The 70,778-nt window shown below is 36.1% G+C and overlaps 8 protein-coding genes, 1 long non-coding RNA gene and 1 pseudogene across 15 annotated transcripts in view; 6 read left to right on the forward strand and 4 right to left on the reverse strand.

Moving 5' to 3' along the window:
• Positions 1-853, reverse strand: part of LOC125586264 — a 2,056-nt gene extending 1,203 nt beyond the window's left edge. The window contains exon 1 of the mRNA XM_048756180.1: positions 1-853. This exon is cut by the window's left edge and continues 1,203 nt beyond it. Coding sequence (XP_048612137.1) covers positions 1-418 — 418 coding nt within the window. The 5' untranslated portion in view covers positions 419-853.
• A 12,417-nt stretch (positions 854-13,270) lies between these two features.
• Positions 13,271-15,269, reverse strand: BNAC04G32910D. The gene has a single exon (XM_013853129.3). The coding sequence runs from the start codon at positions 14,319-14,321 to the stop codon at positions 13,488-13,490; it is 834 nt and encodes a 277-aa protein (XP_013708583.2). The 5' UTR covers positions 14,322-15,269; the 3' UTR covers positions 13,271-13,487.
• Positions 15,270-26,955: 11,686 nt separating this feature from the next.
• Positions 26,956-28,884, forward strand: LOC106411692. Its single transcript, XR_007322782.1, has 2 exons — positions 26,956-28,074; positions 28,173-28,884. It is a non-coding gene; the product is annotated as an uncharacterized LOC106411692 (long non-coding RNA).
• Positions 28,885-31,054: 2,170 nt separating this feature from the next.
• On the forward strand, positions 31,055-32,700 carry LOC106411691 (annotated as a pseudogene).
• A 996-nt stretch (positions 32,701-33,696) lies between these two features.
• LOC106414720 (LEAF RUST 10 DISEASE-RESISTANCE LOCUS RECEPTOR-LIKE PROTEIN KINASE-like 2.1) lies at positions 33,697-36,960 on the forward strand. The gene is made up of 7 exons (XM_013855324.3): positions 33,697-34,701; positions 34,802-34,825; positions 35,130-35,153; positions 35,303-35,326; positions 35,431-35,568; positions 35,693-35,719; positions 35,794-36,960. The coding sequence occupies exons 1-7, from the start codon at positions 33,936-33,938 to the stop codon at positions 36,834-36,836; spliced, it is 2,046 nt and encodes a 681-aa protein (XP_013710778.1). The 5' UTR covers positions 33,697-33,935; the 3' UTR covers positions 36,837-36,960.
• LOC111213224 (sister chromatid cohesion 1 protein 2) lies at positions 36,539-41,578 on the reverse strand. 6 transcript variants are annotated; one of them, XM_048756181.1, is made up of 14 exons: positions 41,224-41,578; positions 40,448-40,727; positions 40,323-40,363; positions 40,196-40,248; positions 39,993-40,063; positions 39,065-39,909; positions 38,872-38,983; positions 38,651-38,787; positions 38,007-38,569; positions 37,861-37,897; positions 37,546-37,567; positions 37,319-37,451; positions 37,096-37,227; positions 36,539-36,884 (listed from the first exon to the last, which is right to left on the reverse strand). In XM_048756181.1, exons 1-13 carry the CDS (start codon positions 41,348-41,350, stop codon positions 37,120-37,122), a joined length of 2,529 nt encoding a protein of 842 aa, XP_048612138.1. In that variant the 5' UTR covers positions 41,351-41,578; the 3' UTR covers positions 36,539-36,884; positions 37,096-37,119. The 6 variants fall into 6 exon arrangements, with proteins under 6 accessions (XP_048612138.1, XP_048612139.1, XP_022570636.1 ...); XM_048756182.1 differs by having other exon boundaries at positions 36,649-36,884; positions 37,116-37,227; XM_022714915.2 differs by lacking the exon at positions 36,539-36,884 and having other exon boundaries at positions 36,893-37,227; positions 41,224-41,576.
• A 671-nt stretch (positions 41,579-42,249) lies between these two features.
• On the forward strand, positions 42,250-44,616 carry LOC111213173 (S-adenosyl-L-methionine-dependent uroporphyrinogen III methyltransferase, chloroplastic). Of its 2 annotated transcripts, XM_022714850.2 has the most exons (5): positions 42,452-43,310; positions 43,402-43,479; positions 43,571-43,640; positions 43,798-44,075; positions 44,160-44,616. In XM_022714850.2, the coding sequence occupies exons 1-5, from the start codon at positions 42,774-42,776 to the stop codon at positions 44,307-44,309; spliced, it is 1,113 nt and encodes a 370-aa protein (XP_022570571.2). In that variant the 5' UTR covers positions 42,452-42,773; the 3' UTR covers positions 44,310-44,616. The 2 variants fall into 2 exon arrangements, with proteins under 2 accessions (XP_048612140.1, XP_022570571.2); XM_048756183.1 differs by lacking the exons at positions 43,798-44,075; positions 44,160-44,616 and adding an exon at positions 42,250-42,330 and having other exon boundaries at positions 42,427-43,310; positions 43,571-43,791.
• Positions 44,617-44,828: 212 nt separating this feature from the next.
• LOC106370024 lies at positions 44,829-47,623 on the reverse strand. Its single transcript, XM_013810104.2, has one exon. The coding sequence runs from the start codon at positions 46,751-46,753 to the stop codon at positions 45,737-45,739; it is 1,017 nt and encodes a 338-aa protein (XP_013665558.2). The 5' UTR covers positions 46,754-47,623; the 3' UTR covers positions 44,829-45,736.
• Positions 47,624-66,564: 18,941 nt separating this feature from the next.
• On the forward strand, positions 66,565-68,575 carry LOC106407930 (glutathione S-transferase T3-like). Its single transcript, XM_048756185.1, has one exon. The coding sequence runs from the start codon at positions 67,603-67,605 to the stop codon at positions 68,473-68,475; it is 873 nt and encodes a 290-aa protein (XP_048612142.1). The 5' UTR covers positions 66,565-67,602; the 3' UTR covers positions 68,476-68,575.
• A 729-nt stretch (positions 68,576-69,304) lies between these two features.
• LOC125586265 lies at positions 69,305-70,713 on the forward strand. The gene has a single exon (XM_048756184.1). The coding sequence runs from the start codon at positions 69,308-69,310 to the stop codon at positions 70,619-70,621; it is 1,314 nt and encodes a 437-aa protein (XP_048612141.1). The 5' UTR covers positions 69,305-69,307; the 3' UTR covers positions 70,622-70,713.
• Positions 70,714-70,778: the final 65 nt, after the last annotated feature.

Raw genomic sequence — 70,778 nt, forward strand, 5'->3', positions numbered from 1 at the left:
GATCCATAGCACTCGGATCCGTATTATCCTTACCAGCTTGATGATCTTTATCCTTATCCGGAAGCAACTGAAGTGTGACGATATCGCTCTTATCCTCACCGCCTATCTCTTCATCAAGATCCGTCTTTATCTTCTCTCCATCGCCGCAAGCTTTCTTATTACTACATCTCATATCTTTATTATTATTACTGCTACCACTACTAATGTTTTTATTCCGAACCCTAACATACTTTCGTTTAGATCTTCGGTTTCTTCGGAGGAATCTGCAACTCTTTGTGTTGTCAGAAGATTCGCCGACAGGTGGTTTTGGTGCGATTGGACGGAACCGTTGCATTATCCTGCTTACAACGGTCTTGTCTTGATCCGTAACATCATCGCAAGCAGAAGCTTCCCGCTGCTTTCCGTAGTCTGTCTTCATCTCTCTATCTCTCCGGTAGGGTTAGTAGTTTAGCTGTTCATTTATGGTGTTTTGATGTATAAAAGATGGGAAAAAGAGTTATATGCTGAAAGTTTGAAAGTATGAGAGATAGAAGAGGAAAGTCAGGATTTGAACACGTGGCTAGGGCAAGTGTTTAGCGTGTCAGAATAAATTATTTTATGATTGGTTTCGTATGTGTTATGTGTCCCTCATCAACGATGCATTTCAACATATTTATGTTGAAGACTAAACTTCATACACGAATCGTTGGCACAACAACAAAACAAAAAGATGTAATTAAATGAATAGCCAATCAGTCATATATTTATTATATATACGTATTCCAATTAACATAAAATGAAGTATAGATCATCGCACGTATAAATATTCGATATATATGAAGTACTAAGTAATTTACACAATGTAACTGATTAACCGTATGTTTTACATCTTTTTTTGGTCAACCACCTTATGTTTTACTCTCTCCGTTTCATATTAAGTTTCGTTTTAGAGAATTTTTTTCGTTATAAAATAAGTATCGTTTTCGATTTTCAATGCAAAATTTATTAATTTTATGCAAAATTTATTTTTCTATTGGTTGAAATATGGTTAGGTGTATAGGTAATAGTGTTTTCTTATAGGAAATATACAAAATTAATTGTTTTCTTAATCCGTGTGCCGAAACCTAAAACGACACTTATAATGAAACAGAGAAAGTACTAAATACCGAAATATATACGATCAACGGAACAAAATGTCCATATATAGTTATACATATTATCAATATATATACGCTAATTTGTATGAAAATAATTACTCCATAATGTAACTAACCTATTCCTGGAAGTGGTTTATAAAAACGGAAACTAGCTATAACGCATCAATCGTGCTTAATTAGTATAAATTATATTTATATAAAGTCTAAATGATTATATATCTATAAATCTTACATAGTTATGTTATTTTAAATTTAGATAATGCAAAATAAATATGTAAGACAGTTCCAAGAAAACTCATAATACTCACCTTTCTACAATATTAATGGTGCAAGAAAAGTGCTAGATGAATTTCGTAAAATTATCTTAAAAGTTTTCATATATGAAAAAAATTACCATTCCCTCTTTTTAATTACTTTTTTTAGCAACATAAAATTTCACTGAAAGCAGAATTAGATAGTAGTTGTGCTTCTTGCAAGATGGGTTGATAGACATGCGTTAGCAAACCCATCTGCAGGTCCTACAAGAACGAAGAATAAGACCAAACTGACAAACGGTGATCACGAGGACCCTATAGAGTTTCGTCGACCGCTAGCGTGAGTAGATTGCTCTGATGTGAATTCAGATGTGGAGTAGATGAGGGAAGCAGCATGAAGGATCAGTGCTTCTCTCTTTTTAATTACTACTGTATCTCGATCCGCACAACCGTGTTTTTGTTTTCATTTATTTTTATATAAATATTTTGTTATCAATTCTAAATTGGTATGTATTATAATATATATGTGACTATCAATTTTTAAAACATAATAAGTTTACGGTATATATTTTTCATTGAATGGATTGTTTCAAACTTTCACATGTATTTGTATCTTCTTCTATATATATATTTTCGGATTATTATTTCATTGTTAAAATCGTAACTATATATATAAATATTAGTAAAATGTTATTTTATTATCATATTCAAAGATATTGTAACATTTCACAAATTTAGAAAGTTTTTTAAAAATTAAACTTTTCTCTTCATAGATTTATATTATCGAGTAAATAATTAAACATTTAGTTTTTGTTTAATTTTAAATAAACTATATAGTTTAAATTTTGTTTTCATTGGTTTAAGGTAGTAAAAATTAATCATTGTTAGATAATATGATTTTTGTTATTTAAAAAAAAATCTTTATAATTTTAAAAGTTAACATTGCCAAATATTTAACATATGGAGGTATAGTATTACAACATTAAATTATATATATTTAATTTATACTATCTATAAATTCAGTGGATCATCTATTATTTAAATTCAATTATTGATAGCCCAATAAAAAATTTTGGTATGCCCAAAATTTAAATGATAAGATTAGAGATTAAATGTAACATGATTTTCTAGGAATAAGTCCATTAGATCTAATTTTTAAAAAATCACACATGAATCAAGGTTGTGACTTCTGTTTTAATATATAAGATTTTTTTTTATATTTTGAAGTGAAAGACTCATCAATAAATTGTGATTGTGGATGCTCTTTAGACTTCAAAATTTAATTTGAATAAATATGAGAGACTTGTATAGGTACTTTATACTCGTTAAAAATAAATATAGCTAAAATATAAAGTTCAAACAGTCACATTAACATACAATAATTTACGTGTATATATTATGTACATCCAGGGCCGGCTTATTAGGGGGACAAGCGGTGCGTCCCGGGTTCAATCCCGTGTCCTCCCGTATAATACTAATTAAAAGGTCTAATTTTTTTATAAATCTATATTTTATATATAAAAAATTATAAATATAATAAATAAAATTTAAAAGGATCCAAATTATTTGATATGTATATAGTTTTATTTTCATTACAAAATACTACTGATTAAATTTTAAAAACATTTTAAACACTATCTACATATAAATTTTAGATGGTAAAAAAAATATTTTTTGCCTTAGGACCTGGCCCAGTGTACATCATATACAATACATGCATCTGTTCGCTGTGTATATATATGAACTATGTGGCGTACGTATACATAACATACACACACGTGTTCAGGATTATATCGAGCCAGACAAGTACAGATAAATAATAAAGAAAGGGAACCAATAGTAAGAGGACTGTTGAGTTTTGAATTTAAAAAGCACGACAAGATATAGATATAAGCGTATCTATCGTGATATGGGCTTTGAGATTTTGGTCCAAACAGAGCGCTGGACCAATAAGCAGCAACCATCTATTCTACCACTATGGAAAAGCTAAAGTCCACGTGGACTTTCTCCTCACCAATAGCGTCACTCTTCATTTTTCCCCACCACATAATGTCTATATATAAATATAAATTTTAGGACCATTTCTGATAGGTCCATACAGAGAGATATGATTTGGGTTTTATTCTTTGATTCGTATATATTATATAGTTGAAAATTTGCATAACAATGACAAAAGTAGTTAAGCTTAATTCGAGAGGAGACTAATCCGTTGGTTAAGCATTTGAATACCGCGGATTATATTGTGATTCATGTATGTTATAGTTAGACTAAAAGTTATAAGCAAACAAAAGTTACGGTTAGCTTTTTAAAAAAAATTCAAATTATGACATTTGTTCTTTGCTTAACCTTCTACAAACCTAAGCAGTACATTGAATGGACGAGAGCTGAAAATATAAGCATAATTATGCCAATTTTTTGGATGCACAACAACGTCGAAAGGATAGAAGCAAGAGAACTTACATCTTGTACTTGCTTGGATGGCCATATCAAACGCTCTCACAAGTTTTTGGGGCAATGTACTCTCGCTTGGCTGTTGCAGCAAGTCACCAAAGCTTCAGCCAAATATTTTCCTACTAGCTTAACACTGCACTACTTATAAGATTTATCGCTAGGGAAACAACCGGATTCAGATACGCATAAATTGTTGCCTAATCCATCTTTCCATTAGGAACAAAGATTTTCTTATGAGCATAATTACATTAAGTTTGCTTCCACTATATATATTAAAAACCCGGTTCCAAAGTAGTCTCCAAACTAGAATAATCATCTGCAAAGAGCTAAATGATTTTTTTGCAACCACTAGAAAAATATCATGAGTAAAATCTATTTAAATTTTGAATAATATTTGAGACTTCTAATTTTCCCACATTAATTTTTAACATTAAATTTGTTATTACACTCTAAAAAAGATCAAAAACAGTTACAGAGTTCCAGTTTACCAGAATAGTCAGTAGCTCTACGTCACTTGAAATCCGGCGAAGTAAAAAATCGAGAAGAGTAGTCAGAGGAGACAACATGAGAAAGAAGAGAAGGGAAGCTAAGCTACCAACTCCGATAATTATCGACGACCACCAATTAGGTATACATAGCTTCACGGAAACCGGGTGTTCAAAACAGTACGTATTTACGTCAACACTCGGAAAGGAGACTCATCCCGAGGAACCGCCATCCACGAAGATAGAACCGTCGTCGTACCTCACAAAAACCGATACAAACCTTATGTCTCGATGACTAACAAAAAGATTTTGGTTTATTATACATCGTTCTCAGATAGAGCGCTTGAGCCTAAGAATCCGACGAGCCACCAAGACCACTGAGATTTCGTAGAGGCCCCACACCAAAAATTACCTGATTCGCCAAGAGAAGAGAGAGTGCATTTCAGAATGACCGAAACTATTTTGACATTTCAGAATGACCGAAACTATTTTGACATTTCAGAATGACCGAAACTATTTTGACAATGTCAGTTGGAAGCTGAAGGAAAGGGTGGAAAAGCTCGAAACGATATGGCATCATCACTAGAACCAGAAAACATCCACCCAAATAGATTAAGAAACTTTAGGGTTGAGAGAGAAAAATGGATCCGTGAGTCTCACGCCGCTCAAAGACCTTCGGTTTATATATTTAACCTAAACACTTTTATAGTAAAACAAAAGGTTCATGTGGAAATTTAGTTTTCGCTTATTTAACTCTGATTAGAACATAATATTACACTATTACAGTCTCATCACCAAAAATCATACTTAGACCATATTGTTTTTTCGGTTTAATAACTACCTTTTATAGAAGGAAGTATTTTGAAAAACTAAGAGCACCATTAAGTATGGTTGCTTAAGGGGTGCTTAGCATTTTTTTAATTAAAAAAAAAGAAAGAGAAGAAGAAGAAAAAATGCTTAATTAGGCATTACAAGCAACTGTTGTTGTTTGCACTGTTTGCGGGTCCCACAGACATATGGCAGTCCCCGATTGGTAATTCTTTTAATTTTTTATTATTATTTTTTTTTTCAGATAAAATTTTTTTTTTTTTAAGTATCCCCACTTAAACAACTGGTGGGTTAATGGTGCTCTAAATAACCAGAATGAACAATCCAGGATGAATACCCTAGGGAAAAAAACTACAGTGGTACTATTTAGCATTGAATAATATTTGGATATGTACGTAATTCTTTTAGTGGCTAATTTTTTGTTTCCCAGACTTTAGTTGTTTCGAGAAATAAAGACACGTGATAGGCTCCTATTTGTTTTTCTCGTCAACCAAAAATTCTATCACTGTCAATATAAAATCCACCAACAGCGTTACAATAACGTGACATGAACGCACGGCTAGATTTCTCTCTATCTGGCACTTGAACGGTTCAGATTAATAAAGTGGGTCCTAGCAAAAAATTTCTCCCAGGTATGGCATGACGTCAATGGTTTAAAAAAGATAATTAAACAGAAAGGGCCAAAAACAAAAAATGCGTGGAAGCTGATTGGTTGATGTCTTTCTCCTCTTAAGACGCCACGTGTTCTAATCGTTCTCTGTGCGTGTTTGAGTGTTTTAACCACTTTATTTATTCCCTTTCTTCGATAGATCTTTTTGGCTTTTTATATTTTTTATTTTTTGTTATAACTTTTTGCTCAGCCAATGAGAGTTCTCCATATGTAGAGATTCAAAAGCCCACGAAGATTTTCTGATGTGATGCTAATCATCATTATTGGTTACTGCACAATGGGTATATCTAACATGCGCATGTCGACACAGCTATATTCGGTAACATCTATCTCATCCGCAATGAACGGTAGTTAGGTTCACTGTCAAAGGTTAAATTCACCTCACCATTTTTAACCAACCAAAATACCATTTAGTATTAGTAAAAAAGGTAATAAAATTAAAAAATAAATGACTGAGAAAAACAACACCAACGTTAAAGCTGTCTGCAAAATCCGAAACTCTAAAAATCAAAAATCTAAACCCTAAACCTAAAACCTAAACTTTAAACCCGAAATCCTAAACCCTAAACCCTAAACTCTAAATCCTAAACTGTAGACTCAAAATTCTAAACCATAAACCCTAAACTCTAAACCCAAAATCCTAAACCCTAAACCCAAAATTCTAACCCTAAATCCTAAATCCTAAACCCTAAACCCAAAACACAACCCTAAATTAAACCCTAAACGCATTACTTGATCATAGTTCGGGTTTATGGTTTAGAGTTTTGGGTTTAGGGTTTAGAATTTAAGGTTTAGAGTTTAGGGGTTAGAATTGATGGTTTAGGGTTTATTGCTTAGATTTTTGGGTTTAGGGTTTAGGATTTTGGGTTTAGAGTTTAGGATTTAGGGCTTAGTATTTGGGTTTAAAGTTTAGGATTTGAAGTTTAGGGTTTAGATTTTAGATTTCTTAGAATCTCGGGTTTTTTTTAAATGGTATTAAAGTTGGTTTTGTTTTTTTCGGCCTTTTTTTAATAATTTTAATGCATTTTTTAACTAATCCTACATAGCACTTTGGTTGGTTATAAAAAATGAGGTGAATATAACTATTCACCACAGGGGTGAACACAATTATTGTTCATCTACAATCTATATAAAAGTTTAACTATGTAGATAGCAAGATTTAATTATGTGAATGACTGAGATTATCTTCAGGTAAATAGTTTCAAAACTTTTGGTGTGAGTGGCATAATTATGCCCAATAGTTATAATATATGGATTGCATTCAGTTTATGAAAAATACAAGTTACTTAGTTTTGTGGAATGTTGTTGATTTATTATATGTGTAACCTCTCTTCCCTATCTTTTTCTGTCGTTGTAATAACCCTATTGTATGAAGAAAATTATGTCATTTATGTTGGGATTGTTAAAGTTCATATCCAACTCTATATTGTTTGATTAGTACGATATTGTCCATTTTGGGCTTTAGGCGGATTTACTTTTGGGCTTCTTCCCAAAAGGCCTCGTACTATTAGAGTTGGACATCTCTTTATATATTAGACACTTCTTATCTAATTCTCCAATGTGAGACTTAGTTTGTTATCTCACATTCTCCCCCTCAAACTAAGGATCACATTCATCTCGTGTCTCACAACTGACTTCCAGGATCTTTTGACTTGAACTCTGCCCCACACACACCTCTCAATCCTAACTCGATGGCTCTCGTTCCTACTCGAAGGGTATTTTGGTTTTCTTGCAGATTTCTTGTCAACCGCTCTGATACCAATTGTTAGGATTGTTAAAGCTCATGTCCAACTCTATATTGTTTGATTAGTACGATATTGTCCACTTTGGGGCTTAGGCAAATCCGCATGGATTTACTTTTGGGTTCCTTCCCAAAAGGCCTCGTACTTTGATCGAGTTACAACTCCTCTTGTAAACGATCTTCGAAACCTGGAGCTCTGATATCAATTAAAGTTGCACAAACACAAAGATTATAAGAACTTCTCTTCTTATTAGATTTAGAAACTCTCTCAAAACTAAACCTTTCAATGTGTTTCTCTTTATGGAACATCTCTCCATGCGAACTCTTTATATAGAAGAATCTACATCTTTTCCTAAGGGTGAAGCTACATCTTTTCCTAATAATAATATGGAAACATTCCTAAGCTCGATATGTTTTCCTTTTTCCTTAACCCATCAAACTTCACTTTAATGAGTTAACTTGCTCCTCAAGTTAATTGGAATTATCCAACATTCTCCCCCTTAATTCCAACTCGAATCTCGGGTATGTTGATCTTCTGAACTCCGTGAACTTGCGCATTGCTTCGAACTTGATCCTCGCCAATGGCTTAGTGAGTATGTCTGCCTTCTGCTCCACTCCAGGTACACGTTTAACTTCGATCAAGTTGAACTCCACACATTCTCGAATGAAATGGTACTTCAAGAGTATGTGTTTGCTTCTATCGTGAAACATCGGGTTCTTGGTGAGGGCAATTGCTGACTTGTTGTCAATCTTCAACACGACCTTCTTGTCTTCTTTGTTCATGATCTCAGCCATTAACTCCTTCAACCATATTGTTTGTTTTGCAGCTTTTATAGCTGCCAGGAACTCCGCCTCACATGAAGAGAGTGCCACCGTGGATTGCTTGCATGATGTCCATGTGATCGGCGATGTTCCTAGGTAGAACATAAACCATGTAGTGCTTCTTCCATCATCAATGTCTATGTTATGGATGTTGTCACTGTAACCAGTAATCTCCATTGTTCCATCACGTTTTAAAAAGAGACCATACTCTGTAGTGCCCTTTATGTATCGTAGTAGATGCTTCACTACTTCTCCATGACTCTCTCTTGGACTCTGCATATATCTGCTTAATACACCAACCGAAAACGCCAAGTCCGGTCGTTTATGAAGAAGATATCTTAAGCATTCTATGGTTCTTCGATACGATGTTGCATCAATCTCAGGCTCCTCCTCTGCCTTTGATATTTTCAAACTCGTGTGCATCGGAACGTGAGTATAGTTACATGACTCCATCTTCGTCTTGACAAGTATACCTTGCGCGTATCCTCCTTGTTTGATTCGAATGCCATCAACTCCTTGCGTTAATTACTTCTATACCAAGATAATATGTAAGCTTCCTGAGGTCTGACATCTTAAATCTTCATGACATATCATCTTTGAATTGCTTGATAACGTTGAGCGAAGTCCCTGTTACAAACAAGTCATCAACGTATATAGTTATGATCAGAAGCTCCCCCTTGTCTTTCTTTTGATATACCGCAAGTTCCTTGGTGCTCCATCTCCTTGAGAACACGATCGAGTTTGATGTTCCAAGCTCTCGGAGCTTGACGCAAACCGTATAGTGCTTTGCTAAGTTTGTACACAAGATCCTCCTTTCCTTTCTCCACAAAGGCTTCTGGTTGAGTCACGTATACATCCTCATTTAAGTCTCCGTTCAAGAACGCAGTTTTCACATCTAAGTGATGGATCTCCCATCCATTAGTTGCTCCTAACGCCAAAAGTAGTCGTATGGTTTCTATACGAGCAACTGGTGCAAATACTTCGTCGAAGTCTATGCCTTGTTGTTGCACGTAGCCTTTTGCAACTAACCTTGCTTTGTATTTGATCACCGTTCCATCTGCATTCCTTTTGTTCTTATAAATCCACTTCAAACCTATTGGTTTCACACCTGCCGGCTTCTTGACGAGCTTTCAGGTCTTGTTTTAGATTCAATCTCTGCATTCATTGCATCGATCCAAGCTTGTATCACTGCAGCTTCGATGTAACTTTCTGGTTTACCATCGATGGTGAGCAAGAGTCTGCCACCTTCAACTTCAGCGAGTAGGATGTCATCATCGAACCACTTTGGTTTTCTGATGTTACAGCCATATCTTGATATTACATGCTGGTCTTGGTTTGCATCGTTGTTCTCTGCTACTTGCTCTTGTTCACCAACGTCTACAGCTTCTTCTTCTTCATTATTGTTTTGCTCTTCATGGTGTTGGTGATCTTGATGCTCATCACCATCTCCATCTTCTGTAACATCGATATGAGGAAGCTTGAATGATCCTGGTTCTTCGTCCACGTTTGTTGATAGTGTAGACCAATCCCAACTTTTCTTCTCGTCAAAGATTGCATCTCTACTAACAACTATCTTTTTCGCGACCGGGTCATAGAGCCTGTAAGCTTTTGAGCCGGGCTCTGTGCCTAGGTTGATCACCATCCTTGATCGATCATCCAGCTTCTTAAGATGAGGATCGTTGATTTTGCGAAAGCTACACATCCAAAGATCCTTAGATGCTCAATGTTCGGTTTCTTAACATACAAGCCTTCGTATGGAGTCTTATTTTCCAAAGCCTTTGTAGCAATGCGGTTTATGAGATACGTTGAATGACGTACTGCTTCTCCCCATAGCTGATTAGGTATCTTCATAGCTTTCATCAAACTTCTAGTCATCTCTATTAGTGTTCTATTTCGTCTCTCGACCACACCGTTTTGTTGCGGTGTATACGGTGCGGTGAGATGTCTAGTTACACCGTTTTCTTCACAAAAATGAATGAACTCAGAAGATGTGAACTCTCCTCCTCTATCGGTGCAAAAATTCTTGAATTGAAGCTTCGTTTGATTCTCCACGTACTCCTTGAACTCTTTTAACCGATCGAACACTTCACTCTTCTCTCTAAGCAGCATCGTCCACATATATCTTGAGTAATCGTCAATTAAGACAAATACATATCTATTGTTTGCTGGTGTTGATGGTGATATCGGACCGCACAAGTCACCATGTACCAACTCCAATGCGTGTGATGCTCGATACTTTGCTTTAGGCGGGAAAGATTTCCGAGTTTGCTTCCCAACTAAGCAGGCGCCGCACACATCTTTCTTGTGTATCACCTGAGGCATCCCTACTACCATCTCCTTGTCTACCATATTCTTCATGAATCCAAAGTTCACATGTCCTAGCCGCGCATGCCACGTTCATGTAACATCAGTTTCTTGTATTTGAAGACGCTTCGGATGTTCAACCTCCATTGGCGTCTTGTACAATCAGTTTGGTTACCTTGCGACTTGTACTAATAGCCTTCCACGGGGATCTTTCAGCATCAGTAAGTCTTCTTTCATATTAACCTCACAACCCATCTCGGTTGCTTGTCCAAGACTTATGATATTGTGTTTAAGACTTGGGATGTAGTAGATTTCTTTGAGTGCTCTTCTCTCCCCTGTTTTTCCAATGAACGTGATCGAACCTTTCCCAACAATCTCGACGTTTGATCCATCACCGAATTTGACTTTGCCTTTGATGCTCTCCTCTAGGTTTGAGAAGAACTATCTCTTGCCTGTCATATGGTTACTTGCACCATTGTCAAGGTACCATATACTCGTACTTCCATCGCATTCATCAAACCTCTTAGGAAACACTCTCTCTTCGTTGAGAATACTACTTCATGCATATATAATGCATATGCTTCTTGTGTTTCCGTTAGGTTAGCTTCTTCTCTTGGTCGTGTAGAACAATGTGACACGAAGTGCCCCATCTTGTCGCATCTCCAACATCTAACCTTAGAGTAGTCCTTCTTGGTCTTGTTCGAAGCTTCTCCTCCTTTGTTATGACCATCAGAACCATTAGACCTTCCTCGTCCTCTTCCTCTTCCACCATAACCTCTACCTCTACCTCTTCCTCGCGAGTTGTTATGGCTTCCACGACCTTGCGTATCATTCTTCACAAACATTAGCTTCGATTGATCTTCATCTTGGGTTTCTTCTTTTACGCGTTCTTCGAAAGCCTTCAATCTTCCAACAATATCTTCGAACCCCATTGAATTTAGATCCAACACTTGTTCTAATGAAGCTACGATTTGAATGAACTTCGTTCTTGGAAGTCCCTTCAGAAACTTCTTTACCATCTTCGATGCTTCCATTATCTCTCCTAACGCGGTTGTTCTCGATGCTAAGCCTTAAAGTTTTCCTGCGTAGTCATCCACCGTGTTTGTGTCTGCCATCTTCAGTTTGTCGAACTCATACATCAAAGTCTATAACCTCGCTTCTCTCAAGCGACCATCACCTCGGTTACGGGATTTGATAGCTTCCCAAATCTTCTTCGATGTATCATGTTCTCCTATCTGAAGTATTAGCGCTTTCGGGACTGATTGAAAGATTAGAGCAATCGCCATATTGTTCTTCTTTGCATCATCGCTCCCTGGATCAATCGTATCCCAAACATCGTATAAACGAAACATCACTTTCATTCGCATCGACCATACGGTGTACTTGGTCGATGATAGCATCGGACATCGTATGTCCTTCGTCATCTCAAGACCTTTATCACGTCCTTGAGAATTGTTATTGTCTCTCATGTTTTGATCGAGTTACAACTCCTCTTGTAAACGATCTTCGAAACCTGGAGCTCTGATACCAGTTAAAGTTGCACAAATACAAAGATTATAAGAACTTCTCTTCTTATTAGATTTAGAAACTCTCTCAAAACTAAACATTTCAATGTGTTTCTCTTTATGAAACATCTCTCCATGAAAACTCTTTATATAGGACGAAGCTACATCTTTTCCTAAGGGCGAAGCTACATCTTTTCCTAATAATAATATGAAAACATTTCTAAGCTCGATATGTTTTTCTTTTTCCTTAACCCATCAAACTTCACTTTAATTAGTTTTTTCACGTTAATTGGAATTATCCAACGATTTAAATATGCTTGTATGTGTGTATACATTATTATGCAAACACAGAATGCTGTACGACTGGTCACACCATAGTAAAATATACGTGTAAAAAACTTCTTTACTAGTACTATTTTGTCATGGAATCTATTAAATAAATATTGATTTTGAATGCATATACACCTAGCTAGTCAAATACTTATATTTTACGTATATGTGAGCGGCTATACACAATTAGTGTACAACATACCGCGTGTACGTCTACTAAAAGCTTTAATACATGAATGAAACTAGCTAAACGATAAGATAGGATTGTTCAATAATTTAGAGAGACAGAAACACGTGTCAGGACCATGCTATATATCTCGAGAATATTGTGCTTAAAACACACATCGGATTCTTCTCTTTATATGAACTGTCACTTACCCATATTGGTACATACGAATATGTGTAGGCTAGTGCATGAATCCATATATATGTTACTACGTGCGATAAGATGGTGTTCCAATACAGTTCAACCATATGTTACGCATAAATGGATCTCTGTGAGACACTTGATCATAAGTTTAAATGGTCACATCTTAACATCGCTAAGAATTGCTTGTATTGTATTGTTTTGTTAAAAAAGTTCTTAACATCGCTAAAATTACTGGTGATATTTTATGGCATACGAATTTATATCTCTAATACTGCTCCAAATATGATAATTTAACAAGAAGCTGGAAAAATCAATACAAAAGCCAAAGCTAAGCATTGACATCTTTTTTATTGGAAGCTTTGCCAATCAATATGTGACATTATGGCAATTTCCAATCTATATATATAAAAGGTTTTCACACACAAATTTATTCCGAAAGACTTGATTCTCAAGATCTTCCCATACATATAGCATTATATAATTTCGTTTCTCTTTTGTAATTCTTATTATTTCCCAATAAACCAAAGGTTTGAGATTATGACCTTAACCACATCTTGATCTTAATTAGTCTTACCTTCTCGCATCTCTAGCTCACAGCCAAAGAGTTAAAGCTGCAGTGGTGTCTAGCCTCCATGCAAATCCACCAAACTCCATCTTCCACACATCACACGGCACCGTTTTAACATACTTCGTCTCTCGCCACGTGTATTCAAGCCTCACCTTACACGTGAAAGTTCTGTACTCGTAAAACGTGGCCGTTTGGTCAACCACCAACCACACAATAACTTCCGGCAACAACGACGACGGCTCTCCTCCAAACCCACAGTCTCCGGTTACAGTCTTCCGGTAAGATTCGTTCACCATCACCACACGGTTCGAACCGTCCGATATGAAAGCAGGACGCGTGTCTTTATCTATAGCCTCCGCAATCTCCTCGTCCGTACACCCTACCGCATGGGAAGCGGAGCCACCGTTTACGGACTCCACCGTCACCCACGTCTCCACCGGAACCTGATGCACTGCGTCTTCTCCGCCGTTGAACTTTAGCCACGTTCCGGTTCTACAGGTTTCATCTCCGATTATTGTTTTTACCGTTGGATCAAAATTATTAAGATCCAAACTCAACGGTGTAGATCTCTCCGGCATGAGCTGTAGCGTCACGAGATCTTCCCGACCATTCTCTGGATCTGTTGAGCTAGATCTAACGTCGTTCTTTGATCGACACGTGGCTTTATTGTTTTTAGAAACCCTAACGTACTTTCTCTTCGTTCTTGTCGTGCTCGTGCTTCCGACAAATGGTTGACCAGTGGTCGTCGGCTTTGGAGCGATCGGACGGTACTTAAGCATGAGAGTATCAACAGAAGTCTTATCTTGTGCTTTACTGGCGCATCTTAGCGTCCTCCATAACTCGTGATCTTGATCCATCTCTCTTCTCTTTCTCTCTCACCTCCTTAGCTATTCACTACACACACACACTCTCTCTCTCTCTCTCTTTTTCTCTATATTCTTTCTGTGTCTTTCCGGTGGCCGAAGAGATTAACATTCGGGAATAGGAAAAAGCCACGTGTCTAGGGCAAATATAGGAAGACACTTGAATCAGTGGTTGGTTATGTGCATTTACACTATTTTACGTCTTTTTTTATTGAACTTTTATTTTCCGATAGAGGGAAAAATATACTATACAATTTGTCTTCCATTTTGTGTTTTACAATTTATAGGAAAATAGTTCGATTCTAACCAATAACTCGTAACAGGTTCTTTTATACTAGTTATCAGGATATGTTTGTCGGCATTTAACTAGTAAAAAATGTCAATCAGAGTAGGTGTCGATACTGGCTAGATCTAGGGGTCGTTGTAGCTCGTATGATTTATTGGCTGAGATTAAGTTTAAATTTGTTAGTAGAATGTCCTTAATACCAAAAGGGACATTATGCGAAAGGTACACCTAGCTAACAATTACAGGTCATACGCTGCTGGTTCATAAGCTTGACAAATAAAAATATTTTGTGCTATATATGGGCTGGTATGCATATATATATAAATTATATACTTAGTGCCATCGTAAAATCCACTGTCTAATAGTGTTTTGTTTATCTGTATAAAAATATATAACTTCCTATAGATTGACGGGAAACTCATTATAAATATTATACTAAGAGTAAATACATTTGTAAGAAGTACTAACTAGTGTAGGTATAATCCCGCCTAAGCTGCATAATATATTAGACTCGTGGCTAGGGCTTATATTTTGCAAGCTATGAGCTTTGATGAGAACTTTTAACAGTTTGTATTAATTTAATTAGTGAGAACTCATAAGTATATCAGCTCTACATATAAAGGTGTATATCCTGATTAATATATGTTTATCTATGTGCGTTTGCTTGAGTTCATATACGCGTCAATGTGTGAGAGTGGTCAAATACTCAAATCCAAGAAAGAAGCCAGAAAAGCTTGAAACAAGGCTGTCATGTTCCGTATTGAGTTGATGCGTGACTATCTTTAAATCAAAATATAGGGAATGGCTATAGTTATAAAGAAACTTGAAATAACACTTATAACGGATATAATTGTATAAGGATAATTTTAAATTACGACATATGTGTAATATTATGCATTATAATAATTAATTAAAGTATTAAACAATTGGATATATTATTTTTATTAACAGAAATCCCAGAGAAGCTCTGTTGTTAGTTAATACAGTTTCTCATTGTTAACCATATTATAAAAAGTGTAACATTATTTGTTCTCAATATCCATTTGGTATTCGAGAGTTAAATACACACACTTTTATAGTATGAATTTTCTTGACAACATTGTCCAAAATGTTGTTCCTTCCATTTTAATTATCAGTTTGGGTTGGATTCTGGATTATTTTAATTTTCAGTTTTATGTATTTATAGAAACTGTACGGACACCAAATGGTTCGTTTTACATAATATTAATTCTAGCTCTCTAAGTGGTATGGTACTCGGAGAATCTCTAATGGTTGGCTTCATTTTTATCTTCAAAAATTCACTTTCTTCAAAATGAAAAAAAAATGAAGCAACATTCAGTCCAATGGTTTGTTTCATTTCTTTCTTATAAAAGAAATATTCCAAATATATTTCATCTCCACTTTATCATTAATTATTAATATACACCTTATACTTTTTTATATTTACTTATTTTACCTAACTATTTTGTTTTAACAATAACCCAACATAATTATTATTTCATATAAATTTAATATTCTCATACAATGAATTTATTACATAACATGAATAAAAAACACAAAACATCATAATTTGTATAAAAACACCATATATATATTTTTTTCTACAATTAATTGACAAAAGTGTTTAGAATAAAAAATGAGCTTATTTATCTTTGATTTTTTTTAAATGGAGTTAAAAAGTTCTTAAAACTAAATATTCTTAAAAATAAATATTCATATATTTTTTGATATAAACATCTGATTAGATAAAAATAATAGTCAAAATTTTGAAATTAATTGAATTATATTAAAGTATATAGTTTATTTTGGCAAAACATAAGAATAATTAAAAGTTAAAGACCAATTTACAATGAAAAAATTTATCTTCAAAAAAATGAAGATATGTATAGTAGATCTTCAAATTTGAAGCAACACTGTTCATTGCTTCATTTTGAAACAAAAAATGAAGTAGAGTTGAAGCAAAACTTACTTCAAAATTAATAAAAAGTGAAAAATGAAGTGAGGTCGGAGATGTTCTCAGCAATTGTTTATGTAAAATATCTTGGACTCGAATCCAATACAAATGTGTTGAGATTCGAGATACATTAATTAAGCTCTACGTCTTAAGATCATAATACTTTATTGAAAAATATGTATGGTCGAAATCGATTAATATTAAATTGGGAGCAAACACAGAAATATAAATGAGAATATAAGCAATAGGAGTCCGCATAGTATATATCTCTCCACATACAATCATGTACATAGGTTCTTTTGATAGTTTAATTGGATGGTTACCCAAAGTAGCCAATAATTCTGGGAACTGAGATGTGTGATTTGATTGGTTTTATTTCTCTTTATAATTATGAGATTAGTTATATGATAAAATGGTTGTGTGGGTTCCACGATCAGGCTAAAACAGCATCTGTTGTTTTTACCTTATTTCAAGACTCATATGGTCCTTCTCCTCCCAGCCAATCAGAATGCATGAAGTGTCCTCCATTTCAAAGTCGAAAAGCTGTCATGTCAGAGCACATTTGGAAATATATACGTATAACAGCTATCCTTATCTACGTATATCAAATATACATGTGTCCTTTAAATCGAAGTGTAAAGCAATAAGCCAATAAGGCGTGTTTTTATTTTTGTTTCGTGGTTGAACATTTGATATGAATCCAAATCAAGATGACCGTTGTCCATTACAAGTTAATAGTTGGCGTATATATATAAATTACGAGTAGAATATATATAGAAAAAAAAAAAGAGTTTCTATTAAAACGTTTAAGAAACAAAATCAAACGTGTAGTAGGCCAATTGTCAAAATGCTTAAATATTTCTTTTTTTTGTAATAAAATTTGTGAAAAGAATGTCATTAACGTTTTCTTAAGTTACAAGTATATCAAGATGCATGTTTGAGCCACTTCTGTGAGTGCTTGACCGAAGCTATTCTCTTGATGGTCTGGTTAATTCTGGTTGTCAAAAGCGCTTGGCTAGGAGTTTAACCTTGGTGTCTCTTGTCCTATAATGTCTATTGATTTCAAAGTTCACTAGTGTTGACAAACGTTGAGTTAATCTCCTTGTGTCTTTGGAGGTTTTTAAAACTTTTTGCCGCTCTAAAAAATTCAGAATGGTTGTAAAGTAGAATCCGGTTGCGATTCAATTGTAATCAAATCTTCATTTTTATTAATGACATTTACAATTTAGAAAAAAATATATTTAGAAATGTAATGCAACAAGCGAATGTATAAGGTTTTTTTTTTTGTTCCATGGACATATGTATACCCGAATCACCATATCAATAGTTTATTACTAGAGTGATTTGTTTTCTTTTGCAGATTTGATTTGGTTTGGTTCTTCATTAGCTTTATTGTATTTTTTTGCCTGTCATTTTTAGTTTCAACCTAGTTTGAATAGAGTTTAGTTCAGTTTTATTAGAGTTTAGTTTGTTTTGTGTTTAAATACTATTATTAAGAATTAGGGGTGTTCAATCCGGATATCGGTTCAGTTTCGGTTCGGTTTTTTCGGTTTTTCGGTATCTCGGTTAGTAAAATATAACTACCATTCTAAATCCATATTTACTTCGGTTCGGTTCGATTTATATACCACCGGTTTTCGGTTTATTCGGTTTTATACCAAAACATAATTATTTAGTTTGAGATCATATTATATAAATTTTAGAGTCATATTGTCATCACAGTCATTTATTAAAATATATTATATTTTCAAATAAAAGAACAAAAAAATAAAAACGCTTATACCTTCAAATGAAATAATCAAATCTAGAATTAAAATCAAAGCTCGAAATTTTGAAAATAAAAATAAAAAACAAAAGAGAAGAGAAGTATGAAAGAAAATGTTTCCACTATTCCATATTTAGTGTTCATCAAAGTCATGTTTCGTCGAGTGAAACTCTGTTCGTTTATAAATAAGAAAAAAATTGTGAAGAATTTTTTCTAGTTATTATCCATCAAATTTATAACCTTCACTTCAATTTAATCAATGCTAAAAGAAAATAAAATGATTAAAAGAAGAAGACTAAGAAAATAAAAAGCTTCAGTTACGATGAATTGTTATTTAATTATATTTTAAGTGTTTTTCAAATTATGATTCTTTATTACTATAAAAATATGGTAATAATTATTAACAAAAGAATAACTTATATAACAAATATATTTTTCATGTGACGTTATAAAATATGTACATATTTACATGTTTTTACTTTCGATCGGTTTTGTTCGGTTTATTCGGTTTAATCGATTATATACCAAACCATATCCAAATCCTACGGTTTTTATAAAATCATATCCATTCGGTTTATATGGTATATACCAAAACCATACCATATTGTCTATTTCGGTTCGGTTCGGTTTGGTATGGTTCGGTTTTACCATATTGGACAGGCCTATTAAGAATCTATAATTGGACAAGAATTTATTGATTTTAAGAAGTTTTAACACCGAATTTGTTATAGTATAATAGTTGATGTATTATAGTATATATATTTTTTTTGTCTTTGGTTTGTATTGCTTATTCATTTAAATTTATGTTTGTAAAATCATATTTTTATTTAAATGTAAACATGGGTGTTGGGTGTTTTTAATACATATATAATTTGATAGGATTACAGGAGTAAATTTGCATACATGCTATGCTACTTCCGTATGTTTTATAAAATAATCAATATTTTGGAAATTTGAGTTTATGAGTTTAAGTGTATGACATTATTACTAAGAATTTTAATGACTATTCAAGAATAATAATATTTAACTATCCAATTTTTTTTTGTACAACATTATCCAAACTTATATTTATTTCATATCAAGAAAACAAACGAAAATGGTAATATTAAGCAATTTCTCATTTTCTTGTTTACTCTTTGATCGATAAAATATTTCTTCTCCTCTATAAAAAAAAACTCATTTTTTGTTAAATTTATCCAATAAAATAAAAAAACAATAATAAGTTGAAATAAGGAATGATGAACACTACAAGAAAACGTCTCCATAACAACGAAGATTTACGACGAAAATATTTCCTCGTAAATTTATATGGTGTTTACAACGCAGTTACGAGGAGACCAAATTTAATCGTAAACTCCATGTAAATTTACGAGGAAATATTTTCGTCGTAAAATCCATGTAAGTTTACGACGAAAGTACATGGAATGAGAAATACGTCGTAATCGTTACATCGACATTACAACGAAACATGTTACCGTTATATTTAGGTGAAAACGTGTATTCAATGTGCTTTAACTTACCTAATTTCGTCGTAAAGTCATTGTAAATATTATGTTAAAACCATGTAAAATCCATGCAAAACATTCCTTGTAAAATCGTTGTTATATTTCAACTACCCAACTCGAAAATTTCTCTACATATATGTCATTTCCCACAACTCTCTTCCTCACAACATACAAACGGAAAAAAAAATCAGAAAAAAAAATTTCAAAAAAAAATCTAAGAAAAAAATGGCCGGTGGCGGTAGTATTTACGAGTTACGGAGTTGGATGTATTTGCACAAAGATTCCGACGGGAGGGTGATGAACACATTTCTGAACGGGCTAGAGACATTCATGCACCAGGCGGGCTGTACACCGATCACGCAGGAAAGCGGTAAGATGTTCTGCCCCTGTCGGAAATGCAAGAATTCAAAATTTGCACGTAGTGAAACTGTATGGAAGCATTTAGTAAACATAGGATTTATACCATAGTACTACATTTGGTATCAACATGGAGAGTGTTATGGGGGAAATGAAGCTAGTAGTAGTAAAAATAATTTTGAGGATGCTCATCATAGTGAAGAACCGAATCATTTGCATAATGAATATAATTATCATCAAGAGGAGCAGATGGTAGATCATGATAGGGTTCAAAATATGATTAGTGATGCATTTTTAGAAACAGCTACAACAATAGCTGATGGAACTGGAAATGTAGAAGAACCAAATTTGGATGCAAAAAGGTTTTATGAAATGCTAGATGCTGCAAATCAACCAATCTACACTGGTTGTAGAGAAGGTCTCTCTAAATTGTCTCTAGCAGCTAGGATGATGAATATTTAAACGAATCATAATTTACCTGAGAATTGCATGGATGCATGGGCAGAGTTGTTTAAAGAGTATTTGCCAGAAGGCAACGTGTCTGCTGAATCTTATTATGAGATTCAGAAATTGGTTTATAGTTTTGGGTTGCCTTCGGAGATGATTGATGTTTGCATCGACAACTGCATGATCTACTGGAAAGAAGATGATAAGTTAGAAGAGTGTCGATTCTGCAAAAAACCACGATTCAAACCGCAAGGCCGTGGGAGGAATATGGTACCGTACCAAAGAATGTGGTACCTACCAATTACAGACAGATTGAAAAGATTATATCAATCTGAGAGGACTTCTGCGTCGATGAGGTGGCATGCGGAACATGTCCAGAGAGATGGTGAGGTTGCACATCCATCAGACGCAAGAGCGTGGAAACATTTCAACAAGATACACGCAGATTTTGCTACAAACATTCAGAATGTCTATCTTGGGTTATGCACCGATGGATTTAGTCCATTTGGAATGTCTGGTAGACAATATTCTTTGTGGCCAGTCATTCTTACGCCGTACAATTTACCGCCGGATATGTGCATGGAACAAGAATTTCTATTTTTGACCATATTAATCCCTGGGCCGAAGCATCCAAAATGGTTTCTTGATGTTTTTCTTCAACCATTGATAGAAGAGATAAAGCAATTGTGGTCAGAAGGGGTGAGGACGTACGATTGTTCCTTGAAAAACAATTTTGCGATGCGAGCAGTTCTGCTGTGGACGATAAGTGATTTCTCTGCTTATGGGATGTTGTCTGGCTGGACAACACATGAAAGATTATCTTGTCCATATTGTCTTGGATCGACGGATGCTTTTCAACTGAAGAATGGTAGGAAGAGTTGTTGGTTTGATTGTCATCGTCGCTTTCTTCCTCTTCCTCTTGCCCATCCGTACAGAAGAAGTAAGACATTGTTTCGGCACAAAAAAATTGTGAGAGACAGTCCTCCTCCATATCTCACCGGCCAGCAGATCGAAGCAGACATTGATTATTAAGGAGCTCAGGAAACAGTTAAGGTTGGAGGAAATTGGCATGTTCCTGGAAATATGTCTGATGGGTATGGTTTCTCTGACAATTGACATAAGAAGAGTATATTTTGGGAGCTACCCTATTGGAAGGATCTTCTCTTACGCCACAATCTGGATGTCATGCATATTGAGAAGAATTTTTTTGAGAACATCATGAATATATTACTTAACTTCCGTGGGAAGACAAAAGATAACAAAAAGTCAAGGATGGACTTACCTGATATTTGCTCAAGAAGTGAGTTACATATCAAGAGCAATGAAAACGTTTCTGTTCCCATCTTCCGGTTGTCATCAGAAGCCAAAACAACCTTGTTTGACTGAGTTGCATCAGAAGTTAAGTTTCCTGATGGTTATGTTTCAAATCTGTCAATATGTGTTGAACGAGGTCAAAAGTTCTCCGGAATGAAGAGTCATGATTGTCATGTGTTTATGCAACGACTACTTCCATTTGCTTTTGTCGAGCTCCTTCCAGCAAATGTCCATGAAGCACTTGCAGGTAATTATAATTTTATAATATATATACATATGTTATGAAATGTTATTAATTTGATTACTTTTGCAATATACAACCATCAGAGCATTTTTCAGAGATCTTAGCACACGTACGTTCAAGGAAGAAGTCATCGAACAACTTCATCAGAACATTCCGATCATATTGTGCAACCTGGAGAAGATATTTCCTCCTTCATTTTTTCACGTCATGGAGCATCTAGTTGTCCACCTACCATATGAAGCATTGCTTCGTGGACCTGTTCACAACGGATGGATGTATCCGTATGAGCGACAAATGAAACATTTGAAGGGGAAAGCAAGAAATCTTGCAAAGGTGGAAGGTTCAATAGTTGCGGGGAGTTTGACAGCCGAAACATCTAACTTCACATCATACTACTTTGCTCCAACTGTTCGTACGAGAAAAAGAGTTCCTAGAAGATATGATGATGGTGGAGTACCGACATCATATCCAATTGATGGTGTTCCTGACATTTTCTGCGAAATTGCACGGTTTGGTGGTAAAACGAAAGAAGTACGGTGGTCATGTGAAGAGGATAAACATAGTGACCACACTTGTATTCTGCTAAACTGCGAGGATGCAGTGACCCGTTACTTTGAAAGGTAAATATTTTTGTGAATGTTAATTATATGAATTGAAGTTAATTATGTATGACTTGATTATTTGTTTAATTTGCAGCATGTTTGTATCTCAAGTTGAAGAAGCAATACCAGGAATATCTGCAACTGATGTAGACACACGTAAAGATAAACACTTTGTCAAGTTGTTAAAATCATAGGTACGTAATATATCTCATACATTGATTAATTAAGTAAGTGTTTTGATACTTCAATATTAATTAAGAATATCTGATTTTTGCAGGTTGATTATGATGATCCTTATTATCCCGTATGGTTTCACGAATTGGTTCAAGGTCCAGTTGCAAAGGTCACCACATCACCTATGTATTTCACACGAGGATTTACCTTTCACACATACGAGTATGGGAGACATCGGGCAACGAGTAACTACGGAATATGTGTGAAAGGTGAAACAGACTTTTACGGGATCTTGCAGGAGATTATTGAAGTGAAATTTCCGGGGTTATTGAAACTAAAATGCGTCCTCTTCAAATGTGAAGGGTTCGATCCTGTTGTGAACCGAGGGATTCGGTATGACAAATTTGGTGTTGTGGATGTCAATTTTGGGAGAAGATACAACAAATTTGAGCCTTTCATTTTAGTTTCACAAGCCGAGCAAGTTAGCTTCCTTCCTTATCCTCGGCTTCAAACTTCCGGGATAAACTGGTTAGCTGCTATCAAAATTACACCTCGTGGACGCATTGTCGCTGGAGAAGAACCGCCCTTGCAAGAAGAAGACGCTATCAATGAAGTTGAGGTACCAGAGCAACCAACTGATGAAATCCTTTTGATCGACCCGCAAAACTTTCAATATGAAGATATTCCCGAAGATGCGACAGATGAAGCACGTGAAGACGAGTTCGAGAGAAGCGACGATGATGATTGTAATGATAGTGATGTGAACGAAAAACGATTTAGAGTGATGTAATATATGTAACAAATGTTGTATTTCTCTATTGTAACGTATGTTTAAAGAAATATTATTTTTTTACCATCTTAATGTATGTGTAACTAATGTTGTTTTATATAATATGTATTTCTTTAGTTTTTAAAAATTTATTTGGAGTTTTAGGGTTTTAGAGTTTAAGTTGGAGAAAGAGCAAGAAGTAGAAGAGAAGAAGATATGATGTTAGATGATATGTGACTTTGGGGTTTAGGAATTTCATTCTCGGTGTTTAGGGTTAAGCGTTGTAAAATCGTTGTAAAAATAACACGGGCATGGTAACTTCGTCGTAAATGGTTAAATCGATTCCACGTAATTTCGTCGTAAATGAAAAAAGACGGGCCTGGTAACTTCGTCGTAAACGGAAAAGCCTGGTAAATCGATTCGACGTAATTTCGTCGTAAATGGAACAAGACGGGCATGGTAACTTCGTCGTTAACGGAAAAGCCTGGTAAATCGATTCGACGTAATTTCGTCGTAAACAGACGCGGGCCTGATAACTTCGTCGTAAATGGAAAAAAGCGGGCCTGGTAACTTTGTCGTAATATTACGTCGCGTTTACGACGAAACGTTTTCTATATATTGATACGCCGAGAGCAAGGCTGCCTCGTTCATTCCTCCCAAATTCCTTTGCTCTCCCTCTAAGGTAAACTCCCTTTCCTCTTCTATTTTTTTTTATAGTTAGTTTAGGTGATAAATTAGTTAGGTAATTAGTTTAGGTGATTAGTTAGGTGACGGAATACTATAGTTTAGGTGATTAGTTAGGTAACGGAATAATTTTTTAATTATGTAGTAATTGATTAAATTTATTTTAATTATTTTAGATGGCTCCTAGGAGGAAACCAGCGGCACCTACTTATGCCCAGTTGTTTGGCGATGGTTCCAGTACATCTTCTTTCGGTCCATCGTCTTCCGATGCAGTTCCAGACTCTCAGACCTCTCAGAGAGTTTCTTCGAGTCCTCCTCTTCCACCGCAGATGCCTCCACCTCCTCCTCCAGCGGCTGCACCTCAGCTTGTCCTAGAAGGTGCAGTTCATCCGGATTAGCGGGTGCCTTCATATGCTCAATTCGCGAAATATACGGTGGAGGATTTGCTTGCCTAGCCTGGACGGGAGGGTTTGGATGTTCTAGACCCCGATAGACCCCGAAGAACTTATTGGTAAGTTATTAATTTTTATTACATTAAAATTTAAATTATTTTTATTTTCTAACGATTAAATTGTTTTTTTTTCAGGTTTGGGGCTACCAACCGCGTTAGCCGGAGCGTTTCGGCGACGATTAAGGGTTACTACGACGGAGCATATCCGAACTGGAGCAAGACAACAAATCACGTTAAGATCACTTGGTTTAAATGTTTTGCGGTAAGATTTTTAAATTTAATTAAATTTTCACTTTTAAATATATATATATATTTTAATATTTATTATTAATTGTAATTTTTTCAAAAATTTTGTGTTTCAGCAAAAGTGACATTGGTCTTTGGGAATCACCGAGAGGGTGAAGGCGGAATTCGTTGCAAAGGCAAAGATCCGCCTCTGCAACACAGTCTCCGATTGGAAGGACAAGTGGGAGATCTACGGGTATGAGGAAAGCCCACTGAGCTCACGAAGGATGTGTGGGATGGCCTCATCGCCTATTGGGAGCACCCCTCTTCGATCAAAAAGGCCAATTCGTGCTCGGCTTCTCGAAGGACGAAGGATAAAAATGGTCATTTGCCCATGCTTCACAGAACCGGACAAAAACCTCCTGCAGGAGTCCGTCTAGAAGCTGTAAGTTTTTTTTTTAAATATTTATTTTAAAATTTTCAATTAATTTAAATTTTAATATTTAATTTAATTTTTTTTTGTAGTTAGAGAAGACAGGAGTCTTACCATCTCTGTCTGAGCTATTCAAGATGACTCACGCCACATCCGACAGAGTTTTTGTGGATCCTGCATCTGAGAAACTCATCCATGTAGTGGCTACTCGGATTGAAGAACAAGAGACGCAACTAACCCAGCAGTCTCCCGATGGATTACCCGTCACATTGACCACCGAAGAGGCCGACAGAATCTTTGAAGAGGTACAACTTAAAATTTTTGTTTACATTATTTTCAATATTTTAACATAATTAACTATATTAATATATGTTTTAATTTTATAGGTGGCTCCTAAAAAGAAGGGACGGACAGTCGGCATAGGCTCTGTTAACGAAGTTGCAAGGCAACTTCGTCATACACTTCGAGACGGGATGAAGAGACTTCTCAGATGAAAGCTCGAATGGATAGCCAGCATGTTCGTTTAGACTCTCTTGAGGATTTGTTAGACGTGATGGCGGTGGAAAACCCGACTATGCAGAGAATGTTGAGCGAGAGACGAGCCGCTCTTGGGTTACCAGTACGAGATCCCGAAGAGTCTGATCCAAACCGTCAACAGCCGAACAACCCCACCAACTACTTCGAGGATATGTAGTTTTTTTTATATTTTTGTTTTTATTATGAATTTAAATATTATTGTATGACTTTTAAATGCCTTTTTAAAATATGTTTTTCAATTTCATATTTCGTTTTAAAATTTAAAATATTTTAATTTCCGAATATTAAATATAAATCAAAATTTATTATATACTAATTAATAATAATATAATAAGAATCGATGTAAACTCCTCGTAAACATTACATGGAGTTTACATCGAATTTTTGCTAGTGATTAACAGCGAAAGATTTACGAGGGTTTTACATCGAAATGTTTACGAGTGATTTACAACGAAAGTATTTACGTGTGCTTTACATCGAAATTATTACGTGGGCTTTACCATGAAATCTTACGTGTCGTTTACGACGAATTCTTTCCCTGCGCTTTACGAGGAATATATTTTTTCGTAAACGTAACAAGTTGTTTACGACGAAACCTCTGTTACGACGGACGTTTAACAACGAAACGTCTTTCGACGTTAATTCGTCGTAACACCCCGTTTACGATGAATTTACAACGAATACTGCCCTCGTAAAAAATATGTTTTCTTGTAGTGGAAGTTATATATACTTTAAGTTTCATAATGTACCTCAAAAAAATTCTCCAATCAAAAGTCACCATAATTTTCATGAGTGTCCATTGATTAGGGTTGGGTAATATATGTTTAAGTAATATTGGTATTTTAGAGTTTGATTTTTAAATTTTAAATTTTTTTTGGAATTTAAAATTTGACGTATAAAAGTTTAATTTTGTATATATATTATAAGTTGCCGATGATAGAGGAGTATGCCCTTCTCTACAACCTGATATAACATATGTTTAGATGTATCTCAGATACCAACTTGTGAGCTTCTAAATTTGGCTCTTCTACTATATCTATATCTCTATCATAGAGTAGCAAAAGTGATTACATGATCAACTTTAGAATAAAACCCCTAAGTGTTGAAAACCCATTAAGGAGAAGCCCTACCCTTTGCAATCGTAATTAGGAGAAGCCCAAGGTTGAGAACCGAACGGATGAGATCAGGAAACCCTCGTCTTAGACGAGAACCATCGAAAGCTGAACTGAGAAGAGGATCACGGGAAAAAGAGAGAACCAGTACTGCATCAGATCACTGGCAAGGCTGTTGTTATCTATAGCCTCATGGCGGAGATTCTATTTTTAATAATGGTGGAAGTTTTTGCAACAATCTGATCAGGGGAGCGATGGGTACCGCGATGAAGCCTTTCATTCCTCTCCCACCACAGATTGTAGATCACTGCTTGCCAAGTAAGGATGGAGAGGGAGAGCCAGTTTGCGACAAGGAGAGTGTGAGCGATGTCATCCCAGGATGGTGAGGCTCAAGTTAAGGCGAGTCGAGAGGAGAAGTGATACCAGACACGAATAGAGAAGGAGCAGTTGAAGTAGATATGGTCTCTGCTTAGGAGACAAGAAGGATCCGTTTTGAGATTCCAAGCTAGGAGACGGTCTCTCGTTGGGCACCGGTTCAACTGCATCAGCCACGCCTGAGATTTGTGTTTGGGTATGCCTTTCTTAATCCAGATTAGAGGGTACCAGGGGACAGAAGGAAGAGGCTCCAGGAGAGAATGATAAACGAGAGAGCTTGAGAATGTTTGTTGTGGTCTGCCGTTGATCATCCACTGGGGAAAGCTTGGTGAGTCATATAAGAAATGGGGATTCCTGTTTGCCTTGGTCCCAAAGGACCTATGAAGTTGATGAGTTGGCCATACTTCGTCCAAGGATCATACCAGAAGTTAACATCAGCGCCATTTCCTGGATCGATCAAGGTCCATTGGATCGCTATTTGTCTGACAGCAAGGATCTGCCTTGAACAACCAGGTATGAGTTTGTTTCCGTTTCATCTGCCAAATCCTCTCATCTTTTATGACATTTTGATGAATCCAAGCAACCCATACTGACTCAGTTCTAAATAGCAGCAGCCGGAGGAGTTTGATAGTACAAGTTGTGTTCCAGATGAGTGTCCATTGATTAGGGTTTGGTAATATATGTTTAAGTAATATTGGTATTTTAGAGTTAGATTTTTAAATTTTAAATTTTAGAGTTAGGTTGAGAGCCACCGAATGTACAAGTTTGGCAGGTTGAGCGCTTGGAGACAGGCTGTTAGGAAGTCCCATCTTACCGAGTCGAAAACCTTGGCTATATCAATTTTTAAGGTCAGCTTCTTCTGTCCTCTATTATTGTGATACCCTGACACTATCTCTGCCGCAAGTAAGCAGTTTTCCATTAGCAAACGACCTCTGATGAAGGCTGTCTGGTTAAGAAGGATAATAGAAGGGAGCAAGGGCTTTAGGCGGCCTACCAAGAGCTTAGAGATGACCTTGTAGAGGGTAATTCAGCATAAATCAATTACAATACAAATGTTTCCACACACCACTAACATAATATATTCTATGATTACCATGGACAGAGCAAGGACAATACATTTACATGTTTGCAAAGTGTTTTCCTGATTTGAGGCAAGCGCCATGAATTGCTTAAGATTTTCTAAAGACTTTTCGATAACATAATCTGTCCTTGTAAATATGACGATTTTTGTAGAAAAATCGCTGGTTAAGAAATATTTTTATAACAGTTACAATTCTGTCAATAATTATAAAGTTGAAAAAGTAATAAAAATTTCATCCGACATTTCCAAAAAAATAATCCGACAAGATGTTTTGTGATAGAAATTACAACAACATGTGTTCTTAAGAAATTTATCAAAATTTTGGACGAATTTTTTTTTTTTTGAAAATTTTGTCATAATTTGATTTTGTTTTTGTAGTCTTTGATTCAAACCCATACAATAACTTGATTTCATTTCGGGAGAGGTTTGATTTTTTTTTTGTTTTCTGGATTTGATTAGTTTTAGTCCCTGTTCGGGAACGCGCTAGGCGCTAGTCGGACGGTCAGGTTGGGCCTAGCACCTAAAGAGAAAATCGGGGATTAATCGGGGATTAATCGGAAATTATGCGGGCCGGAATTTTTAGACTGTTTACTATGTTATAAACATGTTAATCTTTAATTGTGTATAACGTTAATACATTTTATGTTTAAAATTGTATAAAACACACAAATAGAAGATATAAACTTACTATAGTGTAATTTTCATCAAAATTATGAATATAAATAATATTTATAAAATTTTAGATGAAACAAATAAATAAATAAAAATATTATTAAAAATAAAAAAATGATAAAAAATAGATTAGGCGACCGCCTAGACGGCTAGGCGGTCATTTAGGCGGTCTACGCGGAGAAAATCGGATATTCGACTTTTTAAACCGATTTGACATAAATCGGGGCGGAAGAATAACTAGTTGTTTGTCCGCGGATACAAATAGTTCTAAACTTTTTATATAATATAAAATAGTTTTACTTTAATGACACATTATAATTTTTATTTTAAAAAAAGTAAATGTGAATTCATCTGTTAGATATTTTTAAATAAATAAATTTTAATTTTATATATTATATTTATTTTGTACTTATTATTTTTAAAACTATAAGTAAATATTTTAGTATTTATTATATTTTTATCAACAACCATCGTAAAATAGTTAATATATGCTCTAATTATTTTTTTTAACATTCTGATCAAATTTATATTTTATGTAATGCTAGAAAATTTTGATTTCTAAACATCAATCAATTAATATTACATGACATTCACACATCCTAGTACTATTTGCTAAAAGTAATAGTACACCATTACAAAAATACTATTTTCTAAAAAATGATCCATACTTTTAATATTATTTAAATTAATAAATTGATGACTAATCTAAAAACTAATAAAAACATGATAAATAATAAAAATTAATTAAATACCAGTTAATAATTATTCTGAACATAATGAAAAATATTAAATAATCACTAAAACTGTTTAAAACTAACAATTTAATAGATTATTTATCAAAACTAATGATTGAACCTAAAATCATGAAAAATATGACAAATGAATTTCCAAAAATTAATAAAAAAAAAGATAAATAAACAAAGTAATATGACAAATAAGTAAAATAACCTAAAATCATAGAAAATATGACAAATATAAATATTCACTTCTAAAAAAATAGTATAGATACCACTAAATGAAATGATTAAACTAAAACTTGCGTGTTAGTTTCTTACAAAAATTAACATGTTTTTCTTTTCTTTCAAATGACACTATTTCTTACTTCTTACCATGATCGTGATGGTGACGAGCAGTTTTTGTATATGCTTCTGTTATTCGATTTGATTTTTAGGGACAGGCCTGTAATGGGCTAACATAGATTATAATAGGCCCATTAGTTTTATTGGCCATAAAAGCCAGAAAAGGAGTGTTCGTTCGTCGCATCAATTTTTCTCTGGTCTCAGTTTTACTACATCATCTTCCTTGTTGTTGCTTGCTTCATTCTCCGGTGAGTGAGCTTTCTTTCTTCTTAATCGGTGGATATACGTCTTCTTTCACCTTTTTTTTTGGATATATTCGTCGGATCTGTATGCAGAGTCGAATTTCTAAAGCTTTGGTCTTTATTTCAGGGAGTTGATTGGGTACAACAAAAGGGTTTTTGATTAAATGGTTGGAGGATGAGGATTCCTCCAGCGGCTTCTCATTCCCAATCACTCGTGAGTTTTCTTTTTAACTCTTAGGATGTTTCTCTGCGTAGATGACATTTTGGGATATAAGATTGGTGAAAAGAAATAATTTTTTAGAAGACTTCTGATTCATGGCAATCTTTTGATGTAGTATTTGTTAAGCGGACAACTACTTGTCATGGTGTTACAGGACTTTTGAGTTTCTCTACAGTAGCATCCGCTGATGAAGCCGAACATGGCTTGGAGTGTCCAACCTTCCCTTGGCCTCATGATGGCATTCTCAGCTCCTACGACCATGCTTCGTCAGTTCTCAACCTACACTCTCTCACAGTTTCTTTTCGTTAACCAGCATACTTAAGACTGTAGAGCAAGTATGGGAGAAAAATGACGAAGTTCAAGACTGGCTTATGATACCTTTCGGTGGTTGGTTTTATAATGAGCAGGATCCGTCGCGGTCACCAGGTTTATCAGCAAGTCTGTGCATCTTGCCACTCCATGTCTCTCATCTCATACCGTGATTTGGTGGGTGTTGCCTACACAGAGGAAGAAGCCAAGGCAATGGCTGCTGAGATCGAGGTTGTTGATGGACCAAGTGATGAAGGTGAGATGTTCACCTGATCTAAGTCTTATAACTTAGGTGAATGAGTGCTCTTTCACCTCAATTTGTATGCTAGTAAGAGAAGTCATCTTCTGTGCTCTAAACCACCTTTGCTATTTTATGCAAGGCACGTCACAATGGCCAAAACTAAGTCTTTGCTCTTTTGACTGGTTACCGTGATCCTCCTGCTGGAATTTCGGTAAACTTCTGTCTCCTTTGTTCGCATCAGTCTTCTTATTACAGCTTCAGATTGTTAACTGTTTAAGAAAAAATCCTTTGGCAATGGTGCAGATAAGAGAAGGGTTACACTACAATCCTTATTTTCCTGGTGGAGCAATCGCTATGCCAAAGATGCTCAACGATGAAGCTGTTGAATATGAAGATGGAACTTCTGCAACGGAAGCTCAGGTTGGTTTTCTTCTGCTTATTACAGACCTTAGAGATTTCATAGAGTTAATAGTCTATTAACTTTACTTTTTCTTTTTTGAAATTATTGTGTAGATGGGTAAAGATGTTGTATCATTCTTGTCCTGGGCAGCTGAACCAGAAATGGAAGTGAGGAAGTTGGTAAGTTTCTTTGTTTGATATGGTTCCATTTTCAAGCGGTTGTTTCTATATCTAGAAGATTGAAAGAGGGGTGTCAACAGTTATTAGTATGGAATGTGGTTTGATGCGACTTTATTTTTGGTTTTTGGAGGTAGAAAAAACTGAAAAGGTATTACCAAGGCTGAGTGTCTCTTTTAACGCTGGTTCTATGACTAACGTGTGTGTGTGTGCAGATGGGTTTCAAGTGGATAATCTTACTATCATTGTTTTTGCTTCAAGCTGCATATTACAGGGAGACTGAAATGGTCAGTGGCGGACCCAGGATTAAATTTTACCTGGGTGTCAAGTGTAGGATTCGAAACTGGATTTAGACCTTTAGGAGTGTCGCAAAGGTAATTTTGACCAACAGAGCTAATGGTATTTTAATGTTAATCCATACGAAACATATATTTATCCAAATTTAACGTGTGTCATGTGCAACCCTATCCTCTCAAGTGGGTCCGCCACTGGAAATGGTCAGTTCTCAAGTCTAGGAAGCTGGTTCTTGACGTCGTCAACTAATAAGCCCGTGAAGATTCATCTCTTGCTAATTGTCTTTTGGAGAGAAATTGATTTCGAAAGTCTTTTGTTTATCATTCTTTTGGTCTTGTTTCAACCAGAAAAACAATTTTATTATGTATAATCAAAGTGAATCTGAGTTTTGTACAATAAAATCAAATAAACTGAATTTGATTTAATAAGTAATGTTTCGAATAATTTATTTTATAATGAATGTTAAATGTAAAAAGTTAATAATACAATATAATATCTGATAGATTTATAAAATTTCCCGTTCTTGTTTCTGATTTAATTAATTTCTTGACAAAAGCTTTATACAGTTAAATTTTTGTTACCATTCTAATATACTCCTATTTTTTTTTGACTTCTTTTACACATACAGAACAATACACCTATCCTAGCACGAGCATCAATCTGCCTTCCCTACTCTTAACTCACTCGGGGTATCTTTTTAGATAACATATCAGAGCAACTTACTGAGTTTCTGTTCAATATTTAGTTTGGTTGGATCACTTGAGCACTAATTCCCCTGAGAAAGATGTATTTGACCATGCAGAAGCTGAAGCAAGTTGAGATCAATGCCATGGTGAACAATTTCAAGCGCCTGATTTGTCTACGAAATTCAATAATGTAATCTCTCAAGTCAACAAGATGAATCGGCAATTATACTTTATTGAAGAAAATGTGCAAATGAATACAAATGACATAATGCACAATGATAAATATGTGCTAGGACTACGAAGGAAAATAGATATATTGTTTATGTTTGAAGTTAGGGTTTAAGGTATAAAGTTGTTTGAAGATTTAAAGGTTGTGTTTAAAATGTAAGAGTTAAAAACATGTTTAGGGTGTAAAATTTCAAATAGCCTGAAAAAGTCTGTGATTTTATAAATAGCCACCAATTTTTTCGTGACTAAATTATGGTAAAAAAAACATTTTTGTGGATTAATCACGATTTTAACCACGATTTATTGCAGAAACTATTCTGCCACGAAGTAGTTGTGGTCTAAGAGTCTTGATCAGTCTCCAGCAACTTGGCATAGACGATTTCCATCAAGTCATTTCCAACGTAAATTGGAAGTTCTTATCCAAAAAAGTATGGTGGAGGTCTTCGTTAATTGTCAGAAAAGAGAGTACTGGAAAGGCCAATCAATTAGTCTAACATTTAGCCCCAATTCTACGTTGCCTGACTTTTCCTAGTACCGACACTTACGTTTATGTGGTATTTAAGAAAATCTGATATTTTTAAAATTATTTCGTGCAAATAACAGAAATTTCCGTTAGGGAACAAATTTCCTTTCTTTCGCCCGATTCATACAAAACCCAAAAAAAAAAACATTTACCTCTTCTTCTACTTCTTTTTCTTCAACCTCTTATTCATCTCCAAGAAAAAAACAAAGCAGAGGAGAGTACCATGATAAATCTTTATCAGTCTCTGACAAAATCTTGGTCCTATGCAACCATATGGATGCTCTTTGTGATTCCCTCTTTCGTTTTGTCAGTTGATGAGCATTACAAAAAATGCTTTCCAAGGTTTGGATGCGCCAATCAGAGAGGACTCTCTTATCCCTTTTGGATACCGGGGAGAAAAGAGTGTGGCCACCCGGATTTCAAGGTCAACTGCAGCGGAGATGTCGCAGAGTTTAGTATATCCTCTGTTAAGTTCCAAATCCTTGAGAACAAGGGTTACAGCATAATACTTGCCATAAAGGATTATCAAAGCAATCTTTGTCCCCGACACCCTGAAAATGTAGAAATCAACCAGGATGTTCTTCCATTTTCTCAGGACCCTATGCTGTCAATATTTTATTACAACTGCTCTGCTCCAAGGGTAGATGTTCCTCACGGTTTTCACATTACAAAGCTGGACTGTGGGAATGACAATGGTAGGCGTAGTTACTTTGTCTCGTCCGCTTTACATTCCTGGGATAGAGCTATCTTAGAAAATTCAAGCGCATCGTGTGAAAGAAATGTCAGTATTCCTGTATCTCGATATGCCTTGAGTATTGAAGACGGAAGTCCGACTCTGGAGGCTATAGAGAAGGTTCTTAAGGATGGTTTCGAGGTTATGTTTACCATTGAATGTTGGGAATGCAAACAATCGCAGGGCTCTTGTGGTTATAATTATAGCTCGAGAGCATTCGTTTGCTATTGTGTGGACGGGCCTCACAAGCGTACATGTATAAATCTGCTTTTCTAATCTCTTTCCTCCCTCAGAAGTTTTTTTTTTTTTGTCTTGAGTATAAACTGGCTTTTTTCTCATGGTATTTGTTCATGCAGGTCCCTACAGACCTACAAAATCAGGTAGGTGTCCTATTCTTTTCCTTTCTAGGAATCTAAATTCACTATTTCAGTAAATTTGAATCTTAATTCAGTTTTTCCACACGATCCAGATCTCCTCCCTTCCTTAACCACTGCATATACCCCCACCTACCAATCTTACCTTTTTACATGAACTAGTTTAACCAACATGAATATGATTTATTACACTCCTTTTCTCGTGACCACTTAGAGAAACTCCCTTGAGTTTCAAGCCTCGTTTTAAATATGATTTAAGTTCTGTCTTGAGTGTGAACTAACATATTTCTCATGGTATTTGTTAATGCAGTACTCACTACACAAAATAAACCAGGTAGGTTTCTACTCTTTTATCCTTCTAAATTCACTATATTTCAATAAATTTGAATCTTAGTTTCGTTTTAAGTTTTAAGTTCAAGCCTCGTTTTAAGTTCTGTCTTTGAGTTTGAACTAACACATTTCTCATGGTATTTGTTAATGCAGCACTCACTACACAAAATAAACTAGGTAGGTGCCTATTCTTTTACTTTGGAGGAATCTAATCTCTGTAAAGCATACCTAGGAATCAGCATAACCTAACAAAGCCCTTGTCTTTTTTTGTTCGTCTCTAGGAATCGCTGGTGGGTTCTTGGGTGCCGCTCTTTTAGCAATAGCTGTACTCTGTTTCATCTGGAGAAGAAAAAGATTGGCTGCTCAAAACATAAGCAAAGGCCTTTCAACATCTTCAATTTATCCAACAATGGAAATGGGTAGGGGGTCTATTCTTTTCCTTTCCAATAAACTTAGTATAACCTACCTAACAAAGTTTCAAAAAAAAAAACCCTACGTAACAGCATAATCTAAAAATTTTTTTGTCTTTTTGTTTGTCCCTAGGAACTGGAGTCGCTTGTGGATTCCTGGGTTAGTTTCTAACTAATAGCTTTTCGAACTCAATATATTTTTCTGCTCTCTCATGTTCATGCTATTCTCATTAGGCTTTCGGAAGAGTAAAACTTCACACCATCCGAGGGACCACAAACTAAAGGCGCTGGTACAACTAAAACAATACAGTTATTCAGAAGTAAAGAAAATAACAAAATCATTTTCACATACGATTGGCACCGGAGGGTTTGGAACAGTCTATGGAGGAAACCTCTGCAATGGTCGTAAGGTTGCAGTGAAGGTTTTAAAGAATTTTAAGAGCAGTGGCGAAGACTTCATCAACGAAGTCGCAAGCATGAGCCAAACATCTCATGTTAACATAGTTTCATTGCTTGGTTTCTGCTACGAAGGGTGCAAAAGAGCAATCGTGTATGAGTTTCTAGAGAATGGGTCTCTGGATCAGTTCATCTCAAAGAAGTCGTCGTTGAATCTAGATACGAGTACACTATATGGTATCGCATTAGGTGTAGCTCGGGGACTTGAGTACTTGCACCATGGCTGCAAAACAAGGATTGTGCATTTTGACATTAAGCCTCAAAATATACTATTAGATGACAATCTATGTCCTAAAGTCTCAGACTTTGGCCTTGCTAAGCTATGTGAGAAAAGAGAAAGCATCTTGTCGTTGCTAGACACTAGAGGAACTATAGGATATATTGCTCCAGAGGTGTTCTCAAGAATTTATGGCAGAGCCTCCTACAAATCAGATGTTTATAGCTATGGAATGCTGGTCCTCGAGATGATTGGAGCAAGGAACAAAGAAACAGTAGAAACTGCTGCTTCTGACGCTAGTTCGACTTACTTTCCAGATTGGATATATAAGGATCTTGTAGAGGGAGAGCATACATGGGTAACTGGCGATGCCACTAAAGAGGAAAAGGAGGTTGCAAAGAAGATGATCTTGGTGGGTCTTTGGTGTATTCAGCCATGTCCATCGAACCGTCCACCGATGAATAGAGTTGTTGAGATGATGGAAGGAAGATTGGATGCTATTGAAGTCCCTCCTAAGCACTCTTTACAGTTGTCTGCTGCGCCTCTTGCCGAATCGTCTTGGCTTTCCGAAGAGAATTCAGACTACTCTGAGGTATTGCTATGATCCATAAGCTCAAAACTTTGTATGCTTGGTGTACCCATGTAAAACTCACTGACAAAAAGCATGAAAACCTGATTAAATTTCCATTTGAGCGGGGATAACAGATTTTTAAAGATAGTCTTTTTTTAGCACAACGTTAGCTAGGTGGATTCATGTATTTTTCAGGATTCAGGATCACTCAACAAGTCTACAGATTTTAAAGCAAAAAGGCTAAAATTCCAAAAACCTAACAACTTTGATAAACAGATGCCTCTTAGAAAACCTAAACTGGAGAGAAGAAACCTAGCTATTGCGCTATGCAACAAGCTTCTTGTTGTCTGGTGAACCGACAGAGAAGAATATCACTATATGGATGGTCTTGCTTCACTTCCAAGTAACCTGTCGTCTTCAACACCTGTCATTTGCCCATATAAAAAAACAGTTAGTTTCCAAAACTTGAAAACCCACAAAAGATAAACCGGACCAAGAAACTAGGTGTGACATACCAAAGTCTCGAAAAAGAGTCTTGCGCTTTCCTTCTGAGTTCTTCCTCTGCAAAGCTGTAACAAACTCGCCTTTTCTTCTTCTCCTTTCTCCCTCTGCTCCAGAAACGTCTTTTCCAGGAATTTCGCAACATTTCTGTACAATCCACAGTAAAAAAAAAACTAGATATATTTATCTGAAAATATATGTAAAGTGAAGAAACTGAGATCAAAGGTGTGAGTCAACCAACCTTGTTCTTGCTGACCATGTCTCTGCAAATTAATAACATACATCGTAAGAACAGAGTGCGAAGAAACACATCAACACGCAACAAACAACACAATGATCAGATTTTGATCCCAAAATAAGTTATCTATGTCTTAATGGTTCGAACTTTTCACAAAACGCTACATATATTTTCAAAAAGCACCAATCTAATTCGTCATAGATTTCTGTGAACTAGTCAACCAAAAGCTGGGGGCACTGGCAAGAAATCATTTCTGAATTATCATTTCAAGATATTGGGTGCTTTCCAGACTTAGAATAAGAGCAGAAGGTAGTTTACCTTTTTGAAGATCCTCTGTTTCATGTGCATTCACCTGCTGAAGCAGAAGCATAAATTAATGCTCAGTTTTGTAACTAAATACAGACTAAAACTATTAAAAAGAAAGCTTTCTTTAGCTACTATCAGATGATGCAACGGAGCAGTACCTCCTCGTTCATCAATATTGCATCAAGGTCCCTTCTATCCTCGCAAATTTCTGACCGGCGCTCTTCAAAGGAGGTGAAGGAGTTTGCAGGTCTTGTTTCTTGTTCACACATCTCATGGTTGTTGAAATATCTTTTCGACATTGATTCCCTCACCGGCGTATCAGGAGCAATCTCTACTTGCTCAGAGACTACTGGTGTTTCTGGAGCAATCCCTGTCTGCTCTGATGTCCTTGCTGGGGTTTCTGGAGCAAGCTGTGCTGGCTCCGCAGGCTTCACTGGAGTCTCTGGAGGAACATTCGTTGGATGAGAACTTCCCCCAGCTACGGAGCTAGTTCCCGTCTCTGGAACAGAAATTTTCAGCTCAGTAAGAGCAGCAGCTTGAGGAGTTTCCATAATTTTCCGACCATTCTCAGTCTGCTCAGGGGAAGAAACATCTCCAACTGTTCTAAGAGAAGACCTTTTCATCCGCCCAGCAGTTTTAGCAGCTTTAGGAGTTTCTGTGGTGTTCTGTTCTTTAAGCTTGATAGGTTGACAAAAAAGTGACTGGAGTTCCAAAGAACCATCTGTGATATGATTATAAGAATCAGCAAACACAACAATACAATCTGAAATAAAGGTATAGCAAACTCTGAAGTTTCACTTACATGGAATCAAAGGGTCCCAGGAACTTCTTGAGGGATCGGTAAAACGTTTGATTCTTTTCTCAGGATAGTCAGTATATGGAACTCTTCTCCGTTTTGCAACCAATGAACTTGGGTCTTCTATCATTTTCTTCATAACTCTACAATAAAAGAGAAGAAATATAACACACATGTATGGAACTCTGCAGATGATTATAATCCAAGGTTACAAAAAGATCTCTTACTTGCTCGGAATCATCACTTCATCATCTATCAGACACTTTCTCTTCCGTGAAACCCGAGAAGACTCCTTTCCAGCCGGCGTAGGAATGATCGAAAACTGATGGCTTGTTTCCCCTGTATTTCAGTTTTCAAAGTATATACGATAACACATCAAAACACACAACTAAATAAAATTTATTTCTAAAAAGGCTCCACCTTCAGAGATGTTCAGCCACGTAGCTGGTTTGGGAGTAGCAGCAACTGGCGTATCTTTAGCATTAGATCCTTTACTCCCCTCTTCTGAAAAACTCACGTCCGAGAGAAAACCTTTCTCGGTAACATTGTGTCTAACTTGATTCACTTCAGGAGTCTCATATGGCTCTTTATGAGACCCATGGAACATGTCAGTGTCTGTCATTTCCCCATCACTATGGCCCCGATGTTTCTCTATGCCTTCAGGCAAGTCTGTATTTTTACTCATAGAACCTGGTTCTGGTTCTTCTCGAGTACTCTCTTTCTCCCCATCAATTCTTGAGTCGCCAGAAGGTTGATCCTCACTCCGGTGAATCTCTTCAGGACTTTTGCATTTAGATGGTAGGGACCCGTCATGAGGCGTCTTTTCCACCCATGTTTTCTCTGATTCTGAATTCTCCCTGTGCCCGTCTCTATGTAGATTATCTCCTGGGGATTCATGAGGATCCTCTAGTCTCTGCACAACGGTACATATGGTTTCTTCCGCTTGAGCTCTTCTGATATCTTCAGATGCTTGCAGTTCCCCAAGCATGTCATCTGATTCTGGATCCTCTAGTCTCTGCACAATGGTACATATGGTTTCTCTAGCTGTTGCTTCCTCTTGTGCTCTTATGATACCTTCAGATACTTGCGGTTCCACAAGCATGTCATCTGATTCTGGATCCTCCCCATGCCTAGATGCAGTTTGGTGATCTCTGGATGATTTGTTAGAGTTCAGTGGTTCTGCTTCAGCAACTCTGACTGATGTTTCTCCTCTAGCATACCTGTCATTTTCTACATCTATGTCCATATCATTGGCAGAGCTCTCACTGCAATAACAAATACAACAAAGAAAATTGAGCCTGTGTCTGTTGATTACATGTAAATAGTGCCAAAAAATTATCACACTCACTGTCTAGTATCAGTATGATCGGCAGCAAAAGTTTCATGAAACGTAGACAGCAGGTCCTCCTCCATGTCGAACTGCAATCCACAAAATAGTATCTTCATTACTTATATATATCCACTTGTATACAAGTGATCAAAGAGGAATGGGTTCAAGCAACAATGTCAACATATAATCTACTCAGTAATCTACCAGGGGAGAAGCCATACCCTTTCCATATAATACTGGTCCATGCTCTCTGTATCCCGACCAGCACCTCCATCTGTTTCATCGCAATACAGTGGTTTAATACAAGATTAACTTGAAAACAGTTGTTACTTGTTAGTTGTAATTTACCTTCTTTAAGTGTAATATCTTCCTGAGGCTTAACATTACCCCTGAGAAAAAGAAACAAACAAAGTGAGACTATAAGAATGATCTCTACGAGGTATATTGCTGTACAGGATTAAGAAACACAATACCCGTGAAAATCATCCAAAACCCCAAGATCAAAAGCATCTAGCTCGAAACACTCAGGCAAAGCAATTGACAAAAAGCTCGTAGACGCAGCAGCAGGCAAAGGCACATTAGTGTTGTCTCTGTTCTTCTCCTTAGCCACAAACTCCTTTACGCCGACCAACGCTCTGTTGCAATCATGGAACAGAAAGTCCACCTTCTTGGAATATATTCTAACAACACCCAGAAGAAGATACGCTAACACTCTGTATGTCAAAAGATCCAACTCCTTTTGCAAAATCTGGTCTGTAAGATCCAAAACAACATATAATAAACTGCAGTTAAGTACAAAAAGGAGTGTATGGACTTAAGCTCAGCTGCTGAGTCTATAAGAGAAAAGGAGTGTTTTTTTGAACAGATTCTGTTCTTATCTATCAAATTGCTATAGAAAAATCGAAGCTTGGTCGCTAAATAAAAGCTCAGAGGTGTTCATTCAGGCATTTTATCAAACAGCTAATGAGCAAAAACAACGAACATAGAAAAAAAAATCAACAAAGGACTCGGTATAATCTGCCAACTAATGAGCAAAAGAAGCAAGCTTTCTATATCATCCAAGTCATTTGCTTCTTCTTTTACCCATTTGCCTGTAAACACAAGTGAAAAGGAAACCCTAAGTTTCTATTTCGGGTAAGTTTACACTAAACCCAATCAATCAAGTCTAATAAATCTTTTAAAATCGCCGAACAAAAACTCTACAGAACAAAGAGAGAAGGAAACAATGTGAGGAGTAAGAGAGACAGACCAACGGAGGAAGGAATATGAGTGTCTTTGACTTGGGCTTTCTTCAGCTTCTTGTAGAAATACGCAGCCACCCAAATCGCTCCTAAAGGTCCTTTCCTTGACACGAGGCATTGCTGCGAGTAAAACATTTGACTTTGATCCCTTTTTCTGGGATTTTACCCTTTTTTTTCTTTAAAGAGCAGACGACTTAAAGCTTCGCTGATACTGAAACTAGGGTGAAGCGAGGAGGGAGAGAAAGCAATTGAATTACAAAAATAAATAAAATAGAAGTGGAGAAGAAATGGGTAACGAAACGGTCATGCGGTGTACGAAACAAGCTTCTTGAAAACAGATCAAATCTTCTTTTTAATAAAAAAATTAATTAGATTGTTTTCTCCTTATCTTCTTGTTAAGCCACGCTTAATCTGTTTTTCAATTGGCTATGCATTGCACCTTAAAAGTTAATAAAAAAATTGTATCGACAAAATTATTTTATGAAATACAAAAAATGGTACATTTAATTTTATTTTGAATTAGGTGGTTTTAAAAGCCTCTTAATTAGGTGGTGAGTGAGATAAAGCCAAACCTTCTTAAAACTGCATTTCATATTTGTAGATATATTACCGTGTTTACTTTTTATTGTGCATATTCCCTACTTGTGATTGTGGTAATATTAATGCTAATTTGGTATTTTTTTAATTTACTAAATCTTACAAAAGTAGAAGGTGAATATTTCGGGAAAATAAAAGATAAGAAGTAAATAATTTTGATCAAACTGTGAGTTGGCCCAGCACACTCTTCAGTTCAAATTTCAATGTTCCAAACATAAATAGCGGTGGTAAAAAAAAGGTTTTCTACAGCCTAGGTCATTTTGTAGAGCACGTGTCCAGTTAAGAGTCTACGTGGTGGTACTTAACCGACAGCGACCATTGATCCAACGTGGCCCTGCGTGGACTTCCAAGGTGGGCCGTTATTAAAGGCCCAATAAAAAGGTCAAAAGCTCTCTTGAGCCCAAATCGGTCTCTCCACTTCCGAGATCGTATCAATTCCTCCGTCTCCACCGTGCCGGGGATTTTCCTCCGCCTTGTTGATTTCACGTTATACGGATTCCTCCCACTCGCAGTCGCAGGTATTGTTCTACAAACTCAAAAACCCTTAGTTTAATTCCCCTCCTTTTGGTCTATTGTTGGTTTCTGGTCAGTGAAAATGTTTGATAATTGACTAGTGGAAGGCAAAAGCAAAAGCAAAATCGAAAGCCGGGACGTTTGTCAAAAATAGTACACGGGTGGGGCGACCCAACGAAATGACGAAAGTACCCTCGGCTTGAGCTCCGAGAGAGTAAAGAGAGTCACAGTCCCCTTCAACACATCAAAGGGTTAGTAATCTAGCTGGGGGTGCCCTTTCGTCATCAGAAAAAGTACAAATCGATTAGATTATAAAAATGTCTGCTTTCACGCATATGTGCAAAACAGCCTATCAAGTTGGTGTCAACGACTCTTCCTTCTTACAAAAACATTCCGTCTTGAATCTGTGAATCTTGTTCAGGCAGGCGTGTGTGTTCTTGTTTAGAAAATGGCTCTTGTCCAGCGGATTCCTAATTTCTCATCCAATCTTCGAAACTGGAAGAGCACCAATTCGACAAACCATAAGCCTGTTTCTTCTCTCCATTACAAAACCCAGATCACTGCTTCTTCTTCGCCCTTCACGGAGAAGCACTCTGTCGAGAGATACCAAAGGGATCAATGGCTGTACAAAGCATCCACTCCGTCTCCATCTCCATCGCCACCTTCGAATCAGCAAGATGAAGTCTTTGTTAGAGAAAACGACATCGCGTCGCAGCTGCCTGAGCTTAAGAAGCTCTTGGAGGTTCTGAGAGAGAAGAGAGAGAGTGGGTGCAGAGGCGGTGATTGCGGACCAGGAGATGTGTACCTGGTCGGGACAGGACCAGGAGATCCAGAGCTTCTGACTTTGAAAGCTGTCAGAGTCATTCAAAGCGCTGATCTTCTGCTTTACGACAGGCTTGTCTCTAATGATGTCTTGGAGTTGGTTGCTCCTGATGCTCGGCTTCTCTATGTCGGCAAAACTGCTGGTTATCATAGCAGAACTCAGGTACACCTTTAATATTAGATTAACAACTTATGATTGCTTATGAGTTGAGTCTGAACTGGAGCAATAAGAAGTTCTTTTGATGCTGTTACAGGAGGAGATACATGAACTGCTCCTAAGTTTTGCTGAAGCTGGTGCGACTGTTGTGAGGCTTAAAGGTGGAGATCCTCTGGTAAGCTCTTTTGTTATTCAGCTTCCTCATATACTCCTCCATGTTCCTTTCTTCTTTTGGCCTCCTTTGTAACTTTGATTTGATGATTCAGGTTTTTGGACGAGGTGGGGAAGAGATGGACTTTCTGCAACAGCAAGGGATCCGAGTTCAAGTTATCCCTGGTAAATCTTCTTTCTTATGCTCACTCTATGCTCCAAGCAACTGGTTCTCTGGCACTTGGCTGTTTCTTATCAACGTGGAGTTTGCATTCGTTTGGAACTCGTATGATTGTTGTGACTGAGCTAGCTTATCATACCGGATGTTAATGATTGATTGTAGGGATTACTGCTGCGTCGGGGATAGCAGCAGAGCTTGGGATTCCCTTAACGCATCGAGGTGTTGCAACTAGTGTGAGGTTCCTCACTGGTCATTCCAGGAAAGGAGGGACTGATCCTCTCTTCGTCGCAGAGAATGCAGCTGATCCTGACACGACACTTGTTGTTTATATGGGTTTGGGAACCTTACCTTCTCTTGCGCAGAAGCTTATGGACCACGGTCTGCCTTGTGATACACCAGCTGTTGCGGTTGAACGTGGAACCACTCCTCTACAGCGTAATGTAAGCAATCAACCAATATACTCTCTTTTCTTCTGTGGATTTTACTTTCAAAGTCTTTAAAAGGTTTAATTTGGAATGATGCAGGTTTTTGCTGAGCTTAAAGACTTTGCGACTGAGATTCAGGCAGCTGGATTGGTGTCACCAACGCTCATCATCATAGGGAAAGTCGTCGAGCTATCTCCTTTATGGCCTCATTGCACGAAGGAATCCTCCTGCCTTGTAGAGTCCCGTTAGATTATTCGCTTCTTTATGTTACTGGTACACCGACATTATGGTGAACTTTTAGGAGTGAAGCTTGAAGAAGGTTGAGAGATGTAATTAGCCAAAGAAAGGCTGATATACTTTTTCTTCTGTCCACGTGAAATGTGAAGTGGTAGTTTTATTGTTTTTGGACAAATGCCAGCGCCAATGTTTGATGTAATAAACTAGCTTCAAACGGAGCCAAGTTTAACTTCATATTCGTTGCTGTTTATTGGTCTTTTAGAGATTTTTATATATTAGCACGTTGATATTATTATTATTACGCCCGCTTTGAATGTCACCTACTTTTCTCTCTTTTGGTATGGAGTTGAATGGATAAGGATGGCCAATTGCATTGTACCTTAATGGTATCACTGTAACCTAAAATGTTATTTAATAAATACTAAATTCAAACTCACACTCTTTTAAAACGTGGGATTATTTTTATCAAAATTTATATTTTAAAAGTTAATCAATTTTTAGATAATATATTTTGTTGGTTTGTTCGGTGAAGTTTCGTTTGGCTATCAAAACCACAAGTTTAACTGGTTTGTCCTCAGTTTGATAAATATCCAACTTTAAATAAGTCAAATATAATTCCATCTCTTGCTACTAATTCCTAAAAAAAATTCATGTCAAATTTCTCAGGCAATATTCCATCAGTAAGAATATTCAAATCTTACTTCAAGGATAACAATATGGTTTGAAATTTTAATAACTCTCCAAAACTCCCATACAAGTTCAGTTAAAATAAACCTTAAACAATATTCAAATCGGGATAACAATATGGTTTGAGTAAACTACGCACACAAATTTATTTAAAATACTGAAAATATATAGAGTTTAATAAAGTACAAATCGATATTTTTGGAACCGATAACCTAATTAATATTCGAAACCAAAACTATTTCGGGTTCAACCGGATTTTGGACATGTAACTAACCTAAACCGAATCTGACTAAACCCAAATTGAATTCGACCGGACGTTTACAATATCCGAATGGGATTGAAATTCAAAAACCAAAAAACCCGAAACCTGAATAAATTTAAACCAAAATCCTATTGGGAGCCCGATTGTCCATCCCTAAATCATACTATTAAGGCCATGTAAGCAAGTCCTTAAGGCTGAATAGACTTTTACGTCACATTTAAATCATCAGTACACGTCAACTTTGCCAATTCACATTTTTCAACCAACCAAATCATAACATTTTCACTTAATCATAAAAGAGTATGATTCAGAATATTGATGCAAATTTAATTTAGTTTCATATTAGATAAATATTTTACAGCAACTTTCCTTCTCTCATGTTGTTAATATAGGAGTACAAAAAATTAAATATAGATGAACTCCGTGCTTCCTTCATATGTTGTGATGATATTATGCCTCCTCGAAACAAATAGTTTATAATGTGCCCGGTTCAGTGACCTGAATCCATCTTTCCGGCGACTTTCATCTTCCCAGCGGAATCCCTTTGAAATTTTTGACTACCAATGAAGTTGAAGAAATATTCGAATGAACCTTTAAATTCTCCACTGCCCTGAGCTCCGGCATTGACTCCTGCTTGATCTTCTAGTAGTTTTCTTTTGTGAGCTTTATCTCCGAGGTAAGGCATATATTTAGCAAACTCCTCATACAAATTGTTGAATTTTCCATCGGCCTGAGCTTCGGTTAACTCTCTTCCGTGTTGCTTACCTTCGAAAAAAGAACCAAAGAACTGGGAATACTTGTCATACTTACTTTGGTCCGAACCGTTGACTTTTTCAGTGGTTTTGTTCTCTGCTTGTTCTTCGGTTACTTCTCTTCCGTGATAAATTGCTCTTCCATCAAGTGCTCTTGCATGTTGAACAACTTTCTTCATCTTCTTCTCCTCAAAATCGTTAACTACATCCATGAAATCATTGATCGAATTTCTGAAATATAGCATAGCATCACCGATCTTTTTCGATTCGCGAAAGTTGATGTTAGCATCAGCCTTGTAATTATGTTTGGCTGAGATCTTTAGGATCGCCTTTTGCACATGAAGAAGCCCTTTTGTAAAACCAGCACAGCTTTTCATTAGCTTCAAGGAAGTTTTCTTGTCGACTTTACCGATAATACTAGCTTGCACCGCAAGAATCGCTTTGGTTGTTAGGGCATATTTTGTCTTGGCAATACCTAAAACATCTACGATGGGATTCTCAGATTTGTAGAGGCTCCCAAGGTACTCAACATAGCCTTTGCACATTGTGAACATTGCCTTAATTTTGGCGGTTTTTGGGGAAAACTTTTCTTTATGGTTTAAGATCTCAGTGATTTTGGCAAAGGGTAACGTTTGGAGTTCGGATACATTTTTTGGAGATAATGGTACCGGAGGTGTGTGACTGGAAACGGAAAGGAACAATAATCCAAGGGAGAGAGTGAAGGCTAAAGATAACAACAGAGAGATCCTTGCCATGGCTGTATTGCTAAAAGGCTAAAAGAGACAGAAAAGACAGAAGTGTGTTTTTGATTTGAGATCTTGGAGAGTTATATATACTTTCATTCTGAATTTTTATACACTAATTATAGGATGAATAAATGGTTAGTTACAATGAGAAAAACAATCGACAGAGAGATTAATGGAACTCTGTTATATTTTCCTTTCAAGAATTTTAACGAATGATACAAGAAATAGGAGGACAAATGGTATCAGTTTCATCTTATCGTTACTGAAGTTAAAACAAACAAACCAAAAATTTGTTTTTGGTAAGAAATAAATAAAAAGTTTACCTAGGTTTTCAGTGTTAGGGTTTTAGTTTATTTGCATACTTCTTAAACAGAAAGTAAACTAAAGTAATAACCTGCGCTTTGCGCGGAATGTGATTATTAGTTTCATTATTTTTAATAAAAACACATTAAATCTGTTTAACCTGGATAGCGGTTCGGTTTTAAGTTATTCTTTTGGTTTTTAATCTCCTAAAATATAACTATTATTTTAAATTAATATTTATTTTGGTTTATTCGGTTAGAATGTTTGATTTTTTAGTTTTTGTTTTGGTAAAAACCAAAAAATTACTATTATTTGTTTATTTTCATGTTATGAATTTTAGATAGTCGTCATGTCGAACCAATGGTTTCATATCATAGTTTGTAAACGGAAAATAGTTCAAGAAAAAGAAAAGAAAATTATTAAGACAAATCATTTCACTACAATTTGGTCGGTAGTGAAAAAAACATTAAGAAAAAAATATTTCAACTTCCAAAAAAAAAATAGATACTTCAGTTGTGGTAAATACTTAGTTACAAGATGCTCACATCAAGGTACACATGTATGTGTATGTAAAAGTATATAGAAATAGTTGACAAATATATAAAGATATTGTTAATTAATATTAAATGATATTTTTGTTCTAAATAATACATGAAAGATAAAATTAAAATTAATTAAAAATTAAAAAGGCCTTGACATTAGTGATTTTTTTTCATATAAAGAAAAACCAGTTGTATCGAACCAGTTGTTATTCAATCTTTAGCCATCTGGATAGTCGGTGACTCTGATATCCAAAATGATTTAGAATTTTAAAGAATATCCGATTTGATCCGTAAATAAAATAAAATTTTAAAAATAATTGAAAAAATTAATAATAACATTTTATTACAAAAATAAAATATTATTTAACTTTTAAAATTTTAATGCCTAATATAATAAATTTAATTCATTAAAATATTGTAAAACTTATATAAACTATAATATATATATATATATATATATATATAATTCTGTACATATATGTATATATATGCATATAACAGATCGAATTTGATATTTGTTCTTAATAGTATTGGTATTTGTGATTTGCTTCTTTTTTATTGTATTTTAGTAATTGATTTGTTTCATAGAGTTACATATATCCATATTTTTGGGTTCAAATGAAAACGGATAACGAATCGAATCAAAATATAAATATTTTGCCCAAATTTATCCGTAAGCAATAAAAATAAAATATATATATAGTTTAGCTTTTGATTCGTTATTTGTTTTAATTTGAACCGAAAAATCCAAAGTTTTATTGGAACAATGCATGTGAGTTTTATATTAAAAAATACAAAATATATGGTGTGAACATATTTATGAATATAGTGTGAATGCGTTAGCATATTTATTATCAAATCATTGTGAGGCTGCCACGTGTCTATTATTGTGTAAATGCATTTATTACGATGCTTCTTCTTTAATATATAAGAGATGTTTATAATTGCTTTCTCCGTAACAAACTGTTCCTGTGTTTTCAAATAAAATGTATCAAGTAGGTTTTGCATTTTCAGACATTGCTTATTAATGATCTAGACAAAGATTCACAAATACTGAGTTTAATGCAAAAGAAGGGATGGTATTTGTTAGTAAGGAAGCAAAGAAATAGAATATTTGGAAGAGCATATTTAAAATTTACTAAAGAGTTTTACACAATTTTTAAAAAATTTCAACATTAAAACATTTATTAACAGTATTTTTCAACAAACAAAATTCTTTTTAATCTAAAATCTAACAAAATTTTAATAACTATCCAAAACTCCTTTACAAGTTCGGTTAAAATAAACCTTAAACAAAATTACAATCTTAAATCTAAAAACATTTACCAACTAACTCACAAAAAGTCAACCTAAAATAAATAAAATTAACTAATATCTACACTGCAAGAAAAACAATTCGTCAGAATTTTTCCGTAACAACCGGACGAATTCCAAATATACAGATTCCGCGAATTCCCAACGAAAAAGTCTGTCGAAAGAACCTTTAGGACCTCGTCGGGATTCATCAGGAATTTTCCTAACTGACAATTGATCATGGGGAATATTCATGGCCACCACAAGTTTGTCGTAAAAATTCTTGGCGGGTAAATGCCTGTGAAGAATGCTTCCACGAATATTATCTGTCGGGAAAATTCTCGACATATTTCTTACGATATTTTCCATGGACCATTTTGTCAAGAATTTGTCTGTCATGAAAACTCGAAATAATTTTATTTTGTTAGACAAAAGATTTAACTTAAATAATTTTTAAAAATAATTAGCTAAAATTCATAATTGAAAACATAAATAAAATTGGGATAATTTGCAAAATACTCTATTTATGATTTGAAATTTGATAATTGCATTTTCTATTTTACTTTTTGAAAAATACACTTCTTTAATTATGAATTGACTTTTTTACCCAAGATATTTCAATAATTAAGATATTAATTCGAAATTAATATATAAATTCGGAATTAATAAAAATAATAACATTAAAATTATTTTGTTTAAGATAAATATATGTGTTGAGATAAATATGTTATTTTATCATTTAAATTTTATAATAACAAAGATGAATATGTGAATTATAATTTGTTTTTACTTTATCATGAAGTTTATACAGATTTCTCTTTATTTTATTTTCTTCAACTTATATAAACAAATCAAGTCATGTATATAGGAAGCTGAGCATAACTACTTTCTGGAGAACCTAATACCTCTGTCCGAGCATCTTCCCTAGCTTTCCATATCTTCCAATATTTTGAATCCAGACCATATCTCTTTTTCATAGTACTGGAAATCAACTCTGGTTTCATATTTAGACCTGAATTTCTAAAGTTTTGCAAAAGAAGCTTACTTATAACTTTAGAAGAAGCTCTCGGTCCACCAGTGTTTCTAGAAAAACATGTATGCTTGTCGATGTACTTTGTTACCCAGAAAACTCGTTTGTCGGATTAGTCTTTGCAGCTCTAACCATACAGTTGCAGCTTATATCTGCACATTTGACAACTAACAACTTCTTGTCTGACTTGCTGACAACAATTCTGAATTTGCGTTCAATCGAAAGCATCCGTATACTCCAAGACAGCTCTGATTTATTTTTGAACCATTGACCCTTTTCAATCACTACAAGAAAACAGCGGTATTCTGACGGACATTCCGACGGAAAATGAAATCCTCGGAATATCCCGAGGAATTTCCGAGAACATTCCGAGGAAACACAAAATTGGGTTTCCTCGGAATTTCCTCGGAATATACCGACGGAATTCCGAGGAAATATCAATCCGTCGGAATATTCCGAGGAAATTCCGAGAAAAAATGTGTTCCTCGGAAAAAACCGATGAATTCTGAGGAAATATTATAGCCGTTGGAGAGCCGTTGGGGGATTTTACAAAATTCCGAGGAAATTCCGACGAACTAGCCTTTTCCGTCGGAATTCCGTCGGAATTTCCTCGGCCTATCGGCAGGATTTAAACTATAAATACAAGCACTCCTCTTCCTCTTCATTCACTCCATATCTTCATCCTCCCTCTTACTCTATTTACACACGAATTTGATTCATAAAAAATATGTCTTCTTCAAATTATTTTCGTTCTTGGATCGATCGACCTCATTTGGATCCGAACACGAGATTGCTTACGGAAGAATACCAACGAGGTATAACAGAATTCATGGGGTTAGTTCACCGACAACCGGAAGCAAAAACATGTATGTTAAGATGTCCTTGCTCTAATTGTAAAAATAGAAAGGTTATTAAAGAGTGGGATGTTTGGACTCATCTATATTTGAGTGGGTTTACACGAAGTTACAAAATTTGGTATCATCATGGGAAACTGATTATGAACATGGTAGTACTAGCGAACCTCAGCCAGCGGTTAGATTAGAAGAACCAATTAGAACGGATGTAGATTATGGTGTAGGTACTGAGCAGATGGTAAATGATCATTTTAGAGGGGAAGATTTACCCAATGCACAAGCTAGGAGATTTTATGATATGTTGGATGCTGGAAAGCAACCATTGTACGAAGGTTGCAGAGATGGTCATTCAGCTTTATCATCTGCTACAAGATTGATGGGCATTAAAACAGATTATAATTTGGCTGAAGACTGTGTGGATGCGATTGCTGATTTTGTAAAAGGTATTCTACCCGAGGATAATGTAGCTCCTGGTTCATACTACGAGGTTCAGAAACTCGTAGCTGGTCTTGGTTTATCGTATCAGGTAATAGATGTATGCAGCGACAACTGCATGATTTATTGGAGGGCGGATGAACAGCGGGTTACATGCAAATTTTGTGGAAAGCCTCGTTATAAAGATACGAGTGGAAGAGTTCCAGTGCCATATAAAAGGATGTGGTATTTACCTTTGACGGAAAGGTTGCAGAGGTTGTATCTGTCTGAACGCACAGCGCAACCAATGAGATGGCATGCGGAGCACTCAACAGATGGTGAGATCAGACATCCTTCAGATGCAAAAGCGTGGAAGCATTTCCAATCAAAGTATCCCGACTTTGCGTATGAGAGAAGAAATGTCTACCTTGGATTATGTACTGATGGTTTCAGTCCGTTTGGCAAGAGTGGAAGACAGTATTCTCTATGGCCCGTCATTCTTACACCATACAACCTACCCCCAAACTTGTGCTTGCGACGAGAGTTTTTGTTTCTCTCGATTCTCGTTCCCGGACCAGAGCATCCTAAGAGATCACTTGATGTGTTTCTTCAGCCACTAATATATGAGTTGCAACAACTATGGGCTCAAGGTGCTGAAACATACGATGTTTCGTGTAAAGAAAACTTTCAAATGCGGGCAGTACTAATGTGGACAATAAGTGATTTTCCAGCATATGGTATGTTGTCTGGATGGACAACGCATGGAAGGCTATCATGTCCATATTGTCAAGATAACACTGATGCTTTCCAACTAAAACACGGAAGGAAAACGTGTTGGTTTGACTGTCACAGGAGATTCCTACCACCTGATCATCCATATCGTAGGAGTAGGAATTTGTTTACGAAGAACAAGAGGGTGTTTGACAGTCCACCTCCGGAAATTTGTGGGAAAGATTTGAAGATACAACTAAGAGATTTTGGTGCAGAAAGGACGCCAGACGTCGGTGGACATGAGCGTTTTCCGGTAGATGCTGTTGGAGAACTACATAACTGGCACAAAAAAAATATTTTCTGGGATCTGCCATACTGGGAGGATCATCTGCTAAGGCATAATTTAGATGTCATGCATATTGAGAAGAACTTTTTTGACAATCTCATGAACACGATCCTTAATGTTCAAGGTAAAACAAAGGATAATTTGAAGTCAAGACTGGATTTAGTCGATATATGTGCTCGTTCAGAACTTCATGTTGATGAGAATGGTAGGGCTCCTTTTCCCATATACCGACTTGATGCAGAGGGAAAAGATGCGTTCTTTGATTGGATTTCAAACGATGTGGAATTTCCAGACGGTTACGCATCAAATTTGCGTAACTGTATCGACAGAAAGGAAGGAAAGTTTACTGGCTTGAAAAGCCACGATTGCCATGTAATGATGCAGCGCCTCCTTCCGTTCGCCTTCAAGGAACTATTACCACGAAATGTTCATGAAGCAATTGCAGGGATAAGTGGTTTCTTCCGCGATTTATGCACGAGATCAGTGACTCTTGAAGGTATTGAAAATTTGAAGACTAACATAGCCGTGATTCAGTGCAACCTTGAGAAGATATTTCCTCCCTCATTTTTTGATGTTATGGAGCATCTTGTTATTCACCTGGCAAGAGAATTGGAACTTGGTGGTCCTGTGCAGTATAGATGGATGTATCTGTATGAGCGGTATATGTTCCATTTGAAGAAGATGGTGAAAAATTTAAGTAGGGTGGAAGGTTCTATAGTCGCACAGATGATCAATGAAGAAACTTCAAACTTTGCCGAGTACTACTTTCCAGCAGAAGTTCAGACCAAAAACAGAAGACCTGCTCGGCATGATGATAGAGGCGAACGGGCAACATATCATGTTACGGTTCCAGACATTTTCACAGACGTTGGACGACTTAGCGGAAAACCAAAGGACCGTCGACTTACTGAGCAGGAGCGCAGTCATTTGCAAACATATTTGCTCACCAACTGCGAAGACGTTCTTCAATATGAGAGGTAAAAAATGAGCTTACAAATTTTTATTTTAACAAGTTGAAATTTAAATCTTAATTAATTACATTATTGTCATCATATACAGGATTTTCATGGCAGAAAAGCGGTTCGAGTATAGATACGCCACAGAGGACGAACTAGAAGAAATGAAGCAGAGAGAATTTACTGGATGGATGTTTACTTATGTGAGTGCTTTAAACAAATTAAAATATATTTTATCACATATTTATACTAATTCACATTTATTGATATAACATATATATATGTGCTATTAATAGGTGTCTGCTGGTTTGGCCAGAGGTGAAACATTTGACGATTGGATACGTGAGATGGTCGTTGGACCAAACTTTGTTGTGAAGTCATATCCGAGATTTTGTACTCGAGGATATGCATTCACAACTCAGAAGAGGAGACGTTCGAGTACGACTTATGATGCTGGCGTTTGTTCTGCATCAGGAGATGATGTATACTACGGACACATACATGAGATTTTGGAAATCAAGTATTTGGGCATGGTTGGATTGCGCTGTACTGTTTTCTATTGTGATTGGCACGACAACACTCCAGATCGAGGTGTGAGAACAGATGCATTTGGTGTTACATCAGTAAATTCGAGGCGAAAGCTGCAATATTATGATCCTTTCATTCTTGCTTCTCAGGCCGATCAGGTAATTAAATGTTAATTATTCAGAATGATTCATCATCATGTGTATTAATTTATAATTTTTCTAAATGTTACAGGTTTGTTATATCAAGTACCCCCGGGTAAGGAACAGAGATGATCCATGGGTTACTGTTACAAGACTCAACCCGAGAGGCCGAGTTCAGGGAAGTTCTGAGCTGGAAGACCCACTACAACCAAGCACATCCGGCAACTTAAGTGCAGCAGAAGATTTAGCTGGAGTTGGCCTTGTAGTCGATTTAACCGACTTTGGAGAGGAAGCCGTCGTTCACGTAGAGGATGAACCAGTGATTGGAGAGTTTCACCAAGATCCAGATTCAGATTCATCTGGTGATGATGACTCGGAAACAGACTACCATTGATTTTTTTTTTTTTTTTTTTAAGAAATACCGAGGAAATTCCGAGGAACACTTGATATAGCCTCTTTCCTCGGGTATTAGTTATTTGGTTTATCTAGCAAGGCAAAACTGAATACGAATTAAAAACTATTCAAAACACAACCAAATAAAACGAAGAAACCATGTAAAAGAAATACGAACTCATAATTGAGAAAAAAAAAAACTAAGTTCAAAATTAACAGAAAATAAGACCATAAAACGTTAGAATAGAAAATAAAATAAATAGTGCAGTCGAAAATCAAATGGCAATACTGGCCGGTGATAGCTCCTACTCCTCGTCTCCTGCTCCAGATGTTCCTGCATCGTTGGGTCTCTTGGACCTCTTTCTTACCCTGTGTGTACCACTCGAACCCGAACCAGAGCTGGATGGAGAGTTGTCCCGATGAACTACATCATCCTTTTGGCAACGACACGGCCTGATACGTGAAATGGCAGCCCAGATCTTGTGTAGCATGTCGTTTTTTGTCTTTATGCTCTGATCTCTCCAATGTTGTTGCTGGCGCGAAGTGGCGTTCGGTGGAAGCTCTTGCAGCTTGTACTGGCTGGAGTCTGATGGGAGTAGCTGATGGGGTTGTGAATCATCTGGAATGGCTTGTGCAGCCTCATCTTCTCCTTCTTCATCAACCACGGCCTTGCCTTTGGTCTGATATTTTGGCGTGAAGAAGGATGGCTTGTCTACTAGTGCGGTAGCAGGGGGTAGGAACTCAACTGCAGCCTCTGAAAGTAGAGCAGTCAGGCCGATCTGAGGCAGGTGGCAGTAGAGTGTTTTCTTCGCTCGGTCCTGGAATACGTAGACGTAAGGACCATCCCGATCGATCCTCGAGTGGGGACCAGCTATGAACTCCTTACTTACTAGAGAAATGACATCCAGGTAGTTCCAAGCAATGTTGTTCGATCTGTCCAGTGCTACCTGATGGTTCTCGCAGTCTACACCCACATGTGTAAGGATCCGAGTAATCACTGCACCAAATCCACATGCATTGCTCTTGGATTTGGTTACTTTCCCCTTGTATCCTGCTAAGTTTGCGGCCAGCACCGCTCCCATGTTGAAGGCAGTAGCAGGTGGGAATGTAGAGTTTCCAAATGCCGGTAGCAAATGCCTCACACCTTGGTACAGGAGGCACAACTCCCATTGCGTGACTGATGCGGCTGTGGTTGTCCCGTATAGCAATGAGCCAATGAGGCGTGTGGCATATCTCAGTACTGGGCTCCGGATAAGTGACTCCTTTGCCTGAGAAGATCTATAAACCCCTGTGCCAATCGTTTCCCAGAAGTTCAACAGCTCTGAAGTCCAATAAAGACCAGATGTCCTCTCCCCTGCACTCAATCCAAATAGTCCGCAGAGGTCTGTGAAAGATACCTCAAAGTATACTTTCTGCACTACGAATGCCAGAAAACCTTCCTGATGGCTATCATCGGGACGGCTGACGTATGCGGATGCTATGAACTGGCGTACCAACTCCGGATAAGTGGGTTCGTTGAGGTTGCATAGTTGGCCTAGACCCATGTTCTGGAACAGCCCTTCAATGTCTGATTTGATTCCCAATATTGTCATCGTCTCAGGACATGCTAGTTGTGTAGCCGGAACGGCTACCTTCTTCATGTTGTTGTAGTGGGTGGTATCAGACTTATCCCACTTCTTTGGCCTTTGCTTCTCTCGCTGAGACGAACCCTCTTCTTGTGTGTTCTTCTTTGCTGATGTTTTCGTGCGCTTCATTCTCTACAAAATAGAATCATTGCTCTCAACATGGTTATAATCAATTAAGAACTCAAAGCAACATGAAAATGAAAGGCGAAATCGAGTTGTGATAAAAAAAACCAAATTGAAAAAAATTCTCAATCCCTAAATCATCTCAAATCCTGTTCCAAACTCGTTGATCACAGACAATTGTGTTCTATTCCATGTTTAAACATCTGTTTCATGCATATTTGATCAAGGAATCAACACGGAAATAAGAAATTCACAAAACCCAAAAAATTGCTCAAGAACACGATTTCAGAATGTGGAGATTCGCGGAGTATACCTTTCTTAGAGTGAAAACGAGTGTAGGAATCAGGTAGAGCTCGAAAAATCAAGGGGAATAGAGTCCAAAATTGTTCAAATCGGATGATTATAGAGAGAGAAAAGGGGGGGGGGGCGAATTATAGGGGAAATCGGAGGGGATGAGAGTTTTGAGGTTTTGATCCAAAAAGTTTGGGTTTTGCCTTATAATTCTGTTTCCCGCACACGCATCGATCGATGCGTTTTTGAACAAATACGGATCGATCGATGCGTTTATAAAAAGGCTCCCGAGATTTTGTTCGATCCATCGATGGGATAATCTAATCGATCGATCACATTGTTACGCTTTGGTCCATCTTAGTGATCGATCGATGCGTTTTCGGATATATATCCATCGATCGATCCGTTTATAAAAAAACTTACACGATTTTCCGAGGACATTCCGAGGAACGTTTGAGATTCTCGATCGATCGATGGGATAATCCAATCGATCGATCACATTGTTACGCTTTTGTCCATCTTAGTGATCGATCGATGCATTTTCGGATATATACACATCGATCGATCCGTTTATAAAAAAACTTACACGATTTTCCGAGGACATTCGGAGGAACGTTTGAGATTCTCGATCGATCGATGGGATAATCCAATCGATCGATCACATTGTTATGCTTTGGTCCATCTTAGTGATCGATCGATGCGTTTTTGGATATATACACATCGATCTATCCGTTTATACAAAAACGTACGAGATTTTCCGAGGACATTCCGAGGAAAGCTTGAGATTCTCGATCGATCGATGGGATAGTCTAATCGATCGATCACATTGTTACGCTTTGGTCCATCTTAGTGATTGATCGATGTGTTTTTGGATATATATATATATATATCGATCGATCCTTTATAAAACAAAAATTGACGTATTGAAACCACAAACACTAGTTCCTCGGAATTTTCTCGGAATATTGCGACGGAATTCCGAGGAAGAAGAGGGTTTCCTCGGAATTCCCTCGGAATAATCCGAGGAAATTCCGAGGAAATAGGGTTTTTAAACCGAAAACAACGTTTTGCGGTTTGAATAACACCTATATAACCCTTATTAAGTGTCTTATGTTCATTATGAAGTCAAAAATTTGTTCCGTACCGTATAATTAACACTTTTCCGATTGTATGAACGAAATCCCACAACATAAGAGAAACACTTATACCTTTTAATGAACGGTAAAGGGAATACTTTCAATTAGTTTTGAAATTTGTTATTTCATGGTTTATGCTCATCTATACAAAGAATCCTCAATGGTATGCATTACAATTGTATAAGAAATGAAATACGGCAAAAAAAATTGATGTTTTGAAACCCCAAACACTAGTTCCTCGGTATTTCCTCGGAATATTCCGAGGAAATTCCGACGGATATTTTACTATCCGTCGGAATTTCCTCGGAATATTTTCATTTTACCGGGCAAATATTTCGCGAAAATTGAAATTAGAATTCCGACGGATAATGTCCGTCGGACCCTAGGTTTTATAACCACGAGCCCCTTCTTCTTCCCCATTTCTCTCTTCTTCCTCTGCGCGACTCCTCTCTTCTCTCCGGCGATTTCCCCCTGAAATCCGACGATATCTCCGGCGATCTCCCCCTTCTCTTACACAAATCATGTAAGGACCTTATCTCACTCTCTTAGGTTCTATTTGTTAGGTTTTTGTGTAGTTTTGATAGATTTTTGTTAGGGTGATTGGTTAGGATTGTGATTTGGTTGTATAATAGGTTTAGAATTGTGATTTGGTTGAATAATTTGTTTTGTTGAATTGATTTAGAATTTTTTAATAATTTTTTTATTTTTTTTTATATTTATAAAATCGAATTTTGTATATAAAATCAATTTTTGTATTTTACAAAACGATTTTTCTATATAAATTCGATTTTTTGGATTTTAAAAAATCTTTTTTGTATATAAATTCGATTTTTTGGATTTTACAAAACATTTTAAATATCTATAAAACTTTTTTGTGATTAAAAACTATTATTTGGGATTTAAAAATGATTTTTCTATATATATATTATTAAAATTATTTTTTGTAATTATTAAACTATTTTTATTTATTAAAACTATTTTTTGTTTATTAGAACTATTTTAATATATTTATTGAATATTTTTAATATATATAAATCTTTTTTTGTGATTAAATTATTTGAGATGTTTTTTAAAAAGAATTAATTTATATATTTCTGTATTTATTAAATATATTTTTTTAATTTACAGGTCTCATGATTATCAGACCCGGCCTCGACAGCGTCGTGGTCGTGGCGGTACGGGGAGCCAGTCTCGGGATTCCAGCCATTTTCAGGATTCCCCTTCGCCCCACAGCTCCAACCATACATCTCCCTCTTCTGCACCCGCTCCTGCTCCTCTCGCTCCCGCTGCTGCATCCGCTCATGTTCCTCCGGGTCCTCCGGGTCCTCCGGGAGTGATGAGTGTTGTGGAGTTGGTTCAACAGCCCGGTCGTGACCATCTTCCGTATCTCACTCCGTATCCACATGGACGGGGTCAAACATGGTAATTAAACATTTTTTTTCTTTAAATTTGGATTCATTATTAACCGTTTGTTCTTTTTATTAGGTTCAACTGATCCAGGAACGAGATCAGCGCATGGATCAACCGTATGATGTACTCGGCCCTCGACAGGGGACATCCGACTTTCACTCACTTCCCTACCGACAAGCAGGTTCTGTGGTTTCGTCAATTTGCGGTAAGTATTCTAATTTTTTACTTATATTTTTAATCTTTAATATAAATTTTCTACTAATTGTGTTTTTTTTTCAGCAAGAGTTCAACTGGAATTCCGATGAGACGCTCTTTATCTATCACCACTTCGTCCATAAAGTTATGGACAACTATGGGAAGCAGATCCACGAGTGGAAGAAGAAGTGGGAAATCAATAAGGTTCGATTTAATTTATTAAACAATTTTTTAATTTATTAAACTATTTTTTTTTTTTTTTATTAAAAAGTCCCAAAGTCGATGAACGACATGGTCTGGAAGGAGTTGTGTGCGCATTGGGATAAGGAAGAGACGAAAGAAACTTCTTCCACCAACTCCACCAACCGCAGGAGCGACCGTAAAGGGAAGGGCATCTACAAGCATAACTTGGGTGCTCAATCTATTGCCACTCTGGGAGATCGCATGGTAAGTTCAACCGCTTTTTCTTCAATTATTTGAGTTTCAGAATTTTAATTTATTGTGCATTTCTTCTAATTTCTAATGTTTCTTTAATTTATGTTTTTTTTTCAAGGCGGAAGAAAATGATGGCGAGGCGGTTGATGATCTCGCCCTAATGAGGAGGGCGTATACCAACAAGAAGACCGGCCAGATTGATGACGGTCTTGTGAGGGACGTGGTCGACCTGGTCCAAACTCAGGTGGTAGACGAAGTGTCTCAGCTTCAAACCGAGGATGACGCTTCGACGGCTTCGACCAACTTGTCCCGGTTTCGAATCAATGAAATCGTTGAATCCGTAAGTTCTTTTTTTTTTAAAAGTTCAATTTATTTATTTCTTGGTTTAAATTTGTAAATTTGGCTATTTTCTATTCAGTCGGTTCCAAAGAAGAAGGGACGTTTGGTCGGTTTGGGTCATCGCACCCGGTCGGTTCCTCCTTCTTCTGCACCACCGCCATTTGTTGATCCAGAAGTACTTACGGCTCAGTTGAAGGACAAGGATGATCGCATATCTTTGTTGGAGACCCAAATGGCGGCTCAACAGGCGGGCTATGAGGCACAGAGGAGGCTGAACCAGCAAATGATGGAGATGATGCAGAGGATGTACCCGAACGAGGTGTTCCCGGACGTGCCAGACCCGTAGTTTTTTTTTTTTCCAAAAACTCGGAATGTTTTATTTTTATTTGTGAAACTTTGAATATTAATTAATATGATTTCAATTTTAATTTTAATTTTATATTTTCGAATTTAAATTTCAAAAATTTTATTTTTTTAAAAAAAATTAATATTTTTTACATTCCGAGGAAATTAATTATATTTTTTACTCGATTGATCGATGCGTTTTTGGACATAAATCCATCGATCGATCTGTTTATAAAAAAACGTTCGGAATATACCGAGGGACACCTTTCCTCGGAATATACCGAGGAACAGTTCCCTCGGTATATTCCGATCGATCGATGTATATATGTCCAAAAACGTATCGATCGATGAACTTCCGAGGAAATATCCCGACGAAGTTCTCCCTCGGTATATTCCGAGGAGATTTCCGACAAACTAGTGATCCTCGTAATTTCCTCGGAAATTTGTTTCCTCGGAATTCCGTTGGAAAATTCCGAGGGATTTCCGAGGAAAGAAGGAATTCCGAGGAATTATTTCCAAGGACTTGTTTCGTCGGTATGTCGTCGGAATAACGATATTCCGACGAAATTCCGACGATTTTTTCCCTCAGAATCCTTGCTGTTTTCTTGTAGTGAATGTCCTTTGCATCATGAAAATTAGAAACTTCCACTTTTGGTTATTGATTATTCTCCTGTCTATCAACATTCTTATTCTTATTTCCATGCCCTTTTCCATCAACGGCAGTATCTTCACGACTGAAACCTTGATCATGGTTCCCTAGGTTTCCATTCTTCACCGAGATGCAAAGACGCAGAGACGTAAATTTACACATTTCACACATAGAAACCAATTGCCTATCATTGTTCACAAAAACATGAGGTGTATCCTTAGGCATATCTCGAAGCATTGATTCTGGTAGTGCGTAGCTAAGTTCTAACTCATTACCCAACTTTTTTTTTTTGAACAACACTCATTACCCAACCTATTTATACCAAAATCTTAATGAGCCATCTCAACCATCTCATCAAACTTCAAGCCTTCTTTAATGGTAAATAATTTACCTCCTGCTCTTGTATTCACCTTGAATCTCCATGATTCTTTATTCATCTTCCAGTCTCCTAAAACTACAGACAAATGCAACATGATTTTTCTAAAAGAAAAATAAAACAGATTTATTGTCACAATAAAATAGAATCAGAATTAGAAACTGAAATATGATTCACGAATCTACAAACCTCTAAGAGGAAGAATCTGTGAAACTAAGAGAAAAAGGGGAAAATTTTCAGAAATGGCGAGGAGAAGAAGACGAGAAGACGATACGCGTCTTGATTTTTTTTTTCAAAATAATAAAAATAGATATTATATAGATATATTAAAAAGATATTAGATAGATTCTGTATGATTTTTTTAAAACAATATATTAGAAATTACGATTTAAAAAAAAAAAAATTTAAGCAATATATTAGAAATATTAAGAATGGGCAATTAGGTAAATTTATATATATAAGTGTATTTTCCCAAAAATTTAAATAATGGTGTAGTTTTCAAATTATAATCTTATTTAAGTGCATTTCTCCAAATTTTTCCAATAAAATTTAGTTACTAAATTTCCATAAAATAAAATTTTAAAGTTTTTAAACTAGAATAAATACAAAACTAGAAGTAGCCGCCACAGTTACATTTCATCCTCTCCATTCACTTTTATTTTCTTGAAGTGCTTCTCGTTTTCCGTCAATTGAGCCATGGTCGTTGTATTTTGTTTCATGATTGTTGCATTTTGGGTTCTCCAACACCTAGATCCGATCATGTTAGTTCTTCAGCTGTTCCATAAACATTTTGGGATCAGTAGAGTACGAAGAAAATATCACCAACGAAGAAGAAGAAGACCAGATTCCATGAGCTAACCCGACAAATGGACCTTTCTTCTTCCGAATGACCTGCGAGAAGAATGAAAATAAATAAAAGTTTCAACATTAAAACATTTGTTAATAATACTTTTCAACAAACAAAACTTTTTATAACCTTAATCTAACAAAATGTTGAACTAATAGAAAACTCCTTTACAAGATAAACTTGAATAACTAACTGCATCGCGGTGGCGTAATGGTTTCCACTAGAGGAGGAGTTGTTCTGTTGGTCCAGGCCAGAGATCGACTCCCCTCTAGTGCGAAATTAGTAGCTCCACATGTGGCCACGCGGATATGGGCTCATGCTTACCGCCCATTTGAATACCCGGGAGAGGATCCATTCGTGGGTTGCACTTCCCACCCGGGGGTTAGGTCTGTGTTTTTAATAGACCCGGGTTTAACCCTTCTACAAAAAAAAAAGATAAACTTGAATAAACGTTAAAGCAATATTACAATCTGAATTCTTATCAAATTTACAAATTAATTCACCAAAAATCAACCTAAAATCAAGAAAACTAACTAGCACGTGTAACAATCTGGTACAATATAAACAATTACTTGCATGTTTTTAGTGTTAATTACAGATGAAACCTTAGAGAGAAGAGAGAAAAGACAAATTGAAAAGAGAGAGAGAGAGAGAGAGAGAGAGAGAGAGAGAGAGAGAGAGAGAGAGAGAGAGAGAGAGAGAGAGAGAGAGAGAGAGAGAGAGAGAGAGAGAGAGAGAGAGAGAGAGAGAGAGAGAGAGAGAGAGAGAGAGGCACTATAAAATGTAGTTTTTATTAAAAAAATAATTTGTAATGTTTATATTATGAAAAAATTATAATATGGATATTTTATATTTTCAAATATTTTAATTTGCTTGAAAGAATTAAAATGAGACGCACTATTACTTGATTTTAAAATCACATGCAAAAATGTTTAAGTTGGGTCGTAAAAACTAATTCAACCAGAAAGCAAAGCAAATATATATCTTATTTTATTTTAATAGATCCAAACCCACTGTACTTACAAATCTAGTTTATTGTTTTGACCGACAAAATCAGGTTTATTATTGGAAAAATCACTGGAAAAAACTAATGAAATTTTTTGTAATTAATTGGAAAAATCAGGGGCATAATGTAAAAAGTATTATGCTTTAATAGTATAGAAATATAGATTCCATTAATCAACTCGCTGAAAGAAACGTTAAAACCATCGACGGACTCAAGAACAATATAGGCTCAACATATCAAAAAATGCCATCAAATACTTCTACAATTCAGCCACAGATTTCACAAATACCTTGTGGACAATTAAAGAAGAATCTCTAGAGGATTAAACAGTGCAACGGAAATGATAGCTAAAGAAAGCGTCTACGCCCTCGTGATTGGTGCCGGACTCATTGGTTTAGCGGTGGCTCATGAGCTCAGTCTCCAAAATCAAGGCTAGATTTCTTGCTGATTTTTTCCACAAGATAGATATTAATAGAAATAATATAAATAGTTATTTTATGCCTAAACGATTTAGTTGAAAGGAATAGATAAATAAGGTAATATACTGTTTGTTGGAAGTTAAAGATTTTGCAAAAAAAATAAATTTAATTTAAAGTATAAGTTTTAAATAAAGCAGTGGCAAGACTCCGTAAATACTTTCAAAACATAAAACTTCAAAAAAATGCATTTTGTTTTAATAGTATAGATGATTAATCAACTTTCAAATAAAAACTAAATTTATTTTTAAATCCTTTGTTTTAAATTTTACTCCCTCTCTTCCTGAAAGTAAGATTTTCTAGAGCATGCACGCTTATTAAGAATTTAATAAATGTTTATAATTTAATTTATTTTTTACTTTATTATACACTTTCCAATAACTTTCCACCAATGAAATTTAATCTATTCAAATATTCTCAATTAATGTTCCTCAAAAGTATAAAAAAGTACCTTAACAATATAGAAAATCTATCTTTGTGGAACAAGAAAAAAATATAAAACATCTTACTTTCGGGAACGGAGGTAGTATTTTCTTCAAATCAATCATTCAATATCCCCCTGTTCGGGAACGCGCTAGGTGCTAGTCGGACGGTCGGGTTGGGCCTAGCGCCTAAAGAGAAAATCAGGGATAAATCGGAAATTATGCGGGGCAGAATTTTTAGATGGTTTACTATGTTATAAAACATGTTAATCTATAATTGTGTATAACATTAATACATTTTCATGTTTAAGATTGTATAAAACACACAAATAGAATATATAAACTTAATATAGTGTAATTTTCATCAAAATTATGAATATAAATGATATTTATAAAATTTTAGATCAAATAAGCAAATAAAAATATTACTAAAAAAAATAAAAATAACAAAAAATAACAAAAAAATAAAAAATAAAATCAAAAATAAAATCAAAAATAGATTAGGCGGCCGCCTAGGCGGCTAGGCGGTCATTTAGGCGGTCTAGGCGGAAAAAATCGGATATCCGATTTTTTAAACCGATTTGGCATAAATCGGGGCGGAGGAGTGACGCGTAGCGGCTAGGCGGCCGATTTTTAGAACATGGAATATCCCCTTCTTAAATAAAAAAGAACTAGAGTTTGATCCGCACACCCGTGTGGACACGTTTTTCGATTTATATAATTTTTCAGTTTGTTTATACAATTAATTTAAGAAATTATAACTTAGTTTTGTAAGTTGTCTAACTTTATTAGTAATGTTGGTGGGTACTTTTATTTGATTATTGTTTATATGAAAAATAATTAAAATTTTTATTTACAATCTATAACATATATTGCGTATATTATGTAAAGTGGTAAATGAAAAGCATTGCTGGATTTTCAAAACTCATTTTATAATATTTATTAAGGCTAGTATAACTTCCGGTTAGTTAAAGAAAACTTCTGGGAATCAAAAGATTGATATCTTTATGGTTAGTGTGATTGAAATGAATTAAGGAATATTCTCTAGAATAATAATCACATTGATTGTTGGTTCCACTGGGTTACTTTCAAAAGCAAAATACTTTATTAAACTAATTAACTCAGTGACATTCATTTGTAATTATAAAGATGAATAGAGAGTTATTTCTAAATTGTACTTCTAATTTAATAAAGGATAGAACTTAGGTTCACCCCCTAGGGTGAACCTTTAAATTCACCCCACCATTTAGGACCAATCAAAGTGACACAAAGATTATTAATTAGAAAGTATTAAATTAAATAAAAAATAGCTACAAAAAATAAAAACGTTAATTTTAACGACGCTAACGCTTCCAGCTAAACCCTAAACCCTAAATCTTAATTTCTAAACCTTATACCCTAAATTCTAAACCCAAATCCAAATCCCTAAACCCAAACCCTATACCCTAAACCCTAATCCTAGACCCTAAACCCAAAAACTAGACTATAAACCTAAACTCTATACCCTAAACCCAAGTCGTAGACCCTAAACCCAAACCGTAAATCTTAAACCCAAATTATATACCCTAAACCCACCTTAACCATAAGTCCAAACGGTAAATCCTAAACCCAAACCGTAAATCCTAAACCCAAAACCTATAACTAAACCCTAATCCTAGACCGAAAACCCAAACAGTAAACCCTAAACCCAAACCCCAAACTTAGATGCTATATGGTTTGGGTTAAGGTTTACGGTTTGAGTTTAGGGTCTAAGACTTGGGTTTAGGGTATAGGATTTCGGTTTATAGTCTATTTTTTGGGTTTAAGGTATATAATTTGGGTTTAGGGTCTAGGATTAGGGTTTGGGGTATAGGGTTTGGGTTTAGGGGTTTGAATTTGGGTTTAGAATTTAGGGTATAGGGTTTAGAATTTAAGATTTAGGGTTTAAATTTTCTCTGGAAGCGTTAACGTCGTTAAAATTAGCGTTTTTATTTTTTGTAGCTATTTTTTATTTAATTTAATGTTTTTTAATTAATAATCTATGTGTCACTTTGAATGGTACTAAAATGTGGGGTGAATTTAAAGGTTCACCCTAAGTTATGTCCTTTAATAAATTATCTAATTAGGAAAAGTATTTTCTCTTTACCAACACAATCAAAGTTAATATCTAAGAGCAGGTCCATCAGTGGATCTTAAGCATGGGATCTTTAGAAAAAAACATTAAAAATAAATGAAAAAGACTAATTAAGCTTGGGACCGCCTCTAATTATGGCATTTTAAGAGAGGGTAAGGATCCCTTACGTGGAAGTGTGGTATTGGACCGTAATTTTTTTGTGTCTCTCTCTTCGACGAAACCAAAGCTTGTCCTCTCTTTTGAACTGTCCGACTTCTCTCTCACTCCATCTTCTCTCTCGACGTCGCCAGCTTCTCTTTCCCTTCGTCGCCGGCTTCTCTTTCCCTCCGCCGTGTGTCTGACTAGGTTTTATGTCTCGATCGGTCCTCCTTCTCCGTCTCGCCGTCTTCTCTCTCGCTCTGTCCCATTGTGTTCTCCGTGAAGCGGTGATCTCTTCAGTCCCAATTCCTCGACGAAGCTGATCTTCCGCCAGCTCTTCCAGAAGGAGTCCTCCCCTTTTACGGATCTTCTCCTCGCCGTCTCTCATCTGTAAGTGTATATATTTTGCATGTAAAATATATATTGCGATTTGTTTTTTTCTGAAATTGTTGTGATCTCACTGTTTTCTCGGCAAAGGTGGGATCATTATGAGAGTTTTTTTTACGATTTTGTGCGTGTTTGATCCTTGTTTAGATCAGAGTAATGGTTTAGAATCTTTTGTCGGTTTCATCCATGTTTGATTGTTTTCTCGCAAACATGACACATGATTCATGACATTGATGTATGTGAACCGTATTGAACTAGTTTTACCTCTAACTGGAATGTGGTTCTCTCGGATCACAGTAAAATTGACACACATTTTGCTCTGTTCTTGTGTGTGTTTCATTCGATATAGTTTTCTCTAAATTGACATACATTTTGCTCTGTTCTTAATGGTTCTAATCTCACTTTTAAATATTTTGTTCTCTGATAGGTTTTAAACACAGTAGCGAGAACTTCTCTGCTTGATGGTCCTCTCAAGCAACTCAACAAAGGTTCGTGTGGTCCTTCGCTTAGTTAGTGTATTTAATTTTTGAACATTTAGTTTAGCCTTTGCTTAATCTTGGTTCTTTTTTTGTGGAAGGAGGCTCTCGTATAGCGCCATTTACAGTGAAACGAGATGCCAATAACCACAGCAGAGACAACAACGATGAGGTAATGTGGCATAACTTTACTTAGTTTTTAGGTTTAGTTTGCTTGAGTTGGTTGCACCGGTTTAATGTAGGTTCAATGCAATGATAGATTTGATGGAGTTGTAATTCAAGTCTGATAGATTTGAGTCGCTTTTAATGCTTTGTTAGATAGGTTTGTAATTTAATGGAATTAAGTCTGATGGTGTTTGTTAGTTGGGTTGATGTGATTAACGTTTGGTGGTTGTGGTAGTAAAGGGACTTTAATTCCCTTTTCAAATCTATCTAACTTGTTTCAACAAGTTAAATCCTTAATAAAAGCTGTCTAACTTGGTTCAACAAGTTAATTCCTTCTTCTTTGTATCTCCTTCTTCTTCGTATTCCTTCTCCTTTGTATCTCCTGCTTCTTGCTATGGATCCTTTTAGCCTAGATTGTAGCTTTCAAAATCTCTTAAACAACCAACACCGAAACACCTCCTTCTCCTTTGTGTCTGCTCAAATCCCTAGTGTAGAACTCTCTGCCTCGGATGAAGAGGTTGAGGCTGTGTCTGACCGCAAAGAGAGGCGCAAATGGTCTCCAACAGAGGATGTTGTGCTGATAAGCGCATGGCTGAACACCTCCAAAGATGCAGTGGTCGGGAATGAGCAGAAAGCAATGGCCTTTTGGAAACGCATTGCTGCATACTTTGGTGCGAGTCCTAAGATGGCTGGTATGCAGAAGAGAGAGGGAATGCACTATAAACAGAGGTGGGCCAAGATTAACGAGGGGGTATGTAAGTTCGTTGGATGTTATGAAGCGGCAACAAAACAGAGATCGAGTGGACAGAACGAGGATGACGTTTTGAAGATGGCTCACGAGATTTTCTTCAATGATTACAAGTCCAAGTTCACCATGGAGCACGCATGGTTGGAGCTTCGCCATGACCAGAAGTGGTGTGGAACACAAACTACAAAAGATAAAGTTCAATCCAAGAGGAGGAAGTTAGACGATATATCGGCTCAGTCATCAACTTCTGTTGCAGGAGATGATGAAGCAATGGCTCGGGCAGAAGGTGTTAAAGCTGCAAAGGCTAGAGGAAAAAAAGGTGTGAGTAAGCCAGCGTCTCTGGAAGAAGAAGGAAAGGAGTTCAAGAGTATCTGGGAGATTAAACAGAGAGACTTTGATTTGAAAGATAAGCTTAACAAGCAGAAATTGCTTGATAGTCTAATTGCCAAGACTGAGCCACTTTCGGAACTAGAAATAGCTTTGAAAAATAAGCTTATAACCGACATGTTGGCAATCTAGTATGATGGTCTTTCTTTCTCTTTAGTAGCGGTTAATGTTTCTCTTCAGTAGCGGTCTTTGTTTCTCTCTGTATCAGTCTTTGATGTTGTCTTGTTGTGTAAAATATTTGATGTTGTCTCCTCTGATCAGTCTTTGATGTTGTCTTGTTGTGTAAAATATTTCTCTTGATGTAATCAGTGTTGTTTCTCTTGGTTCCATGAATATTTGATGGTGTCTCCTCGTTTGATGTTTCTTTTTATGTTTGTATTATCATTGTTGCTGTCGCAGTGTTTGATGTTTGCATTGCCTTTATGTTTGTGTTGCATAAGCTCGTGACAAAAGAAGACACAAGTCTCAAGTCTCAAGTCTCGTGACAGAAGAATCCGAAAGTCTCAAGTCTTAGTTCTCGTGACACAATTCTGAAGTCTCAGTTCTCGTGACACAAGTCTCAGTTCTCGTGACACAAGTCTCAAGTTTCAGTTCTCGTGACACAAGATGCCGCTAGTCTCGTGACAAGTCTCATTTCTTGTTGTTGCTTGTGACACAAGAAGACAATGTATTTTCATATATTGTTGTTAATGTTGTTGTCACTCTTTATATATTGAACCAAAACCGAGATTGTAGCTTTCATTCTCAACGCTTCTTTTAAAACCTCGAGAGAGAGAGCAACTCATTCTCACTGCTTCTTTTAATTACAAAGTCGAGAGTTTCTTTAAATTACAAAACCAAATCTAAAACCCTTGATTCTTTCTTTTTCTTCTCCAAATAAACGAAACCCAAAATACAACTTTCTTTTTTATTCCTCTCCAAATAATCAAGATATTTTTCACATTTCTTTCTTCACAATTTTATAATGGCGTCTTCTTCTTCAAATAATTTTGATGCTTTCGATGATGAAATGGATGAAAAATTCGATCAAATTTTTGATCAACACTACGAACATCTCCTCAGTCGTCATGAGAATCGCCAAGAAGCATCAAGGTCAAAGAAGAAACGAGCCTACATTGAAAGACAACGAGAACAAGGACACATGCAGTTATGGAACGATTATTTTAGTGAAGATGCAACATATCCTTCTCACATGTTTCGACGCCGGTTTCGAATGAACAAGCCCTTGTTCATGCATATTGTTGAACGACTCTCCGCTGAAATCCTATACTTTCAACAAAGAAGAGATGCTACTGGAAGGTTGGGTCACTCTCCGTTACAAAAGGCAACGGCAGCAATTCGTATGATGGCATATGGTTGCCCAGCTGATGCGGTCGACGAATACCTCCGACGTGGTGAGTCCACCGCGCTTTTATGCTTGGAACATTTTGTTGAAGGAATCATAGATTTATTTGGAGATGAGTATCTAAGAAGCCCGACTCCAGAAGATCTTCAACGACTACTCGATATTGGCGAGATACGCGGATTTCCCGGGATGATAGGAAGCATCAATTGTATGCATTGGGAGTGGAAGAATTGTCCAACCGCATGGAAAGGTCAATATACACGTGGATCGGGAAAGCCAACAATTGTTTTAGAGGCGGTAGCTTCACAAGATCTCTGGATATGGCATGCCTTTTTCGGACCTCCAGGTACATTAAACGATATTAATGTTCTTGATCGATCACCGGTTTTTGATGATATATTACAAGGTCGAGCTCCAAAAGTTAATTACATTGTCAATGGACACGAGTACCATTTGGTTTACTATCTCACAGATGGTATTTATCCAAAATCGGCAACTTTTGTACAATCTATTCCACTTCCGCAAGGTCCGAATGCATCCTTATTCGCTACACATCAAGAAGCTGTGCGTAAAGATGTCGAGCGTGCTTTTGGGGTCTTGCAAGCTCGATTTGCCATAGTCAAAAATCCGGCTCTTTTGTGGGATAAAATAAAAATTGGTAAGATAATGAGAGCTTATATCATTCTACATAATATGATCGTAGAAGACGAACGAGATGGGTACACACAGTTTGATGTATCAGTTTTCGCACAACCGGAATCAAACCGAAGTTCCCATGTGGATTTCACGTATTCTGCAGATATGCCTTCAAATGTCGGCAATATGATGAGCATGCGGAATCGAGTTCGTGATAAAATAATACATCAACAATTGAAAGCTGATTTGGTTGAGCATATTTGGCAAAAATTTGGAACAAATCAAGATTTCGACTAATTGGCTTTTTCTCGTTTTCAATTTGTATTTGTATTTTTCATATGTTTTATGTTTCAATTTGTATTTGTATTTTTCATATGTTTCTAATTAAAAAAAAATTAAAAAGTAAAAATTAAGAACTCCTATGGAGTTCTCCCATTGGAGAAAGAAAAAATTA

This window comes from Brassica napus, chromosome C4 (genome assembly GCF_020379485.1).
Source record: "Brassica napus cultivar Da-Ae chromosome C4, Da-Ae, whole genome shotgun sequence".
Taxonomy (NCBI): domain Eukaryota; kingdom Viridiplantae; phylum Streptophyta; class Magnoliopsida; order Brassicales; family Brassicaceae; genus Brassica; species Brassica napus.

Bases quoted from the DNA above. Each gene is read 5' to 3' on its own strand.
- LOC125586265 (XM_048756184.1), top strand. From the start codon at position 69,308: ATGGCGTCTTCTTCTTCAAATAATTTTGATGCTTTCGATGATGAAATG.
- BNAC04G32910D (XM_013853129.3), bottom strand. From the start codon at position 14,321: ATGGATCAAGATCACGAGTTATGGAGGACGCTAAGATGCGCCAGTAAA.
- LOC106370024 (XM_013810104.2), bottom strand. From the start codon at position 46,753: ATGGCAAGGATCTCTCTGTTGTTATCTTTAGCCTTCACTCTCTCCCTT.
- LOC111213224 (XM_048756181.1), bottom strand. From the start codon at position 41,350: ATGTTTTACTCGCAGCAATGCCTCGTGTCAAGGAAAGGACCTTTAGGA. The intron at 39,910-39,992 runs GTGAGTGTGATA...TTGTTATTGCAG, and splicing joins GATCATACTGATACTAGACA to TGAGAGCTCTGCCAATGATA. The intron at 37,452-37,545 runs GTTGGTTGACTC...TGGATTGTACAG, and splicing joins ACATGGTCAGCAAGAACAAG to AAATGTTGCGAAATTCCTGG.
- LOC106407930 (XM_048756185.1), top strand. From the start codon at position 67,603: ATGGATCCTTTTAGCCTAGATTGTAGCTTTCAAAATCTCTTAAACAAC.
- LOC111213173 (XM_022714850.2), top strand. From the start codon at position 42,774: ATGGCTCTTGTCCAGCGGATTCCTAATTTCTCATCCAATCTTCGAAAC. The intron at 43,480-43,570 runs GTAAGCTCTTTT...TTGATGATTCAG, and splicing joins TTAAAGGTGGAGATCCTCTG to GTTTTTGGACGAGGTGGGGA. The intron at 44,076-44,159 runs GTAAGCAATCAA...GGAATGATGCAG, and splicing joins CCACTCCTCTACAGCGTAAT to GTTTTTGCTGAGCTTAAAGA.
- LOC106414720 (XM_013855324.3), top strand. From the start codon at position 33,936: ATGATAAATCTTTATCAGTCTCTGACAAAATCTTGGTCCTATGCAACC. The intron at 34,702-34,801 runs GTATAAATCTGC...TTGTTCATGCAG, and splicing joins CGGGCCTCACAAGCGTACAT to GTCCCTACAGACCTACAAAA. The intron at 35,327-35,430 runs GTAGGTGCCTAT...GTTCGTCTCTAG, and splicing joins CACTACACAAAATAAACTAG to GAATCGCTGGTGGGTTCTTG.